The following is a 72089-nucleotide window of genomic DNA, read 5'->3' as shown; positions in this document are numbered from 1 at the left end:
TCTTTTGAAATATGTGGCAATGTCAGTTAATACTTTCTTAGTTTCTTTGTTAGCCAACCAGTAGTCCTTCCTAGCTTGGTCAGTCTTTTCAATCTCCCACTTCTTCCTGCACTCCTTCTTTCTTTTGATTACTTCCTGCACTTCTGCATTCCACCACCTGCTTTCCTTATGTACCTTATTTCCATACCTGGCTCAGCCACATATCTTTTCTGTAGTCCTAACACATGCTGATTTTAGGCGCTGCCACTCTTTTTCAACTCCACCTATTTCCTCCTCTTCTTGGGGTGCTAGAGCCCTGAGTAATTCCTTGAACTGCTGTACTTTCTCTCCAGTCAACTTCCAGGTCTTCAGCCTGGTCTCTGTTGACCTTAGAGCCTTCTCTGACCACTGCTTGCAGCTGATTGTGGCAACTACTGGTTTATGCTTTGGGCTGCCTGTTTCACTGCGGATAACTTTGCAATCATGGATTCTACCCCAGTGCCTTTTCCTTACTAGGAGGAAGTCTATCTGAGTTGCATGTTGACTACTCTTGTATGTGATCTTGTGACTGTCTCTCTTTCTGAACCATGTGTTGGCTACTATCAAGCCATTTGCCAGACAGAAGTCTAGAATGGCTTCTCCTTCTTTATTCCTATTGCTCCACCCATGTGGACCCAGGCAGTCCTCATATCCTGTTCTGTCTGTCCCGATATGTGCATTTAAGTCACCCATTATCAACACCAATTCATGTTGTCCTGCTTTATCTAGTAGGTCCTGCAACTGCTGTCTGAATGCACTCTTTTCCTCACTATCACAACCCTGCTGTAGGGCATAGGCTGAGATTATGAATACTGTCCTATCATTACACTGGAGTCTGATTGCCATGAGTCTGTCATTAATTCTGATGATATCCCTCACTGACTTCTGAAGCCTCTGTCTCACCACAATTCCTACACCATTTCTAGCCTGTCCACCACCTGAGTAGTAGAGTCTGGATCCCAAGCCAAGTGGGTTTGTTGCACTGCCCTTCCATCTCATCTCTTGGATACATAGGATGTCCAGCCTCCTCCATATCATCATGTTATCCACTTCTAAGCTGTGTCATGTCAGTGAACCTACATTAAGCGTAGCAATTCTCAGTTCATGTTTGGCAGGTTGGTTGGTTTTATGTCCAGCTTTCACTCAACAGAGCTATCCCAGGTAACCCAGGCTGGGCAACTAGACACCGGCCAGCCAGTAGCCTATTGACCCAGGGCTGCTGGGCTTTTTTATGGTGGGCACACACTGGCCAATAGGGGCACATATACCCCTCCCACCGTTAGCATGGGTCCCTGGCGTGTGTCAGAGAGTAGGCTGGGTCCTCAACCTACTTATCACCGGTAACTACCCATGCCCATTTTTTGGTGACAGTCAACATGACCGAATCACCTAGAGCCATATTTTACACCGTCGAGTGGCTAGCCCTGCCATGGCATGCAGTTTGTGATCCGTGTTCTCCTATCTTGAGGATACTGCGCACCACAATAGATGCCCAAAGCAGTTGGTCTTTTTACAACTCTTCCCCCCATTGGGCACCATGTAGAGTCTGTGCTGCTGCCCACAGCACTATTCATTGGTGAGTTTGAGATGGAAACACTCAGCATGTTTTTTAAACATGGGAGAAACCCCACGGAGACACAGAGAGAACATGCAAACTCCAAACAGGCATTAGTCGGAGGTCAGGATCGAACCTTGTACCTTGTGCATTGGAGGCGAAGACCTTAACCATTAAGCCATCTGAAACTAAGAAAGAAGTTGCAATAGCAAAGAATAGGGCATCAGAGGCACTCTATCAGCTTCTGGAAAGTGACTCAGTAAGGGGCACAAAGAAACTATACCAGGTTGCAAGGCAAAGACAGAAAGATAAAGAAGATAGTCAGACACCCTTCATAAGGGATTCCAGCAACAACCTGCTTACCAGCCCACAGGACATCAAAGGCAGATGGAAGGAGTATTTCCAGCAGCTTCTGAATGAAGAAAACCCCACAGAAGCGGTACTGCCCCAGAAACAGCCTACAATGAGAGTAGAAGAGGAGCCCAGCTTAGAAGAAGTAAGAGCAGTACTAAGGAAAATGAAGTCAGGGAAAGCAGCAGGCTCAGATGAGGTCACAGCAGATATGATAAAGATGCTGGGTGAGCTAGGGAAGAAATGGCTCCTGAGGGTAATAATTGCAGTGTGGAGAGAAAGGCGTATTCCAGATGACTGGAGAATAAACATACTCGTGCCAGTGTACAAGAACAAAGGGGACATCCACAACTGCGGACAGTACAGAGGCATCAAACTCCTACCACATTGCATGAAAGTTCTGGAGAGGGTGATTGATAAACGGATACGCAGAATAGTAGAATGTAAGATGGGAGATGAACAGTTCAAATTCAGATCAGGATGCAGCACAATTGACCCGATGTTTGCATTGAGACAGATACTTGAGAAGAAACTAGAGAAGAGGAGAGAGTCAAACCTGGCTTTCCTAGACTTGGAGAAAGCATATGACAAGGTCCCAAGAAAGCTGATCTGGGCAGTACTGCGGTGGTTTGAAGTCCCAGAAACATTGGTATAATTAGTACAGGCTATGTACAAGGACCCAGTGACTCAAGTACAAACAGTGTTTGGCCTCACTGAGGGGTTCCCAGTGGGAGTGGGTGTACACCAGGGTTCAGCTCTGAGCCCACTGCTGTTCATACTGGTAATGGACTACATCAGCAAACAGGTTGGAGGGGTCAGAGCAACAAAGCTGCTGTATGCAGACGATTTGACAGTACAGGCAGACTCTGATCTAGAACTTCAGCAAAGGATAGGAGAATGGAATGAAAATCTGAAGGCACATGGAATGAAACTAAGCACAGATAAGACAGTGGTAATGGCAGCAGGTAGGGGAAATCAGAAGAAGCTGAGAATAGAGATAGATGGGAAGATAGTGGAACAGGTAAGCAGCTTCAAGTATCTGAGAGGGGTGGTTGAGGAGAAGGGTAGTCTGAATGAAGAGGTCAAAGCTATAATCAGAGGGGCTGCAGCCAACTGGCATAGAGTATCAGGTGTAGTATATGACAGAAGAATGCCAAATAAGCTGAAAAGTAAGGTGTACAAGACAGTGGTGCAACCAGTACTACTGTATGGTACAGAAACCTGGGCAGTAAAGGCAGAACAGTTGAAGAAGCTAGAGGTGATGGAAATTAAGTGCCTGAGAAAGGTGGTAGGAGGCACACTGTGGGACAGGCGAAGAAATGAGGACATAAGAGCAGAAGCCAAAGTAGCTCCAATTGCAGAAATGATCAAAGAAAACAGATTACGATGGTATGGGCACATGTGTAGAAAAGCAGAAGACAATCTGGTGAGGGAGATTTGGGACAGACAGGAAGAAGGTAAGAGGAAGCGAGGGCATCCAGCAAAGAGGTGGATGGATTGTGTGAAAGAAGATCTGCGACAGTCAGGCATGAGTGTTGAAGAAGGCAGGAGAGTGGCACTGAATAGAGAGAGTTGGCGACAGTTAATACGATACCCCGACCCCATGTAAATGGGAAAAAGGGGATGATGATGATGATGAAGATGATGTCAGTTAGTACATCAATTCAATAAAATTCTAGTAATGAACATGAAATGGACTTAATTAAATTTAATCCAGAAATATTCTCTCTTAACCAGAATATAAGCACAGTTAATGATTTAACAGTGGATGTTTCATCATCATCACCACCATCATCATCATCATCATCCCTATCATCATCATCATCATCGTCATCATCAGCAGCATCATCATCATCATCGTCATCACCATCATCATCATCATCATCATCATCATCTCCATCATCATCACCATCATCAATATCACCATCACCATCATCACTATCATCATCATCCCCATCATCATCACCATCATCATCACCCCAATATCAGCATCATTATCCTCATCATTATTATCACCATCATCATCATCATTATCATCATCATCATCCCCATCATCATCATCACCATAACCATCATCACCATCATCACCATCATCATCATCATCACCATCATCATCATCCCCATCATCGTCATCCCCATCATGACCACCATCATCATCATCATAATCATCATCATCACCATCATTGTCAACATCATGATCATCATTCTCACTGTCATCATCACCATCATCATCATCATCACCATCATCATCACTATCATCACCCCCATCATCATCATCATCATCATCATCATCATCAACCCCCTTTTTCACATTTTTCAACATGGTTTCTGGTTTTCATGTCAACTGCTGCCATCTCTTTCAATTCAATGCCACATTCTAACCTTCTTGAATACTCATGCCTGACTGCCACAGATCTTCTCTCAGGCAGTCCATCTACCTCTGTACCGGATGTCCTTGTTTCCCCTTGTCATCTTACTGTCTTTATCAAATCTTCTTCACCAAATTGTCTTTTGGTTTTCTGCACATCTGCCCAAACCACCATAATCTGCTTTTTGACCTTCTCTGCAATTGGAGCTACTTTGACTTCTGCTCTGATGTCATCAGTTCTTTATCTGCCCCACAGTGTTCATCATACCACCTGTCTTGGACACTTTATCTCCATCACCTCTAACTTTCCCAACTGCTCTGCCTTTACTGAGTAGGTTTCGTTGCCATGCAGTAGTACTGGTCACATCACTGTTTTGTACACCTTACATTTAAGCTCTTTTGGCATTCTTTTGTCAGTTGGTTGTAGTCCCTCGATTTTTAGCTTTGCCCTCCCAATTCAGACTTCCCTTCTCTTCAACCATGTCTTCCAAATTCTTTGAAGCTGTTGATTTTATTTTCCCATCTATCTCAATTCTCAGCTTCTTCTGATTTCCCCCAGTTGCTGCCATTATAACTGTCTTATCTGTACTCATTTTCACCCCATGTGCTTTCAATGTTGTATACCATTCCCATTTTGTTTGCTGAAGTTCTTGCTCAGACTCTGCCTGTAAAGCACATCATCTGCATACAGCTGCTTTGTTGGTCTGTCCCCTCTGACCTCTATGCTAATGTAGATCTTCACTAGTATGAACAGCAGTGAGCTCAGAGATGAACCTTGTTGCACACCCACTCCCACTGAGAACATCATTGTAAGACTGAGCACTGTTTATACCTGAATGATTGGATCCTTGTACATAGCCTATAGTAATCTACCAATTGTATTTGTTGGGGAGGGTTTATAACCACTGCCAGTCTGGCCAAAATAATTTTCTTAGGTCCTTGTATGCTTTCTCCAACTCTATGAAAGCCTAGTTGGACCCATTCCTCATCTGTAGCTTCTTCTCAACTATCAGTCTCACTTCAAACATCAGGTCAGTTGTGCTGCATCCTGATCTATATCCAAGCTATTCATCTCCCATCTTACATTCTACTGCTCTGCTTTTTCATTTATCAATCACCATCTCCAGAACTTTCATGCAGTGTGACAGGAGTTTGATACCTCTGTAGTGCCCACATTTGTGGATGTCCTCTTTGTTCTTGTACATTGGCACAAGCATGCTCATTATCCAGTCAACTGGGATACATCTTTCTCTCCACACTGCTATGAGGACCGTCAGGAGCCATTTTTCCCCCATCTCTCTTGGTTATATCTGTTGCGACCTTATCTGAGCTTGTTGCTTTCTCTGACTTCATTTTCCTTAGTGCTGTTCTTACTTATTCTAGGGTGGGGTCCTCTTATTCTTTCATTGTAGGCTGTGTCTGGGGCAGTACGGGATATATCTTGTTTTCTTTGTTCTGAAGCTACTGGAAGTGCTCCTTCTGTCAGCTTTTGGTGTCCTGTGGACTTGTGAGCAGGTTGTTTCTTTGGGCCATCACCTAAGTCACTTTCCAGAAGATGGCATAGTGCATTTGATACTTCCTTCTTTGCTATTGCAACTCCTCTCTTAGCATCTTTGTTAGCCAAGCACCATTCCTCCCTAGCCTGGTCCAACTTTTCTTTGTCCCATATTTTCCTGCAGTCTTTCTTTCTTTTGATGACTTCCTGGACTTCTGCTTTCCACCACCAGGTTTTCTTATGTGCCTTATTTCCATATCTGTTCTGCAGTCCTCACACTTGGCATTTTGAGGTGTTGCCATTCTTCTTCAACTCCACCTATTTCCCCATCATCCTGAAGTGTTAGAGCCCTGAGTACTTCCATGAACTCTTGTACTTTCACAACAGTCTATTACCAGGTCTTTAGCCGAGTCTCTCTTGACCTTAGAGTCTTCTCTGTCCACTGCTTGCAGCTGATTGTGGCAAGCAGTGGGTTATGCTGTGGGCTGACTATTTCACTAAGAATGATATTGTAATCACTGATTCTACCCCAGTCCTCTTTCTTTACTAGGAAGAAGTCTACCTGAGTTGCATGTTGGCCACTCTTGTATGTAATTTTGTGACTGTCTGTCCTTCTGAAAAATGTTTCGGCCACCATCAAGCCATTTGCCAGACAGAAGTCTAGCATGGCCTCTTCTTCTTTATTTCTGTTGTCCCACCCATGTGGATGCAGACAGTCCTCATATCATGTTCTGTCTGTCCCGATATGTGCTTTCAAGTCAGCCATTATCAACACCAATTCATGTTGTCCTGCTTTATCTAGCAGGTTCTGCAACTGTTGTCTGAATGCTTTCTTTTTCTCACTATCACAACCCTGCTGTGGAGGGGGTCTACTTCTCTTGTTCCAAATTACACTTATTTGAACATGAGAAGATTAAGACCCAGTTTCATGAAACTCAGTTTACACAGCCACAGTGCAGCAGGGACAAGGAAATATACCTTTTTCCCCACTGTAGTGCGATCTCAGAGTTAAAATATATAAGTAGTAGGGGGTGTTGGAGGTGCAGGGGAGGCTTGCCTCCTTGCTAAAATGTCTTTGTTTGCCAGACTGGACCCTCACCACACACACACACACACACACACACACACACACACACACACACACACATACACACACATATATGTATGTGTATATATATATATATATATATATATATATATATAGATATAGATATAGATATATATATATATATATTTATATATATATAGATATATATATAGATATATATATATATATATTTATACTAAGTGCGAGAATGCAGTCCAAGATTGGTAAACTGCGTTTTATTAAAGTGCACTTTTGGTTAAGTGCACTTTCGATAAACTAGGTCTAGAACTTCTATTGTTCAAACAAGTGTAATTTTGAACCAGAAAAGTAGACTCCCACAGCAAGATTGTGATAGTGAAGAAAATAATTCTTCCTCACCACAATTCCCACACCAATTCTAGACTGTCCCCTCCCACCCCGAGTAGTATAGTCTGGATTCTAAGCCAAGTGGATTTGGTGCACTGCCCTTCCATCTTGTCTCCTGGATACAGAGAATGTCCAGCCTACTTTTTACCATCATGTCATCCACTTCCAAGTTCTGTCCTGCCAGTGAACTTATATTGAGTGTAACAGCCCTTAGTTCATGTTTTTTCAGGTTGATTGGCTTTCTGTCCTCCTTTCACTCAACGGAGCTATCCCTGGTAACCAAAGCTGGGCAACTGGACAATGCCCAGGTAATAGCTTATTGACTCAAGGCTGCTGGTCTTTACAGTGGGTGTACACTGGCCAATAAAGGCACATACATCACTCTCACCATTAGCATGGGTTCTTAGTGCAGGTTAGAGTAAGCCAGGTGCTCAACCCACATATCACCAGCAAATACCCATGCCCAGTTTTGATGATATTTGTCAACATGACTAAATCTTCTACGGACATTGTTGACACCATTAAGTGGCTAGACCTGACACAGTTGTCAGTCTGTGATCCATGTTATCCTGTCTTGAGGATACTGCATGCCACAGATGATGCCCAAATGGGTGGCCTATAGGCAGCATCTAGAGTCTAGATTGCTGCTCATAATTCTATTCCAGGATGCATTTAAGGTGGAAATCTAATATGCAAATTCAGACATTTTTGTCAAGCTCAGACATTATACTTTGCACATGTGGGGGCAAATCCCTTAACCATTATGCTAACTGGTCTCTGTCCTACCCACTATCTGTAAAGATAGTCTACAGACAAACATAACAGCGGCTACATCTCATACTTTTCAGCTTAATCAGCTTTATAAAGAGGCAGTTCCAGAGTATCTGAATAATATAATTTGCTCTTTACTAATAATGCTGATGTCCCATTATGAGGGAGGAAATATAACCCCTGATTCCAAAAGACTTTTAGAAAAGGTCTTTCAGAATCAGTGCAGACATACACTGACAGCAACTATTTTAGAATATGGCCCATAGCTTGTAATCAGTTATGTAACCAATATGAACAAATAGCACCTACTGTCAATTTTGCAACATAGTTTTATAACCACTTATAACACATTGACTTCAAGCTCTTCTGTTAGTGCCGCCAATGCATAATAACATGGAAAGGGGTCTCCCTGCTGATATAATACTAGTATATATGAGACAGACTTTTCATACTGTAAACCAACTTTTGCTATAGAAATGAAAAGCTTTATTTTGGAGAACACACATTAAAATGGTTAAAATACTCTTTAGAGGCATAACTCTCAATGGTACACAGTTCTGGAAAATGTTCAGATTTTTGTCTTACATATTTGGTCCATTAAGATATTTGTGTTTTTCAAGTAAATCACTGAGGATTGTTTTTTTTTAACACAGACTCAATCTAAAGAAATATTTGATGACAACTTCAGAAAGATTGTATTATTTTTTTCCCACTGGCCTTAAAATGATAAGCTCATTCTTAGTGCAAGAAAAAATATATGTATATTTATCGGTATTCAACAGCATCATAAAGCAGCTCTTAATAATTTTTCTGAAGACTTTACCTCCACGGCACAATAACAGCTACAGAAACATGAGTTTATTTAAACTAACCCAGTTCTCACCTTTAAGCACCAAACCCAAAAGATATGCTCATAACATCGTTAGGAACCATGTTCTGTGATACAAAATCCACAGTTTATTTATTTATGTATTTATTTATTTATTTAATTTTATTTATTTGTATTTGTTTTTCAGAGTGGAGTACTTAATCTCCACAGAACATTTATTTATTTTATTGTGTTTGTTTTCGGGGTACAGCACTGATGCCCATGGACCTGTCATTTATTAATTTATTTATATTTGTTTTCTGGGGTAGACCAGTGATCTCTATGAACCTTTTATTTATTTATTTATTTAGTTATTTATTTGTATTTGTTTTCTGGGGTACAGCACTGATCTCCTTGGACCTTGTATTTATTTATTTATTTATTTATTTATTTATTCATGTATTTCTTTTCCGGAGTACAGCACTGATCTCCATGGACCTTTTTTTTATTTATTTATTTACTGATCTCCATGGACCTTTTATTTATTTATTCATTTATTTGTATTTGTTTTATGTAATACAGCACTGATCTCCATGGACCTTTTATGTATTTATTTATTTGTATTTGTTTTCTGGGGTACAGCACTGATCCCCATGGACCTTTTATTTATTTATTTGTTTTGCAGGGTACAGCACTGATCTCCATGGACCTTTTATTGATTTACTTATTTATTTGTATTTGTTTTCTGGGATACAGCACTGATCTCCATGGACCTTTTATGTATTTATTTATTTGTATTTGTTTCTGGGGTACAGCACTGATCCCCATAGACCTTTTATTTATTTGTTTGTTTTCCGGGGTACAGCACTGATCTCCATGGACCTTTTATGTATTTATTTATTTGTATTTGTTTTCTGGGGTACAGCACTGATCTCCATGGAAATTTTATTAATCTCTTTTTCAGGGTACAGTACTGATCTCTATGGACCTTTTATTTATTTATTCATTTATTTGTATTTGTTTTCCAGGGTACAGCACTGGTCTCCATGGATCTTTTATTTGTTTATATATTTATTTGTTTACTTATTTATTTTGTTATGGACCTTTTATTTATTTGTTTATTTATTTAGTTATTTATTTTGTTTGTTTGTTTTATTTATCTGTATTTGTTTTCCAGATTACAGTACTGATCTCCATGGACCTTTTATTTATTTATTTATATATTTGTATTTGTTTTCTGGGGTACAGCATTGGTTTCCATGGAGCTTTTATTTATTTATATATTTATTTATTTACTTCTTTATTTTATTTATTTGTATTTGTTTCCAGGGTACAGCACTGATCTCCATGGACCTTTTATTTATTTACTTATTTATTTATTTATTTTGTTATTTATCTGTATTTGTTTTCCAGATTACAGCACTGATCTCCTTGGACCTTTTATTTATTTATTTATTTATTTGTTCATAGGTTCATAGGTTCATACTAGGCTATCTGCCCTAGGGCATTTATAAGCCTAGCCAGAGTGTGTTTGGCTTTCGCCACCCATTTTAAATTAATTTTGCTATGCCCTTTTTCGAGGTTAGTATACTGTGCCTCTGTCTAACAGTGACACAGAAATGATACCCGGGGTAAACCTACGATCTCCCATCCACTCATCAAGATTCCTCTTGAAGAGAGTCAATGAGGGACTCTGCCTAACCTGGACTGGGATTTTATTCCAGAGTGAAGGGAGCCTCTGGGTTATGAATCTGTCCCTCCAGCATGTCCTATTTATTTCAGTGCTGAGGTTCAAGTCTCTCGAGTGCGTAGCTCGATGGGATTTGGATTTTATGAGGTGCAGCATGTCCATTAATTCTGGGTTGGACATGGCTTTATACGTCAGGCACAGATCGCCTCTGAGCAGGCGGTATGCCACTGAGTAGAGCTGGAGTTTCTTTAACCGGGCATCATATTGCATCTGTTTGAGCCCTATGATCCTCTAGGTGAGGTACTTTTGGGGTCTTTCCAGTTGCTGCAGGTGTCTGGTAAGGTACATCCCCAAAGGGGCATTGTACTCAATTATGGGCCTGATGAGGGATGAGTAAAGTGGCACGATGACCTCCCCTGATCTAAATGTGAATCTCTTCATAATTAGGTGGGCTATATAAAATGTTTTTCTAACCACTTTGGCCATGTCGTTGTCAAATGAGAGATTGCTATCAACTTGGGTCCCCAGGTCCCTAATTACTTCTTCTGTACTTAATGGATTACCACCTATGTGGTAATTTGTGGGCACTTTGTTTTGCCAAAGGGGATGACTATACACTTTGTGGCATTTAGCTTGAGGCCATGGCTCTGGCACCAGTTGTCTGTTTCTATCAGGCCCTTTTGGAGGATGCTTGTGTCTGCTGGAGAGTCGATTATGGCACCCAGTTTGCAGTCATCTGCTAACTTAGTCAGCCACAGTCCTTCCGTGTTGGTCTGTACCTCCGAGAAATATATACCGAGCAAGAGAGGTCCCAGGTCAGAGCCTTGTGGGGCGCCACTTGTAACTGGTTTGGAGTCTGACATGGCTCCAGCAATTCTAACCATGTGGGTTCTGTCCTTGAGCCAGTTTGCAACCCATTTAGCTTATCTATAATGCCCGAGTGGGGTATTGTATCGAAGGCTTTTGCAAGGTCCAGGTAGGCTGTGTGGACCACCTTCCCCTCGTCAATGGCCTTGGTGACTGTTTCAAAGAAATCAACCAGGTTTAAGAGGCAGGATCTGCCCTTAACAAAGCCGAACTGGGTAGGATCCAGTGTCTGTAGGTCCCCAATATCTTTATTTATGAGGTCCATGATGATCCTTTCCATAGCTTTGCAGACCAAGCTAGTCAGGCTTATGGGGCGATAGTTTCCAGGATCCATTGAGGCACCACCTTTGTGGAGAGGGACCACTGTTGCTGTACGCCACTCTTTGGGTACATATCCTGTAGTAAGGCTGAGACTGAACAGTAGTTTTATGTTTGGGTTTAGCTCTTCTTGGAGTTTATGTAGGATGCAGCCCGGGACACCGTCTGGTCCCATTGATGCTGTGTTTTTTGCTTTGGAGAGGGCAGCTCTTACCTGAGCATCTGAGATGTCAGGGGGGCAGCACTCTGCTGGGATAAATATTTGCTCTTTTGGTGGAGAGGGAGGGAGAAGTTTGAGCTGAACCTGTCAGCTAGGATGTTGGCAATGTCTGTGGGTTTGGTGTATTTTTTGTCAATTTGGACTAATTCTGAGCATATCTGGGAATTCCCACCCAGGTTCTTAACATAACTAAAGAAAGCCTTGTGATTATCTTTAGTGTCCTGTGCAATTTTTCTCTCGAAGCTGGCCTTAGACGATTTTATGAGTGCCCGTAGTTTTTTGCTAATACTGATCAGAGATACCTTCCCTTTTTGGGATTTTGCTCTATCATGTAGTAGCTTCCTCCTTCTATTGTATAGTTTGTTTATGGCTGGGGTCCACCAGACAGGACGTCTGCCTTTGGAGGATTGGGTCTTGGTTTTATTTGGGATTGCATGATCCATGCATTCCTGAAGATGTTCATAGAATGCATTTATAAAGGATTCTGCAGTCTGGGCCGTATTTTCCACAGGCCCAGGGGCTTTGAAGGATTCCACCTCAGTTTTGAGGAGTGTGAAATTTGCTTTAGAGAAGTTTTTCACTGTGGTTTTCAGGGCAGGGGGTGGAGTTGGGATGTGAATATCCAGTGAGATTAGTTTATGGTCTGATCTTACCAGTGAGGGATACACTTCTGGTCTGGAGCATAGAGTCCCCATGTTGGTGATGATCAGGTCCCGTATGTTTTCCCCTCTTGTGGGAGTGGTAACAAGTTGTTCCATAGCATTTGAGTTTATAAATTCTTGGAACCTTTGGGCTAGGTGTTGGAGCTAGAGTAATGCTCCCAGTCTTTGGGTAGTTGAAGTCGCCCAATATAATGGTGTTTGGAGAGACCTTCATATTTTCCAGTGTTCTCAGGAAGTCCGAGTGGGATTCCTGGGTTTGGAAGGGTGGTCTGTAGCAGGCTATAAACTGGAAGGCAGTTTTACCCACTGTTAGTTGCACATGGATAGTCTCTGATGCATCGTGCTGTGCCACCAACCTGGAGGTGTGGGTATCTTTGACGAATATTGATACTCCCCCTCCTTTTGTGGTACGGTCCAAGTTTTGGGGCCGAAAAGCATGGTATGAGGTATAACCTGGTAGTGCTGGGGTGCTCTCGTGAGCCTTGAATCAGGTTTCTGTTACTGCACAGATATCAATGTTCTCCATGCTAAGGAGAGTTTCGAGTGTGTGCATCTTGAAGTTTAGACTTCTGGCATTGAGTAGCATTACTCTTAGTTTCTTATCCCTTGTGATACCTATGGAGGTGGATTTGTCTTTTCAGCCTTGCCTAAAAAAGGCACTATGGGGGTAGCAAGAGCCTTTGCCAATATCCGAAAGCCCAGGGGTGACAGGTGCAAGCCGTCCCTAGCGAAGCATCGTGGCTTGTCGAGCATGTCATCCCAGGCTGACAGGCATTGGATCCCTTTTGAATGACACCAATACTTAAGCCAATTGTTGAAATTGATCATCTTGTTTTCATATTGTGGCATCATTCTTGGTGAGGGTAAGATGCTACTCAAGGTTAGGGTCATACCAGCCTGGGCTACATGCTCGGAGAGCTCCTCTATGTCTCTTTTCATGTAGTCCAGGGAGGTACGTCTCAGGTCATTCACACCAGCATGGACAATGACTGAGTCATATTTGTACTTGCCTTGGAGTGACCTGAGTGCTTGTGTTATGTTGCGGATCCTAGCGCCTGACAGGCAGCTCACCGTGACCTTCTCCTTTTTCAGCATTGTGAGCGGGACGTCAGTGTGCCTGACGATAGACTCACCTATTGCAAGTGTATCAGGTGTGTTGTTTAGCCTTAAGGGCTGTGACTGTTCGGCACACTGGCTTTGTGAGCTATGTGTTGCACGTGTTTTGTTTTGGGGTAGCGGTTGCTTGGGTGTCTGCTTTGGAGGTCTCTGCTGCTTAAGCAGATTTTTATTTAGAGCCTCTGAGTATGTTTTTGTGTGTTTATGTGTTTGGTTTGCTGTCGTGGTAGGTATTTGTGAGACTGGAATTATAGTGATTGTGGTTTCCTTCTCCTCCTGACTGGTTTCGCCAGTACTGAGTTGAGAGAGCTTAGCCTCCAGTATGGCTATATGGTTGCATCTCTCACATGTGCTGGAATTTGTTGGGAGGAGGAGAGGGTTGTTTGTGTACATGAGGTAGTTGTGACATTGCCTCAAGATTCCCAGATTCACCAGCTGGACCGAAGAGGAGATTGTCAACTGATGTTTGGACATGCTAGAATAGTATTGGGAATTCCTTTATAATTGAAAAAAAAGGGCCAATGGGGAACGAGGTACAGTACCCTTGTATTTGTTTTCCAGGGTACAGTACTGATCTCCTTGGACCTTTTATTTATTTATTTATTTATTTATTTTGTTTTTTATTTATCTGTATTTGTTTTTCAGATTACAGCACTGATCTCCATGGACCTTTTATTTATTTATTTATTTGTTTGTTTTCTGGGCTACCGCATTGGTCTCCGTGGATCTTTTATTTATTTATTTGTTTGTTTGTTTTCTGGGGTACAGTACTGGTCTCCATGGATCTTTTATTTATTTATATATTTATTTATTTACTTCTTTATTTTATTTATTTATTTGCATTTGTTTCCAGGGTACAGCACTGATCTCCATGGAGGGTTTATTTATTTATTTATTTATTTATATTGTTTTTTATTTATCTGTATTTGTTTTCCAGATTACAGCACTGATCTCCATGGATCTTTCATTTATTTATTTATTTATTTGTTTTCCAGGGTACAGCACTGATCTCCATAGACCTTTTATTTATTTATTTGTTTGTTTATTTACTCATTTATTTATTTATTTTGTTTTTTATTTATCTGTATTTGTTTTCCATATTACAGCACTGATCTCCATGGACCTTTTATTATTTATTTCCATTTCTTTTCCAGGGTACAGTACTGTACTCATTGGTCCTTTTATTTATTTAATTATTTATTTATTTATTTTGTTATTTATTTGTATTTGTTTTCCAGGTACTGTACAGTCCTTTGACCTTTTATTTATTTATTTATTTATTTATTTTGTTTTTTATTTATCTGTATTTGTTTTCCGGATTACATCACTGATCTCCATGGACCTTTTATGTATTTATTTATTTATTTGTTTTATTTATTTTGTTTTTTATTTATCTGTTTTTTTCAGATTACAGCACTGATCTCCATGGACCTTTTATTATTTATTTATTTGTTTTCCAGGGTACACTGATCTCCATGGACCTTTTATTTATTTATTTATTATTTATTTATTTGTTTATTTTATTTATTTATTTGTATCTGTTTTCCAGGGTACAGTACTGATCTCCTTTGACCTTTTATTTATTTATTTATTTATTTTGTTTTTTATTTATCTGTATTTGTTTTCCAGATTACATCACTGATCTCCATGGACCTTTTATGTATTTATTTATTTGTTTTATTTATTTCCATGGACCTTTTATTTATTTATTTATTTTGTTTTTTATTTATCTGTATTTGTTTTCCAGATTACAGCACTGATCTCCATGGACCTTTTATGTATTTATTTATTTATTTGTATTTGTTTTCCAGGGTACAGCACTGATCTCCATGGACCTTTTATTTATTTATTTATTTATTTATTTATTTATTTATTTTGTTATTTATTTATATTTGTTTTACAGCACTGATCTCCATGGACCTTTTATTTATTTATTTATTTGTTTGTTTTCAGGGTACAGTACTGGTCTCATTATCTTTTATTTATTTATTTATTTATTTATTTATTTTTTTATTTATTTGCGTTTGTTTTCCAGGGTACAGCACTGATCACTTTGGACCTTTTATTTATTTATTTATGTATCTATTTATTTATTTAGTTATTTATTTGTATTTGTTTTCCAGGGTAGAGTACTGACCTCCTTGGACCTTTGATTTATTTATTTATTTATTTATTTATTTATTTTGTTTTTTTATTTATCTGTATTTGTTTTCCAGATTACAGCACTGATCTTCATGGACCTTTTATGTATTTATTTATTTATTTGTATTTGTTTTCCAGGGTACAGTAATGATCTCCATGGACCTTTTATTTATTTATTTATTTATTTATTTATTTATTTATTTATATTTGTTTTCCAGGGTACAGCACTGATCTCCATGGACCTTTTATTTATTTATTTATTTATTTGTATTTGTTTTCCAGGGTACAGCACTGATCTCCATGGACCTTTTATTTATTTATTTGTTTGTTTGTTTTGTGGGGTACAGAACTGGTCTCCATGGATCTTTTATTTATTTATATATTTATTTATTTATTTACTTCTTTATTTTATTTATTTATTTGTATTTGTTTTCTGGGGTACAGCACTGATCTCCATGGGGGTTTTATTTATTTATTTTGTTTTTTATTTATCTGTATTTGTTTTCCAGATTACAGCACTGATCTCCATGGACCTTTTATTTATTTATTTATTTATTTGTATTTGTTTTCCAGGGTACAGCACTGATCTCCATGGACCTTTTATTTATTTATTTATTTATTTAGTTATTTATTTAGTTATTTATTTATTTATTTTGTTTTTTATTTATCTGTATTTGTTTTCCAGATTACAGCACTGATCTCCATGGACCTTTTATTTATTTATTTATTTATTTGTTTTCCAGGGTACAGCACTGATCTCCATTGACCTTTTGTTTATTTATTTATTTTGTTTTTTATTTATTTATTTATTTTTTTTTATTTATTTGTATTTGTTTTCCACGGTACAGTACTGATCTCCTTGGACCTTCTATTTATTTATTTATTTATCTGTATTTGTTTTCCAGATTACAGCATTGATCTCCATGGACGTTTTATGTATTTATTTATTTATTTGTATCTGTTTTCCAGGGTACAGTACTGATCTCCTTGGACCTTTTATTTATTTATTTATTTATTTATTTATTTATTTGTATTTGTTTTCCAGGGTACAGCACTGATCTCCGTGGACCATTTATTTATTTATTTATTTATTTATTTATTTATTTTCCAGGGTACAGTACTGATCTCCTTGGACCTTTGATTTATTATTTATTTATTTATTTATTATTTATTTATTTGTATTTGTTTTCCAGGGTACAGTACTGCTCTCCTTGGACCTTTTATTTATTTATTTATTTGTTTTCCAGGGTACAGCACTGATCTCCATGGACCTTTTATTTATTTATTTGTATTTGTTTTCCAGGGTACAGTACTGATCTCCTTGGACCTTTTATTTATTTATTTATTTATTTATTTATTTATTTATCTGTATTTGTTTTCCAGATTACAGCACTGATCTCCATGGACCTTTTATTTATTTATTTATTTGTATCTGTTTTCCAGGGTACAGTACTGATCTCCATGGACCTTTTATTTATTTATTATTTATTTATTTGTTTATTTATTTTGTTATTTATTTGTATTTGTTTTCCAAGGTACAGCACTGATCTCCATGGACCTTTTATTTATTTATTTGTTTGTTTTCTGGGGTACAGCACTGATCTCCTTGGACCTTTTATGTATTTATTTGTTTTCCAGGGTACAGTACTGATCTTCATGGACCTTTGATTTATTATTTATTTATTTATTATTTATTTATTTGTTTATTTTGTTATTTATTTGTATTTGTTTTCCAAGGTACAGCACTGATCTCCATGGACCTTTTATTTATTTATTTATTTATTTGTTTTCTTTTATGTATTTATTTGTTTTCCAGGGTACAGCACTGATCTCCATTGACCTTTTATTTATTTATTTGTTTATTTTGTTATTTATTTGTATTTGTTTTCCAGGGTACAGCACTGATCTCCGTGGACCATTTATTTATTTATTTATTTGTCTGTATTTGTTTTCCAGGGTACAGCACTGATCTCCATGGACCTTTTATTATTTATTTATTTATTTTGTTATTTATTTGTATCTGTTTTCCAGGGTACAGTACTGATCTCCTTTGACCTTTTATTTATTTATTTATTTATTTTGTTTTTTATTTATCTGTATTTGTTTTCCAGATTACAGCACTGATCTCCATGGATCTTTCATTTATTTATTTATTTATTTGTTTTCCAGGGTACAGCACTGATCTCCATAGACCTTTTATTTATTTATTTGTTTGTTTATTTATTTATTTTGTTTTTTATTTATCTGTATTTGTTTTCCATATTACAGCACTGATCTCCATGGACCTTTTATTATTTATTTCCATTTCTTTTCCAGGGTACAGTACTGTACTCATTGGTCCTTTTATTTATTTAATTATTTATTTATTTATTTTGTTATTTATTTGTATTTGTTTTCCAGGGTACAGTACTGATGTCCTTTGACCTTTTATTTATTTATTTATTTATTTTGTTTTTTTATTTATCTGTATTTGTTTTCCGGATTACATCACTGATCTCCATGAAGCTTTTATGTATTTATTTATTTATTTGTATTTGTTTTCCAGGGTACAGTACTGATTTCCATGGACCTTTTATTTATTTATTTATTTATTTATTTTGTTTTTTATTTATCTGTATTTGTTTTTCAGATTACAGCACTGATCTCCATGGACCTTTTATGTAGTTATTTATTTATTTATTTGTGTTTGTTTTCCAGGGTACAGTAATGATCTCCTTGGACCTTTTATTTATTTATTTATTTATTTATTTATTTTCCAGGGTACAGCACTGATCTCCATGGACCTTGTATTATTTATTTATTTTCCAGGGTACAGCACTGATCTCCATGGACCTTTTATTTATTTATTTGTTTGTTTGTTTTGTGGGGTACAGAACTGGTCTCCATGGATCTTTTATTTATTTATATATTTATTTATTTATTTACTTCTTTATTTTATTTATTTATTTGTATTTGTTTTCAGGGTACAACACTGATCTCCATGGGGGTTTTATTTATTTATTTATTTATTTATTTATTTATTTATTTATTTATTTTGTTTTTTATTTATCTGCATTTGTTTTCCCGATTACAGCACTGATCTCCATGGACCTTTCATTTATTTATTTATTTATTTATTTGTTTGTTTTCCAGGGTACAGTACTGATCTCCATGGACCTTGTATTATTTATTTATTTTCCAGGGTACACCACTGATCTCCTTGGACCTTTTATTTATTTATTTATTTGTTTGTTTATTTATTTATTTATTTATTTATTTATTTATTTTGTTTTTTATTTATCTATATTTGTTTTCCAGATTACAGCACTGATCTCCATGAGCCTTTTATTTATTTATTTGCATTTGTTTTCCAGGGTACAGCCCTGTACTCCTTGGACCTTTTATTTATTTACTTATTTATTTATTTTGTTATTTATTTGTATTTGTTTTCTAGGGTACAGTACTGATCTCTTTGGACCTTTTATTTATTTATTTATTTATTTATTTATTTTCTTTTTTATTTATCTGTATTTGTTTTCCAGATTACAGCACTGATCTCCAAGGACCTTTTATGTATTTATTTATTTATTTGTATTTGTTTTCCAGTGTACAGTACTGATCTCATTGGACCTTTTATTTATATATTTATGTATTTTGTTTTTTATTTGTCTGTATTTGTTTTCCAAATTACAGTACTGATCTCCATGGACCTTTTATTTATTTATTTGTTTGTTTGTTTTCTGGGGTACAGCACTGGTCTCCATGGATCTTTTATTTATTTATATATTTATTTATTTACTTCTTTATTTTATTTATTTATTTGTATTTGTTTCCAGGGTACAGCACTGATCTCCTTGTGGGTTTTATTTATTTACTTATTTACTTATTTTGTTTTGTATTTATCTGTATTTATTTTCCAGATTCTAGCACTGATCTCCATGGACCTTTTATGTATTTATTTATTTATTTGTATTTGTTTTCCAGGGTACAGTACTGATCTCCTTGGACCTTTTATTTATTTATTTATTTATTTATTTATTTATTTATTTTGTTTTTTATTTATCTGTATTTGTTTTCCAGATTACAGCACTGATCTCCATGGATCTTTTATTTATGTATTTATTTATTTATTTGTATTTGTTTTCCAGGGTACAGCACTGATCTCCATAGACCTTTTATTTATTTATTTATTTGTTTGTTTGTTTGTTTTCCAGGGTACAGCACTGGTCTCCATGGACCTTTTATTTATTTATGTATTTATTTATTTTCCGGTTTACAGCACTGGTCTCCATGGACCTTTTATTTATTTATTTATTGATTTTGTTATTTATTTATTTGTATTTTTTTTCCAGGGTACAGCACTGATCTCCATGGAACTTTTCACACTCAGCCCATTGGCACTGTCTGGTTAAGTGGCTTGCTCTTCGTCATACTGTTTGAGAGTGGAGGCTGAGGGAATCAAACCTTGTACCATAGTTTTTCAACTTTCAAAGCAAACAACACCAAAGAATGTGCTTTAGTTAAACAAAAGTGGAACAATGTCCTGCAATTGTCATTTTTCTCTCTGCTTTCATTGCTGGAAAACCTCTAATGGTTATTAGCACACTATGCCAGTTCATCTCTCTGTTGTAACTACTAAACACCATTGTCTTTTCCTAGAAAAGTCTCACTAGTCAACCATAATGCCAAACACTCTATGGTATAGTGCAATATAATATAACACAGCAGAGCACCGTTCAGCCCCCTCCAGTACTGTACAGCACAGTATAGGACAGTATAGCACCCTACAGCACAGCAAAATAAAGTGCAGTACAGTACATTTCAGTATAGTACAGTACAGCACCATTAACCACAACACAGAACAGAATAGCACAGCACAAAACAGCACAGTTCAGTACAGTACAGTATAGTGCAGCATAGTAAAGCACAGTATAGGACAGTACAACACCCTACACTACAGATCAGTGCAACACGCTATGCAATAACAGCAGTTTCCTATTCAAAAACGAGCATGCAGATTGCAAATCCCAGCCAGCATCCCTCTTTCTAGTGGAATATGTAACATAAGGTAATTTTTTAACCTGTTCCATGGAGCAGACTATTATTTTTTTTTTTCTTGTAAATCAGTTTAGCTTGCTTTCTCCTTGCTGCTAAGTGGAAGTTTTTTCTACAGTATGTTCTGTATAATTTATGTGAGTTACTAATCTGGCATTGGAGTGTTGAGATTCAAACATCCTTACTATATCCCATGCCAATGGATTGTTGTAGCACTGAGCAAGGCTGTATTCTGTAACAGTTCTAATGGGTTTTGCTTCATATTCAAACTCTTTGTTTTTTATTTCTGATGGCAAATTTACATGTTTAATTGTATTCCATTTATTGTTTCTCTTGTTCTTTACCGTGAGTACTTGTGCATTGAACAGCAGTCCTACTACTGTGGTAACTGTCTGGGTATCTTTCTTCCACATTGCTCTTCTTTCTGCCTGCAAATCCTGGTATTTTATGACTTTGCGTCTCTCTGTACTTAAGACATTGCTGTCACTGGGTGTGATGATTTCGGTGATTAAACCTACTTTTGTCTTCTTTTCATGGACTACTATATCTGGTTTTCTGGCATCTATTTTTTAACTGCTGGTAATCGGTAATCACATGTGATATAAACTTCAACATTTTTACAGTGCTTTGTGGCACATATTTACAATGTTTCTCAACTACATCAATATTGTAATGTTTGTACAATCTCCAGTGCAACATTCTTGCCACATTATTATGCCTTTCAGTATACAGCCCTTCTGCCATGAGAGTATCACACCTAGTAACCAGATGTGCAACTACTTCCAGTTCTGTTTTACAGAACCTGCATTTGTCTATTTCTCCCGGATTCACTTCAGAATCTCGAACTCCTGGAAACCCGAAATTCATATGGTCGAGACCATATGATAAAGTTTTCAAAAACTCAAAATTCTGAAGGGAAATAAAAAATAAAAGTCAAACACATCGTTTCTCCAGGGGGGCTATCCCCTGCACCTCACACCCCCCTACTTAAATATACCAACTCCGAGATCACGCTACAGTGGGGAAAAGGGAAATCTTCCATTCCATGCTGTATGCAGAAGCACAGAGTAGGAGATTTCCCATTTCCTCGCTACAGTGCTATCATGGAGATGTTATATTTAAGTAGGGAGGGTGCAGGGCGGCTTGCCCCCCTGCAAAAATGTTATATTTAATTAAATTTAAGTGTTTCTCTTTCACGCTTTAGACTTTTGAGTTTCTGAAAACTCGATCATATCGAGTTTTCAGGAATTCGACATTCTAAAGTGTTCCCATTTCTCCCACATGTTCAATGGACTTTGTAAACCAATGTGTATGTAGTCAACTATCCTGTGCTACCAATATTGCCCTTTCATTCTTTAGTGTCACTTCACCTTTATTTAACCATTCTTGTATCAAATCCTGATCAACTCTCCATGTTTGTCACCTTCTCATCTGATCCTTCACCTTATTTCCTTTCTTTTGTTTTTTTTTTGGCACAGTGAGTTGCTGCCTGATTTTTATCTACTTCTGGTTGGTTTCCATTCCATGTGACACTGATATGCTTCTGCTAATCTATGCAGGGAAGTCATCTTAGACTTCTTCTTCTCATTTATTTATTTTATCTGACATTTGGCAATCAGGAAAGTCTGAACGGTCAGAATTTGCCCATTTTCAACAGAGGCCTGGGGAGAAAAGCTCCACAAATAGACAAAGACAGTAACAACATACCAAGTTACAAGTAAAAATAAACTGATATTTCAGAGAAAAGTATATACATTGGTATAGTATAATTACATAAAAGATAAAAAGTTACTACTTAAGTAACAATCAACAAGATATATATATATATATATATATATATATATATATATACATACACACACACACACACACACACACATATATATATATATATATATATATATATATATATATATATATATATATATATATCTAGGATTTTCATCAAAAGATCAAAAGTCCAAATCCATTATCACCGAACATACTTTACCGAAAGTGCTTTTTACCAAAAAAGCGCTTACGGTAAAGTATGTTTTAAAAAAAAAAATGACATTAAAACTACTTCTATGCTATGCCCCCCCCACATCCCCCCCCACTTTAATATTCTCATGCTGAGGTCGCTTTACAGTGGGGAAAAGGGAATTTTCCCTTATCCGCATGACCGGCACAACAAGCATACTTATCCGAAAGTGCTGCTTCGGTGAACAGCACTTTCGGTTAAGTATGCTCGGTGATTTCTGCTTTGATGGAAAGTGCATTCGGGGATCTGTATGGATCCTATATATATATATATATATATATATATATATTTATATAAATATATATATTCTTTTTTTCATCTTCTTCTTCTTCCCCATGAAAAACAGTTGAAAAATTTAGGCTGTAGTTTACAAAGTGTAAGGTTGAAAGAAAGGTTTTTGGAGAGGTTGAGGTATAGGTGGAGGTGTAATTTGTCATGTTTAAAACTTTCATTATGTTTCAATCTGGTGAGGTCAGCAGGTATGTAAGCAGTCCCTCAACAGCAGATCTGTGCATATAATCCTTTTCGAGGAGGACCATCTCTCCTTCAGAATAAGGAATATATAATCTTGGTATAGACTGATTTTTATATATCATTTCATAAGCATTGAGCATTTTTCTTGTTTTCCTGTCCAGCTGATCCAATACCTTTTGATGGCCAATCAATCACCCCAAAACTGTAACTCAGAACAGGAAAAAGAAATTGGTTTATAACTTATTCCTAGGTTTCAAGGCAGTTTTCAGTATAAGTTTTAGTCTTCAGAAGTATTCTTTACTGAGTTTTATTTGCATTTGTTGAAGATTTATTTCTGATCCTTCATCAGCTCCCAAATATATATATATATATATATATATATATATATATATATATATATATATATATATATACACACTCACTCCTTCCTGATCAAGTTCGTATATATCACATTCCTGTCCCAAAGTGATGTTTTCTTGGTGCTGCAGCTTTTCTGCTTTAAACATTGCTTTTGTACATTTATCAAGACTAAATGGCATTCTTTTTTTCACGTTTCAAACACCTTTATCGAATTATCACTTGTGACATACGCAAATTTACATTAATATAAAAGTAATCACACTATAATTAACATAAACATTTTACTTCACATATATTGCTATATATATCTCGTAACCTACGAAACATTATATACATTTTTCAATCCCTGCCTTTTTTAAACAAAAAAAAACTTTAAATTACATTCTTATATCATCTGAAAAAGTTTTTACCACTTGACGTTTTGCTTCTGTCTCCTCATTAGATGAACTGTCCAGTTTTAAGTTGTCCAAAAAAAGTAAATGAGAGGTCTATAAATGTGATTGGTTTCTGGGAGCCAGACTGTAACCATGACCTAATCTGTAAAAAAACACCTTAATGGCTTAAGGGCAATACAAAAGGGCAGCAGTGACAGAGTCACCCTGGAATATCCCCTTTGAATTTTTATCCCAGGGATAATAATTTGTCCTTTACCATGGCTTAGCTGCAAAGTGGTCTGCCACTGGTTCACGGTGACAGTAATGTAACTGATCCCCTTTTTACTATTTGCTGTTATGGCTTTAGCAACAAATGTTTCTTTGATCCATATGATTTTCTTCTGTTCTTCTTTTGTTCTATTATGAGCATTTCTCCCCGGGCCTCCGCTGAAAACAGGCTCTGTGGAACCTAGTCGGACATTCCCGGTCAACAAATGTTAAATAAATAAAAATAAATAAAAAATATTGCTACACTTGATTTTTTTTTCTAGAGAATTACTGGCCTCAAACATATGTCCTATGCAGCCCGACTGAAAAAACCTCCAGCTGTACTCAGTGGCATATCGCTTACTCAGAGGTGATCTCTGCCTGACTTACAAAGCCATGTCCAACTCAGAATTTATGGACATGCTGCACCTAAAGAAATCTAAGTCACTGCGAGCCACATTCTCTAGTGAGCTAAACCTCACCACAGCAATAAATAGAACATGCTGGAGGGATAGATTCCTGTCACCAGGACTCCCCATGCTTTGGAACAAAATTCCAAATTACATCAGGCAGAGCCCCTCACTAACACTCTTGAAGAGAAACCTTGACGAGTGGATGGGTAACAGAAAATACACCCCTGGGATCACTTCATTGGCTCTGCTTGACAGAGGATCAGTTAATTAACCAATTGGGTGGCGAAAGCTGACACACTCTGGCTATGCTTATAAATGCCTTTGGGCAGATAGCCTAGTACCTACCTATGAACCTATGAACCTAGATGACTATAAACTCTGTCTATATCAATTCCAGTATATAGCTTATATATCACTGGAAGGTAAGTTATTGGGCAATATTTTTAGGATGGCTTACGGGTTCACTGTTTAAGGAGGAGTATCAGTTTTTCTGTTGTTAACCAGGCTGTTGTCTTTTCAGGACACACATATAAGTAATTCATCCTCAGGGCTAAATGTTTGTGCAAAGATGTTAATACTTTTAGCCAGAAGTTAGATACCTCATCTGGTCCTGGAAGTTTTCCAATTTTTTTTTCTGGCCATTACCTCATCCCATTTGCTATATCACCTGTTAAATAATGTTACATGTGGAACTATCTAATGGTTTATGAAGCCTGCTTCCAGGGCTCCTCCATTCTTCATGTGTTTGGTCCTCAGTCACAGAAATTGGTTAATATCTCTTTGATATCATCATCGCCTTCCTCTCAGACTACTTCCAAATTCGAAATCTATGCCACTTGAGCTCTGCATCCTGCTGGTCTTTACAAATATAATATTCCTTTTCCATTCTGAAAGGATTTATTTAACAGACCTATCGATGACTATTTCTGAAAGGATTTATTTAACAGACCTATCGATGACTATTTCAGTCTGCTTTGCTCCTGCTTTTGAGATCATAAATCATATCTGCTCCTGCTTGTTAAAGCCTGCTAACACCTCCTGTGATTTAAGATGTTATAGGTGGGGGCACTATATAATAATTTATTGTCTGGGATGACTACTTTTAGGTCACTTTCATTGACACACATTCTGTTTCTGAAGTAGCTACAATACAACATTTTCTAATATAATAGACTTGCATCTTTTGCCATTCCTGAGAATTTGTACTGTTATATTTATCCCTACTTTATGCTTCTGAATACTGAGAAAGGATCAAGCAACACCCTTGCTTTCCTGCATGAAGTCTGTAGCTGGACTTCCTTTGATTCTGGTGCAAAAGTAACTGGCATGATTAGCTGTACCACTGCTCTGTCTTTAGTATGTATTAATTTGTTTTATATAGTTACCAGTTAGGTGAATTTCACATCTGAAGCTCATTTTCTGCCATTAACTACTTATAGAATGAAAACATAGACAGAACATGAATTGTATTGAGAAACTATAAAGAAACTATAATAGGTCAAAATATATACACTTAATAGGCAAGTTGAATGTACCTGATACATAATATCTAATACCAGTCAGTATTAGCCAGAAATTGACACAACCATTTCTACATGAATCTTAGAACTGCTAAGAACAGATATACTCCAGGTAACACTGCCCTGATGGGGATAACGTCAAGGGTATAATAAGTGATTCATGTAAGTATAGAGCAATTATGAGAATTTAAGATACTGTGCTTATGCTACAAATAACATTCGGGCTGCTTTGTAAAGGGGGTCAGAACAGGGGGATGTGAGGGACAGGGAGGAGAGCTTCGGGTCGAGAGAGAACAAGATAAAGAAAGCTTTGTCGGTAGTGTTTTTGCTTAACGTTAGTTTGATGGTCAGAGACTGGGTACTATATTTTGATAACAATCATTGCTGCAAAATCAAACATTTGACATCACATTTCATCACATCTAGGAGCAGGTGTTACTATGGACCACCCTGACATATTGCTTTCATTCTCTGTTTCACAATTCTGTGTGCTCTTTAACTAAGGGAGGGAAAGCCCATTGTTACATACTTCTGTACTACTGTTCGAGGCTTGGCAGAAGGAGAGAGGGGTGCACCTGTTTTCTTGTTTTAACACAGATTGAATAAGCTGAGTACATGTGCAAGGATGATCAGAATTACTCATGCTTTTCCTTAATAATAACTCAAAGCTGCATCCATTTTACAAAAGGTGTTGTCCCTTTGTACTTCGCTGAGATCAAAGACAGTATTTTATGGTTATTGAAACTAACACATTTCTGCAGTCCCTTGTTTCTTTATTGATCAGCAGAATAGAGAGAGTGTTACTCATATTTTTATCATTTGTGGTACTAGTTTAATCTCTTTAGGCTAGCTTTGAGTTTTCATAACCCATAATTTCTTATTCACACTACTCTCTCCAGATTTATTTTATTTTTTAAACTTGGTCAGAGTATCATGCACAGGAGTGTGGAAATGAAAGTAATTTGTACAAAAACAGGAAAAATGTTAAGATACTCGGGGTCAGAAATGCTTGAACATTTGTGGAAGATGGCAATCATGTCATTCCAGTGAGACTTGCACTTGAATGGTTCTACTATAACATAACACCAATACTTTATATTTCTGCCTTTCCTTTTGTATGCCTTGCATACAACGACACCCCTGCACAGCAGTTCTGTGCCATTTCATTCTCTTAGTGACTGCTCACATGGTCTCACTCCTTTGAAAAAAAACTAACAGTCTGCCATGCTCCCTCTCCATTCTACTGTCACTAGGGTCAAGGATGTCCAGTGCATTATAAACTAACAGTCTGCCATGCTCCCTCTCCATTCTACTGTCACTAGGGTCAAGGATGTCCAGTGCATTATAAACTAACAGTCTGCCATGCTCCCTCTCCATTCTACTGTCACTAGGATCAAGGATGTCCAGTGCATTATAAACTAACAGTCTGCCATGCTACCTCTCCATTCTACTGTCACTAGGGTCAAGGATGTCCAGTGCATTATTAAACGCTGGTACCCTGGGGCACTAATCTGTTACCCAGACTTTGGTAAATAGTTTGGCCAGTCACATGAGTCAGCAAGATAATCACAGGTGCCACTGTCCAGGACTAATTGTATGGCTACATTGTACATTATGAATACAGCAAGTTGAAACATTAATATGAATTTTTTTTTTTTTTTTTTGCAGAATGAAACCTACACATTGTTTCAGAATGAATGCAACAAGTTTATTGCACCATTAATACAATAAACTGCTGGAGATGAATGTAGCCATTGTTAAAATGTGAACTCAAGAAATGATTACAGTGCAATTACAGAATGTTACATTTAATATACAACACATTTCACCTTTACCATAAAATCAAATGATGGCACAATAATCTCCCCTGACCCATCTACAAAACTATTAGGTGTCATCATAAACAATAATCTAAAATTTGACCTACATGTTAACCAAACTATCAAAATCATCAATAAAAAACTAGGGCCACTTTACAGAATAAAAGCCTTCCTAACCCCTCCAGCTAAAATTGCCATAGCTCGCTCTCACCTTCTTTCAACCTTTCTGTATGCATCCGCTCTACTCTCGAATTTCCTAGGTTCATAGGTTCATAGGTTAGTACTAGGCTATCAGCCCTAGGGCCTAAACAAGCCTAGCCATAACAATTCCCTGGCTATTTCTTCCCACATTATTTACTTTCCTGGACCCCTGTCTAGCAGGGCGACTGACTTGATTTAAACAAGACTGTCCTTAACAAACTCTCAATTTGCTACAACCACATTGCCAGGTTTGCCACTGGACTGCCTTTTAGGACACATCATTGCATCAATCTAAATCAGCTTGGGTGGCTTGAACTACCCAGCCTAATCCAGTATAACCAACTGATTATGGCCTATAAAATCCTCTATAATCCGGACAATACTCCTGCACTTAAAAATATTATCACCCCCTATAACAATCCCAGACCGCTTCGATCCTCTAGCAAACTACTAATTCAGACTAGCAAAATTAATAACACAGCTGGTGATTCTCTCTTTGCAAACTCTGTAAGTAGATTCTGGAACTCTCTTCCAGCTGATATTACCTTACTTTCCACCTTAGGTCAATTAAAAACTAGACTCAAACAACCTTTGTCACTTAACTGGCTATGTCAATGTATCAAGCCTGGCTAACTCTCTCTAGAATGTGTAAAAATCTGTTAACCAGTTTACTGTGTAATTTAATTTAATCCTGACTTGTGCTCAAGATTAACTGTAACCTGTGGAACTTGTTTAACTTGCTTACTTATGTAATCTCTGTAAATAGTCTGTTTGTAATATGTAATGCTAGTATTACGTAATGCTGTATCTGCTTACCCTTGGAGCTTTTCTCCCCGGGCCTCCGCTGAAAATGGACATGCATCCAGTCGGACTATCCCGGTCAACAAATGTAAAATAAAAAATAAAAACATTACCATGGTTTAAAGTAAATATCCTGTTACAGTAAGAATATGAAACATTGTTACAGTAATAATATAGCAAAGAATCACAGTAGGAACGCAGTGTATTTTTGCAGTGTGAAAACAGTTTGTTTTTATGATACACATACAACACATTGATAATTATAAATACAATGCACTGTTACAATAGCTGCACAACACAATGTTTACACTATAAATATAACACAATGTTACAGAATGAAAACAGTTCATTCTTACTGTACAAACACAGGACCTTGATAAAGTATAAATACAATGCATTGTTACAGTAGCAACTTAACTCAAGGTTTACAGTATAAGTACAACAAATTGTTACAGAATGAGTAAAACACATTGTCATAGTACAAAGAAAACACATTGTTACAATACAAATGTAGCACATTATTGCAGTCAGAGGACAAGCCACTTTGCAGTTTGTATTTTACAAACTATCTGAATAAAATATAAGGTTGTAGTACTGATACAACATACAGGAACAGCACTATGCTAACTAGAATTATTGAAAGGCAGTTTGGGTATATATTAATTACTACTTCTACTAGCTACTCAAATTATAAACTCCTACATTTAAAGAGACACAGGCACATGCAGCCAGGTGATGGGTTCAATTCAGGTCACAGGAAGATTGAATTTCTTCAGAAATCATTGTTAGGAAAGACATCATTGGTGTTTACTCAGCAAAGGAGAAGGGTAGACACGAGGAAATCCTTTACGTGTGGTGTTTGAGATGGCCCTCTTCAAAAGGAACCTTGACGATTGGGTGGGAGAAAGGAAATTCACCCTGGGGATCATGTCAGTCACCCTGCTAGACAGGGGTCCAGGGAAGTAAATAGTGTGGGAAGAAATAGCCAGGGGAATTGTTATGGCTAGGCTTGTATAGGCCCTAGGGCTGATAGCTTAGTACCAAGCTATGAACCTATATAAATTCATAGTACAGATATTGGGAAGGTAGTGGTTAAAGAGACAAGGAAGCCTGTTTTAATGACTGGGAACAGTTGTTAGGGAGTGTGGAAGTCATCCAAATAAAATGGATGCAGATAAGAAATTCAAGTGCTTCAGGAGAGAGTTTTACACTGAAGTGTAACTTTCTCGACAGCTTTGTAGTACTGCAGATTGCATCAGTTGAAATAAATGAGGCCATGTGAAAAGTAACACTTCCAGTGCTATGTTCTCTTTGTTTTAATGTTTTATTTCAGATTAATATCTCACAGAATTATACCGATGACAGTACTGCTGTGAAGATGTCATGTGGGGGACCATTCCCACAAGGGAGGGTGTGTTTGTGTATTTCCAGTGATTCATTTCTATATCTGAGTAGTGGTTAATGTTTAGGCATGAGCCAGGTGTTTATTACTGGCTTAGTCAGTCTAGCAATTAGAGGTAAGCACATGTTTTATAAGTCAAAGTGCATAGACACTATCGAGTTGTGGCTGTTTTGTGGTTCTGACATTGTATAGAATAGAGCCCAGTTTAAGTAGTTAAGGCTAATTTTTAGTTTAGTAATGTTAACTTGTGGATTACAATGGAAGTTAATACTTAATACCTGTGCAGTAAGTAAAAATGATATTGGGCCCTTGTTACTGTGAATAATGGAAGACTAAATGGAAGTCACATTATTTGGTTTTATTTAATGCAATGCTGAGTGTTACAGTACTACATCTATGTATTTGGCCCAGTGTGGAATGATTTCCTAACTTTAAATTTGGCTGAGTAGGCTCATTTACCATTTACAACACACAAAGGTCTGCTATAAATCCATTCATTTCAGCTATAATTGATCTAAGGAGGTTAATATTAAAGTATTCCAACATTCCAACATTAATAGAGTTGAGGACGGCAGATTAGAATCAACTGTTTGTTTCTGAGGTTCTAGATTTTGATTTTGTTGGAGATGGATGGAAGGGAGTAAAATGAAATAAAAATGTGAAAAGGTTATTGCAGAAATTGTTCAGCTAATTACTGATAAAAGTGGAGCAACAAAAGGAGGAGGGGTTTTCTTTAATACTAGCCGCACATTTTACCTTCATCCCCTTTGCTTTTTACACTTCAGACAACCTATATAACTGACCCTCTCTGCCTTCTACACTCTTCTACCCTTTTTTCTGCATTGAATTCCAACACCCCATCATATTCTTTGCCCATATACATCCCTATCACAATCATCATCATCATCATCACTGTCATCATCACCATCATCATCATCACCATCATCATCACAATCATCATCATCATCATCACTATCATCATCACCATCATCATCATCCATCACCATCATCCCCATCACCACCACCATCATCATCATCATCATCATCATCATCATCACCATCATCATTATCATCATCATCATCATCACCATCATCACCACCATCATCACCATCATCATCACAATCATCATCATCATCATCACCATCATCATCACAATCATCATCATCATCACTATCATCATTACCATCATCATCATGCATCACCATCACCATCATCACCATCACCACCACCATCATCATCATCATCATCATCACCACCACCATTATCATCACCATCATCACCATCATCATCATCACCATCATCATCATCATCATCATCACCATCATCATCATCGTCGCCATCATCATCATCACCATCACCATCATCATCATCATCACCATCATCACCATCATCATCATCCACATCATCAAACCCCTTTTTCACATTTTTCAACATGGGTTCTGGGTTTCATGTCAACTGCTACCATCTCTTTCAGTTCAGTGCCACATTCTAACCTTCTTGAATACTCATGCCTGACTGCCACAGACCTTCTCTCAGGCAGTCCATCTACCTTTGTACCAGATGTCCTTGTTTCCCCTTCTCATCTTATTGTCTTTCTCAAATCTTCTTCACCAGATTGTCTTTTAGTTTTCTGCACATCTGCCCAAACCACTATAATCTGCTCTTTTTGACCTTCTCTGCAATTGTAACTAGTTTGACTTTTGCTCTGATGTAATCAATTCTTTATCTGCCCCACAGTTTTCATCATACCACCTGTCTTGGGCACTTTATCTCCATCACCTCTAGCTTCCACAACTGCTCTGCCTTTACTGTTCAGGTTTCTGTACCATACTGTAGTACTGGTCACATCACTGTTTTGTACACCTTACTTTTAAGCTCTTTTGGCATTCTTTTGTCAGTTGGTTGTAGTCGCTCTGTTTTTAGCTTTGACCTCCCAATTCAGACTTCTCTTTTCTTCAACCACGTCTTCCAAATTCTTTGAAGCTGTTGACTTTGTTTTCCCTTCTATCTCAATTCTCAGCTTCTTCTGATTTCCCCTATTTGCTGCCTTTATAACTGTCTTATCTGTACTCATTTTCATCCCGTGTGCCTTCAGTTTTGTACTCTGTTCCCCTATCATTTGCTGAAGTTCTAGCTCAGACCTTGCCTGTAATAGCACATCATCTGCATATAGCTGCTTTTTTGATCTGTCCCCTCTGACGTGTTTGCAGTCCATCACCAGCATGGACAGCAGTGTGCTTAGAGCTGAAACTTGTTGCACACCCACTCCCACTGAGAACAACTTTGTAAGACTGAGCATTGTTCATACCTGAGTGATTGGATCCTTGTACATAGCCTATAGTAATCTACCAATTTTTTGATGGGGAGGACTTATAACCACTGCCAGACTGCCCAAAAGAACTTTCTTAGGTCCTTGTATGCTTTCTCCATGTCTAGGAAAGCCTAGTTGGACCCGTTCCTCATCTGTAGCTTCTTATCAACTATCTGTCTCACTGCAAACATCAGGTCAGTTGTGCTGCATCCTGATCTTTATCCAAGCTATTCATCTTCCATTTTACATTCTACTGCTATGCTTTTTCATTTATCAATCACCCTCTCCAGAACTTTCATGCTATGTGACAGGAGTTTGATACCTCTGTACTGCCCACATTTGTGGATGCCCTCTTTGTTCTTGTACATTGGCACAAGCATGCCTATTATCCAGTCATCTGGGATACAACTTTCTCTCCACACTGCTATGAGGACCATTAGGAGCCATTTACCCCTATCTCTCTTGGTTATATATGTTGCAACCTTATCTGAGCTTGTTGCTTTCTCTGACTTCATTTTCCTCAGTGCTGTTCTTTCATTTTAGGCTGTGTCTGGGGCAGTATGGAATATATGATGTTTTCTATGTTCTGAAGCTACTGGAAGTACTCCTTCCATCTGCCTTTGGTGTCCTGTGGACTGGTGACAAGGTTGTTGCTGGCATCCCTTATGAAGAGTGTCTGATTACTATCCTGTTTATCTTTCTATCATTGCCTTGCAGCCTGATAGTTTCTTTGTGCCATTACCTGAGTCACTTTCCAGAAGATGGCATAGTGCATTTGATGCTTTGTTCTTTGCTATTGTAACTCCTCTCTTAGCATCTTTGTTAGCCAACCAATATTCTTCCCTAGCCCAGTCCAACTTTTCTTTGTCCCATATTTTCCTGCACTCTTTCTTTCTTTTGATGACTTTATGGACTTCTGTATTCCACCACCAGCTTTCCTTATGTGCCTTATTTGCATACCTGGCTTGGCCACATGTCTTTTCTGCAGTCCTCACACTTGCCATTTTGAGGTGTTGCCATTGTTCTTCAACTCCACCTATTTCCTCATTATCCTGAAGTGTTAGAGCCCTGAGTACTTCCATGAACTCTTGTACTTTCAAAACAGTCTATTGCCAGGTCTTTAGCCTAGTCTCTGTTGACCTTAGAGTCTTCTCTGTCCACTGCTTGCATCTGATTTTGGTAACCAGTGGGTTATGCTGTGGGCTGACTATTTCACTAAGAATGATATTGTAATCATTGATTCTACCTCAGTCCTCTTTCCTTACTAGTAAGAAGTCTACCTGAGTTGCATGTTGGTCACTCTTGTATGTAATTTTGTGACTGTCTGTCCTTCTAAAAAATGTTTTGGCCACCATCAAGCCATTTGCTGGACAGAAGTCTAGCATGGCCTCTTCTTCTTTATTTCTATTGTCCCACCTATGTGGATGCAGGTAGTCCTCATATCCTGTTCTGTCTGTCCCGATATGTACTTTCAAGTCACCCATTATCAACACCAATTCATGTTGTCCTGCTTTATCTAGCAGATTCTGCAACTGTTGTCAGAAAGCATTATTTTCCTCACTATCACAATCCTGCTGTGGAGGGGGTCTACTTCTGTTATTCCAAAATTACACTTGTTCGAACAAGGTGGTAATCCATTAAGTACGGAAGAAGTAATTAGGGACCTGGGGACCCAAGTTGATAGCAATCTCTCATTTGACAACCGCGTGGCCAAAGTGGTTAGAAAAATATTTTATATAGCCCACATAATCATGAAGGGATTCACATCTAGATCAGGGGAGGTCATCGTGCCTCTTTACTCATCCCTCTTCAGGCCCATAATTGAGTACAATGCCCCTTTTGGGATGTACCTTACCAGACACCTGCAGCAACTGGAAAGACCCCATAAGTACCTCACCAAGAGGATCAAAGGCCTCAAACAGATGCCATATGCTGCCCAGTTAAAGAAACTCCAGCTCTACTCAGTGGCAAACCACCTTCTCAGAGGCGAACTGTGCCTGACGTATAAAGCCATGTCCAATCCGGAATTAATGGACATGCTGCACCTCAGAAAATCCAAATCCCATCGAGCTACATGCTCGAGAGACTTGAACCTCAGCACTGAAATGCTGGAGGGACAGATTCATAACCCAGAGGCTCCCTTCACTCTGGAATAAAATCCCAGTCCAGGTTAGGCAGAGTCCCTCATTGACTCTCTTCAAGAGGAATATTGATGAGTGGATGGGGGATCATAGGTTTACCCCGGGTATCACTTCTGTGTCACTGTTAGACAGAGGCACGGTATTCTAACCTCGAAAAAGGGCATAGCAAAATTAATTTAAAATGGGTGGCAAAAGCCAAACACACTCTGGCTAGGTTTATAAATGCCCTAGGGCAGATAGCCTAGTATGAACCTATGAACCTATGAACCTAAGAGAAGATTGAGACCCAGTTTAGCAAAAGTGCACTTTCACAAAACTTAGTTTACCGAGCCACAGTACAGTGGGGACAAGGAAATATACCTTTTTCTCACTGTAGTGCGATCTCACAGTTAGCATATATAAGTAGCAGGGATGTGGGGGATTCAGGGGGTCTTGCCTCCTTACTAAAATGTGTCTTTGTTTACCAGACTGGATACTCACTACTTATATATGCTAAGTGCGAGAATGCAGTCCGAGTTTAGCGAACATGCATTTTTGGTTCGCTAAACTAGGTCTCAATCTTCTCTTGTTCAAACAAGTGTAATTTTGAACAGGTGTAGACCCCCCACAGCAGGATTCTGATAGTGAGGAAAAAAATTCTTCCTCACCACAATTCCCACACCAATTCTAGACTGTCCCCTCCCACCCCGAGTAGTGGAGTCTGGATCTTAAGCCAGGTCGCTTTGCTGCACTGTCCTTCCATCTTGTCTCCTGGATACAGAGAATGTCCAGCCTCCTTTTTACCATCATGTCATCCACTTCTAAGTTCTATCCTTTCAGTGAACTTATACTGAGTGCAGCAATCCTTAGTTCATGTTTTTCAGGTTGATTGGAATTATGTCCTGCTTTCACTCAACAGAGCTATCCCTGGTAACCAAAGCTGGGCAATTGGACATTGTCCAAGTAATAGCTCACTGACTCAAGGCTGCTGCATTTTATGGTGGGTGCACACTGGCCACTAAATGCATATACATCGCCTCTTACCATTATCATGTGTCCCTAGTGTACATTGGAGTAAGCCAGGTGCTCAACCCACTTATCACCAGCAAATACCCATGCCCAGTTTTGATATTTGTCAACATGACTAAATCTTCTACGGACAATGTTGACACCATTAAGTGGCTAGTCCTGACACAGTTGTCAGTCTGTGATCCATGTTATCCTGTCTTGAGGATACTGCACGCCACAGTTGATGCCCAAATGGGTGGCCTATAGGCAGCATCTAGAGTCTATGATGCTACTCATAGTTCTATTCTAGGGTGCATTTAAGGTGGAAATCTAATATGCAAATTTAGACATTTTTGTCAAGCTCAGACATTATACTTTGTACATGTGGGGCAAATACCTTAACCATTATGCTAACTGGTCCCTACACTACTCACTATCTGTAAAGAAAGTCTACAGACAAACATAACAACGGCTACATATCATACTTTTCAGTTTAAGCCCCCCTGCACCCCCCCACTACTTAAATATTCCAACTCCGAGATCGCACTACATTGAGGTAAATGGGAAATATTCCCTATGGCGATTTCCATTTACGTGAGTGACATTTCTTGCTTTCGACCATTTGGTGTTGCCCAAATGGTGTTTGTGCTTTTCACGTTTCGTTCAAATAATATAGACCCCCTCCACAGCACAATAACAGCTACATAAACTTGAGTTTATTTAAACTGACTCAGTTCTCACATTTAAGCATCAAAACCAAAAGATGTGCTCATAACATTGCCAGGAACCATGTTCTGTGATACAAAATCCACAGTTTATTTATTTTATTTTATTTATTTATTTTATTTTATTTATTTATTTGTATTTGTTTTCCTGAGTGGAGCACTAATCTCCACAGAACATTTATTAATTTTATGTGTGTTTGTTTTCGGGGTACGGCACTGCTCTCCTCAGACCTGTCATGTATTTATTTATTATTTATTCATTTATTCATTTATATTTGTTTTCCAGGTTAGACCACTGATCTCCATGGACCTTTTATTTATTAATTTATTTATTTGTATTTGTTTTCCAGAGTACAGGACAGATCTCCATGGACCTTTTATTTATTTATTTATATAGTTATTTATTTGTATTTGTTTTCTGGAGTACAGCACTGATCTCCATGGACCTTTTATTTATTTATTTATTTGTTTGTTTGTTTTCCAGATTACAGTACTGGTCTCCATGGATCTTTTATTTATTTATACATTTATTTATTTACTTCTTTATTTTATTTATTTATTTGTCTTTGCTTCCGGGGTACAGCACTGATCTCCAGGGACCTTTTATTTACTTATTTATTTATTTGTATTTGTTTTCCAGGGTACAGCACTGATCTCCATGTACCTTTTATTTATTTATTTATTTGTTTGTTTTCTGGGGTACAGCACTGGTCTCCATGGATCTTTTATTTATTTATATATTTATTTATTTACTTCTTTATTTTACTTATTTATTTGTATGTGTTTCCAGGGTACAGCACTGATCTCCATGGGGGTTTTATTTATTCATTTATTTATTTTGTTTTTTATTTATCTGTATTTGTTTTCCAGATTACATCACTGATCTCCATGGACCTTCTATGTATTTATTTATTTATTTGTATTTGTTTTCCAGGGTGGAGAACTGATCTCCTTGGACCTTTTATTTTTTTTTTTTATTTATTTATCTGTATTTGTTTTCCAGATTACAGCACTGATCTTCATGGACCTTTAATTTATTTATTTATTTATTACTTTATTTATTTATTTTGTTTTTTATTTATCTGTATTTGTTTTCCAGATTACAGCACTGATCTCCATGGACCTTTTATTTATTTATTTATTTGTATTTGTTTTCCAGGGTGCAGCACTGATCCCCTTGGACCTTTTATTTATTTACTTATTTATTTATTTTGTTATTTATATTTATTTGTTTTCCAGGGTACAGTACTGATCTCCTTGGACCTTTTATTTATTTATTTGTATTTGTTTTCCAGATTACAGCACTGATCTCCATGGACCTTTTATGTATTTATGTATTTATTTGTATTTGTTTGTATTTGTTTTCCAGGGTACAGCACTGATCTCCTTGGACCTTTTATTTATTTACTTACTTATTTATTTATTTATTTGCATTTGTTTTCCAGGGTACAGCACCGATCTCCTTGGACCTTTTATTGATTTATTTATTTATTTATTTATTTATTTTCCAGGGTACAGCACTGATCTGCATGGACCTTTTATTTATTTATTTATTTTAGTTTTTATTTATCTGTATTTGTTTTCCAGATTAGAGCACTGATCTCCATGGACCTTTTATGTATTTATGTATTTATTTGTATTTGTTTTCCAGGGTACAGCACCGATCTCCTTGGACCTTTTATTGATTTATTTATTTATTTATTTATTTATTTATTTATTTTCCAGGGTACAGCACTGATCTGCATGGACCTTTTATTTATTTATTTATTTTAGTTTTTATTTATCTGTATTTGTTTTCCAGATTAGAGCACTGATCTCCATGGACCTTTTATGTATTTATGTATTTATTTGTATTTGTTTTCCAGGGTACAGCACTGATCTCCTTGGACCTTTTATTTATTTATTTATTTATTTATTGTATTATTTATTTGTATTTGTTTTCCATGGTACAGTATTAATCTCCTTGGACCTTTTATTTATTTACTTACTTATTTGTTTATTTATTTGCATTTGTTTTCCATGGTACAGCACTGATCTCCTTGGACCTTTTATTTATTTATTTATTTATTTACCAGGGTACAGCACTGATCTACATGGATCTTGTAATATTTATTTATTTTCCAGGGTACATCACTGATCTCCATAGACCTTTTATTTATTTATTTGTATTTGTTTTCCAGGATACAGCACTGCTCTCCATGGACCTTTTATTTATTTATTTATGTTGTTTTTTTATTTATCTGTATTTGTTTTCCAGATTACAGCAGTGATCTCCATGGACCTTTTATGTATTTATTTATTTGTATTTGTTTTCCAGGGTACAGTACTGATCTCCTTGGACCTTTTACTTTTTATTTATTTATTTATTTATTTATTTATTTATTTATGTATTTTGTTTTTTATTTATCTGTATTTGTTTTCCAGATTACAGCATTGATCTCCATGGACCTTTTATTTATTTATTTATTTATTTATTTATTTGTATTTGTTTTCTGGGATACAGCACTGATCTCCATGGACCTCTTACTTGTTTATTTATTTGTATCTTTTTTCCAGGGTAGACCGCTGATCTCCATGGACCTTTTATTTATTTATTTATTTATTTTGTTTTTTATGTATCTGTATTTGTTTTTCAGATTACAGCACTGATCTCCGTGGACCTTTTACGTATTTATTTGTATTTGTTTTCCAGGGTACAGCACTGATCTCCATGGACCTTTTATTTATTTATTTATTTGTTTGTTTTCTGGGGTACAGCACTGGTCTCCATGGATCTTTTATTTATTTATATATTTATTTATTTACTTCTTATTTTATTTATTTAGTTGTATTTCTTTTCAGGGTACAACACTGATCTCCATTGGGGGGTTTATTTATTTATTTATTATTTTTTTTTATTTATCTGCATTTGTTTTCCAGATTACAGCACTGATCTCCATGGACCTTTTATATATTTATTTATTTATTTGTATTTGTTTTCCAGGGTACAGGACAGATCTTCATGGACCTTTTATTTATTTATTTAGTTAGTTATTTATTTACATTTGTTTTCTGGGGTACAGCACTGATCTCCATGGACCTTTTATTTATTTATTTATTCGTTTATTTGTATTTGTTTTCTAGGGTACAGCACTGATCTCCATGGAACTTTTATGTATTTTTTTATTTGTATTTGTTTTTTGGGGTACAGCGCTGATCTGGATGGATTTTATTTATTTATTTGTTTATTTATTTATTTGTATTTGTTTTCTGAGGTACAGCACTAGTCTCAATGGACCTTTTATTTATGTATTTGTTTATTTATTTATGTATTTATTTATTAATTTAGTTATTTATTTAGTTTTTTATTTATCTGTATTTGTTTTCCAGATTACAGCACTGATCTCCATGGACCTTTTATTTATTTATTTATTTATTTATTATTTATTTATTTGTATTTGTTTTGGGCAGCCACGGTGGTGCAGCGGTTAGCGTTGCTGCCGTACAGCAAGAGGTTCTCCGGTTCAGTCCTCAGCTGGGGTGCCTTCTGTGCGGAGTCTGCATGTCCTCCCTGTGGTTGTGTGGGTTTCCTCCAGGTGCTCCGGTTTCCTCCCACATCCCAAAGACATGCTGCAGGTGGATTGGACATACTAAATTGGCCCTAGGCGTGAGTGCGTGCATGTGTGTGCCTTCTGTGGAAGGTCGGGCGCTGGGCTGGCAACTCGACACCATAAAACTCCACTGCCAATCACAAGTGAACGGTGTTCCACTGTGGCAACCGCTAACTGGAAAAAGAAGAAGATTTATTTGTATTTGTTTTCCAGATTACAGCACTGATCTCCATGGACCTTTTATTTATTTATTCATTTATTTTGTTATTTATTTATTTGCATTTGTTTTCCAGGGTAGAGCACTGATCTCCATCGACCTTTTATGTATTTATTTATTTAGTTATTTGTTTGTTTATTTGTATTTGTTTTCCAGATTACAGCACTGATCTCCATAGACCTTTTATTTATTTATTTGTTTGTTTTCCAGGGTACAGCACTGATCTCCTTGGACCTTTTCACACTCAGCCCTTTGGCACTGTCTGGTTAAGTGGCTTGCACTTCGTCATACTGTTTGACAGTGGAGGCTGAGGGAATCAAACCTTGTACCATTATTTTTCGACTTTCAAAGCAAACAAAACCAAAGGATTTTCTTTAGTTAAACAAAAGCTGAACAAAATCCTACAATTGTCATTTTTCTGTCTGCTTTCATTGCTGGAAAACCCTTAATGGTTATTAGCACAATATGCCAGTTCATCTCTCTGCTGTAACTACTAAACTCCATTGTGTTTTCCTAGAAAAGTCTCACTGGTCAACCATAATGCCAAACACTCTATGGTATAGTGCAATATAATATAACACAGCAGAGCACCATTCAGCCCCCTCCAGTACTGTACAGCACAGTATAGGACAGTATAGCACCTTACAGCACAGCAAAATAAAGTGCAGTACAGTACATGTTAGTATAGTACAGTACAGCACCATTAACCACAACACAGAACAGAATAGCACAACACAAAACAGCACAGTACAGTACAGTGCAGCATAGTAAAGCACAATATAGGACAGTATAGCACCCTACAGCACAGTACAATAAAGTGCAGTACAGTACATTTCAGTTTTGTACAGTACAGCACCATTAACCACAACACAGAACAGTATAGCACAGCACAGTACAGTACAGTACAGTGCAGCATAGTAAAGCACAGTATAGGATAGTATAGAACCCTATAGCACAGCACAATAAAGTGCAGTACAGTACAGTAGATTTCATTATAGTACAGTACAGCACTGTTAACCACAACACAGAACAGAATAGGACAGTACAAAAAGCACAGTACAGTACAGTATAATGCAGCATAGTAAAGCACAGTATAGGACAGTACAGCACCCTACAGCACAGTACAATAAAGTGCAGTACAGTACATTTCCGTATAGTACAGTACAGCACTGTTAACCACAACACATAACAGTATAGCACAGCACAAAACAGCACAGCACAGTACAGTACAGTACAGTGCAGCATAGTAAAGCACAGTATAGGACAGTACATCACCCTACACTACAGATCAGTACAACACACTATACAATAACAGCAGTTTCCTATTCAAAAATGAGCAAGTGGATTGCACAGCCCAACCAGCATGCCTCTTTCTAGTGGAATTTGTACCATAATGTCATTCTTTAACCTGTTCCATGGAGCAGCTGCTAAGTGGATTTTTTTCTACAGTCTGTTCTTTATAATTTATGTGAGTTAATGATCTGGCATCGGAATGTTGAGATTCAAACATCCTTACCATATCCCATGCCAATGGATTGTTGTAGGACTGAACATGGCTGTATTCTGTAACAGTTCTACTGGGTTTTGCTTCATATTCAAACTCCTTGTTTTTTAATTCTGATGGTAAATGTATGTGTTTAATTGTATTCCATTTAGTCCTTTATTGTTTCTCTTGTTCTTTTCTGTGAGAACTTGTGCATTGAACAGTAGTCCATGCCTGTAATATATTTAATTATCTGCTTTGTTGTGTTAGTTGCATATTCATATTCTTTATGTGATTTTTGTTTACCAGTTTAGGACTTATGATCGCTCATAAAACTAAAGCTAGAAGTCAAACTTTCTCATTATCACCTGTTCCAGTAAATTATTGTAACAGGAAGGTTGTTAAGGTTTCAACAAGAACATTCTTTCTAAGGCCTAAACACGATACTTAAACAATAAGTATCACACCCTTGTTTCTCAGTGATGAATTTCTAATGAGCCACTGAAATGGATTTTGTGTGTGTTCTTTATTTTTTCATAAGCCTATCTTCTGCTGATATGTAATTCCCTTGTTTAAATATCTTCAGATCTTTTGGATTTCTAATATCATGATGGCAATGGTCCCCATTCCAATTAGTTTACAATTAAAGCTCATAAAATTATTGTTTCACTCTTTGATGTTAGCCAGAAGTGCTCTTCACAGCACCAGCAATGTGCCCAGAACTGAATCCTTCTGTAATTCATACAGAGTTTCATGTATTAGTAACATATCTAAATATGACTGTAAACTCTTCTTTATAAAACTCATTGCTCCTACTACTATGGGAACTGTCTGGGTATCTTTCTTCCACGCTGCCCTTGTTTCTGCCTGCAAATACTGGTATTTTATGACTTTATGTCTCTCTGTACTTAAGACATTGCAGTGACTGGGTGTGGTGATTTCAATGATTAAAACTACTTTTGTCTTCTGTTCATGGACCACTATATCCGTTTTTCTGGCATCTATTTTTTTAACTGCTGATAATCGGTATTCACATGTGATATGAACTTCAACATTTTTCCAGTGCTTTGTGGCTCATATTTATAATGTTTCTCAACTACTTCAATATTGTAATGTTTGTACAATCTCCAGTGCAACATTCTTGCCACATTATTATGCCTTTCAGTATACAGCCCTTCTGCCATGAGAGTATCACACCCAGTAACAAGACGTGCAAGTGTTTCCAGTTCTGTTTTACAGAACCTGCATTTGTCTGTTTCTCCCAGATTCACTTCAGATCAGGAGGGCTTATATTTAATTGTTTCTCCCACATGTTCAATGGACTTTGTAAACCAATGTGTATGTAATCCACTATCCTGTGCCACCAATATTGCCCTTTCATACTTTAGTGTCACTTCACCTTTATTTAACCATTCTTGTATCAAATCCTGATCAACTCTCCATGTTTGTCACCTTCTCATCTGATCCTTCACCATATTTCCTTTCTTTTGTTTCTTTTTTGGCACAGTGAGTTGCTGCCTGATTTTTATCTACTTCTGGTTGGTTTCCATTCTCACATGACACTGATATGCTTCTGGTAATCTATGCAGGGAAGTCATCTTAGACTTCTTCTTCTCATTTATTTATTTTATCTAACATTTGGTAATCAGGAAAGTCTGAATGGTCAGAATTTGCCCATTTTCAACAGAGGCCTGGGGAGAAAAGCTCCACAAATAGACAAAGACAGTAACAACATACCAAGTTACAAATAAAAATAAACTGATATTTCAGAGAAAAGTATATACATTGGTGTACTATAATTACATAAAAGATAAAAAGTTAGTAATTAAGTAACAATCAACAAGATATATATATATCTACATATGTGTGTGTGTGTATATATCTATATATATATATTCCTGTTTTTTTTTTCATCTTCTTCTTCTTCTTCCCCGTGAAAGAGAGTGAGTTGAAGAATTTAAGTTGTAGTTGACAGGAGAAAGTGTAAGGTTGAAAAAAAGTTTTTTGCAGAGTTTGAGGTATAGGTGGAGGTGTAATTTGTCATGTTTAAAACTTTTATTATGTTAGGATCTGGTGAGGTCAGCAGATATGTAAGCAGATCTGCGCATATAATCATTTTCGAGGAGGCCCATCTCTCCTTCAGAATGAGGAATATATAATCTTGGTATAGACTGATTTTTATATATAATTGGTAAGCAATGAGCATTTTTCTTGTTTGCCTGTCCAACTGATCCAATACCTTTTGGTGGCCAATCAATCCCCCAAAACTGTAACTCAGAACGGGAAAAGCAAATTGGTTTATAAATTCTTCCTAGATGTCAAGGCAGTTTTCAGTATAAGTTTTATTCTTCTAAAGTATTCTTTACTAACTTCTATTTGCATTTGTTCAACATTTATTTCTGATCCTTCATCAGTTTCCAAATATTTATACACGCCTTCCTGCAGAAGTTCCTATATATCACATTCCTTTCCCAAACCAACGTTTTCTTGGTGCTATAGTTTTCCTGCTTTAAGCATTGCTTTTGCACATTTATCAAGACTAAATTGCATTCTTTTTTTTTCACGTTTTAAACACCGTTATTGATTTATCACTTATGACATAGGTAAATTTACATTAATATAAAAGTAATCACACTATAAATAACATAAACATTTTACTTCACATATATTGCTATATATCATGTAACCTATGAGACATTATACAAATTATTCAATCCTTGCCTTTTTAAACAAAAACAACTTTTAAATGACATTTTTATATAATTTGAGAAAGTTTTAACCTCTTGATGTTATGCTTTTGTTTCTTCATCAGATGAGCTGTCCAGTTTTAAGTTGTCCAAAAAAGTAAATGAGAGGTCTGTAAATGTGATTGGTTTATGGGAGCCAAATTGTAACCATGACCTAGTCTGTTAAATAAACACCTTAGTGGCTTAAGGGCAAGACAAAAAAGCAGTAGTCACAAAGACTCACCCTGGAATATCCCCTTTGAATTTTTATCCCAGGGATAATAATTTTTCCTTTAGCATGGCTTAGCTGCAGTGGTCTGCCACTGGTTCACGGTGACAGTAATGTAACTGATCCCCTTTTTACTGTTTGCTGTTATGGCTTTAGCAACAAATGTTTCTTTAATCCAAATGATTTTCTTCTGTTACCCTTTTGTTCTATTGCTATACTTTATTTTTTTAAATGACTATAAACTCTGCCTACATCAGTTCCAGTATATAGTTTATACATCACTGGAAGGTAAGTCATTGGTCATTATTTTTTAGGATACAACAAAGAGATAATTCACTGTGGAACTAAGGGTCTGTGGAAGTAACAAGAACACCAAAAAAACAAATTAAATAAAATCCACAAGACCACAACATCAGAGTAGAATAAAATGTGTAGTTTAATATAAGGTTAGTGCTTTCATGTTCACCTGAGCACTTCTTCAGACCAATACAAACAAAGCTAAAAGCACACTCCACTTAAGCACTAAAAAATCATCACATGACCAATATTACATCACTTAAGCAAATTATTTCAATAAATTAATTATTTAAATAAGGTTCATGCCTTTAAAATGGGCTTTAAAGGAACATGCCCATTCAACCCAGGATGTACATCTGCCTGTAGTCTTACTATCCATCTTGTCTCTCTCTGTTTTACTGTATTAGTAACATCCCCAGTCTGATGCTTTGTTCTACCGTATCCAATAACCTAAAAGTAAAAGCATGGGTATTGCCTTCCTTGTGAATATGCTTAGCTAAAGCATTCCTCAAATCTTGACTCCTGATAGCCTGTAAGTGTTCCCTTATTCTCTCCCTTAACATCCTAACCATTTTTCCTACATAGAAATATGAGCATAGCTGACAGCTAGCCAAGTAAATCACATCAGTGCTAGTGCAAGTAACTCCAACATTCAGCTTATACTGTTGATTTGTTACAGGATGCACAAAAACACTATTAGTATCTATAAAATGACAAAAGTTACAATTTCTACAGGGTGTAGCTCCTCTTACAGTCTGTGGATTTTTTCCTTTTCTTTTTTCATAATAAAGAAGTCGCTTTAATGAATGTTAATTCCTAAACACAAAGTGTGGATATAGTCCTACAGCATTACCTATCTTGGCATCTGATAGCAAAACCAGCTAATTCTTTTTTATTATGTCACAGAAAATACTGCTGTCATTAGTATAGTGCATCAAAAAGCCAACGCAGTCCCTCTGACTAACATTGTTCAGTTGTCCCTGATTTAACTCTGTCTACTGGAAAAATATGGTCGGACTGCGCTATCTCTTAAGCATTCGACTTCTCTTGCCATGCCACTTACTTCACCTTCCCTATAACCTCTGTCTCTGAACTCTTGTGTCAATATAGTCAAATTCAATTCAAAAAGTGGTTGTAGGCTGTTCAGTCTCAAAGTCCACATCCCTTGACATTTTAACACATTCTTAAATTCTCTTGCTGGATGCATACTATCCCTTCTTAGTGTGGTGTTTGCTCAGCAAGGTTTTCTATATAGTTTAGTAGCTATACCCCCATTCTTAAACTTAAAAACCTCCACATCCAAAAAATCCATTCTTGTATACAAATACCTATACGTAAACCTAAGAAAGCTTGCCATAGTATGTAAATAGTCTACAAATTCAGAAATCAGCTCCTCCAGTCCTTAGCATAATAAAAAAAGGTCATCCACAAATCTTTTAAACAAAACAATATATCAGGAGAACCTATTATTATCCAAAACAAATGCCTGTTTCCAATTGGACATAACTAAGTTTGCGTTACTGTTTTGCGCAGGGTGTGCCCATGGCTACACCCTGCTTTTGCCAATAGTATACACCATCAAAGAGAAATACATTATATTCCAGAATAACACTAACAATGGGACAAATCAAGGCCATCTTAGCATCACTAAAATCACTACATTCTTGATGACATTCAAAGAGCATCTTAAGACCTTCTGTGTTGGGTATGCAAGTGAAAAGAGATTGTACATCCAGGGTTAGAAAAAACAGCTTATCTGCATTATTAATTGTTTCTAAAAATAAAAACAAATCCTCTAAAAACTGTTTAGTATCACATAAAATAGTACATGAAACACTGACAATTGGTCAATATTTTTAGGATGGCTTAGGAGAAGAGGAGGGCGAAGGCGTGCCCGAAGGCAGGAAGATAGGAGGAAGGTTAGGAGTGTAGCAGTGAGGGTAGGAACTTTGAATGTTGGCAGTATGACTGGTATAGGAAGAGAGCTAGCTGATATGATGGAGAGAAGGAAGGTTGATATATTGTGTGTGCAAGAGACCAGATGGAAGGGAAGTAAGGCCAGGTGTTTAGGAAACGGGTTCAAATTGTTTTATCATGGTGTGGATGGCAGGAGAAATGGGGTAGGGGTTATACTAAAGGAACAATATGCCAAGAGTGTTTTAGACGGCGTGAAGGTGTCTGACCGAAGTGATGTTTATGAAGCTCGAAATTGATGGTGTAATGATGAATGTTGTTAGTGCTCCTCAAGTTGGTTAAAAAGGAGGAAGAGAAGATGGAATTTTTGGAGAGAGTTGGATGAAAGTGTGGTGTGTGACCCAAGGGTGTGAGAGAGTAGTGTGGAGGCGTGGAGGACTTTAATGGGCATGTTGGTGAAGGTGAGAGAGGAAGAGGAAGTGGGGGGTAGGTATGGTGTTAGGAGAGGAGAATGCAGGTCAGATGATTGATTGTGGATTAAAAAAAGGATGGATGGCTGTGGTGTGAATCGATTTTAAGAAAGAGGGTGAGCATAGGGTGACGTACAAGAGTGGAGGAAGATGCTCACAAGTTGATTATATACTATGTAGGAGGGCCAGTCTTAAGGAGATTGGAGACTGTAAAGTGGTGGCAGGGAAAGTGTAGTTAAGCAGCATAGATTGGTGGTATGTAGAATGACGTTGGTGATCAAGAAGAGGAGAGGGAATGTGATCGCTGTGCCAAGGATTAAATGGTAGGGTGATTGTGAAATGGAGTTTAGGGAAGAGTTAAGACAGGCACTGGGAGGCAGTGGAGAGTTACTGAATAGCTGGGTAACTACAGCAGAACTAGTAAGGGTGACTGATAGAAAGGTGCTTGGTGTGACATCTGGACAGAGGAAGGAGGACAAGGAGACCTGGTGGTGGAATGAGGAAGTACAGGAGAGTATACAGAGGAAGAGGCTGGCGAAGAAGTGGGATTTTCAAAGAGATGAAGAAAGTAGACATGAGTATAAGGAGATGAGGCGCATGGCAAAGGTGGCAAAAGCTAAGGATAGGGCATATGGATGTACGAGAGATTGGACACTAAAGAGGGAGAAAAGGACCTGTACCAATTAGCTAGACAGAGGGAGAGCTGGGAAAGATGTGCAGCATGTAAGGGTGATAAAGGATAGTGAGGAAAGGTACTCACAAGAGAGAGAGTGTGTTGAGTAGATGGAAAGAGTATTTTGAGAGGCTGATGAATGAGGCAGCTATGAAGAGGATGAGAATGGAAAGGCTGTTGGCCCAGATGACATACCAATGGAAGCATGGAGGTGCTTAGGAGAAATGGCAGTGGAATTTCTAACTAGATTGTTTAATGAAATTTTGGAAAGTCAGAGGATGCTGGAGGAGTGGGAAAAGTGTTTTGGTGCCTGTCTTTAAGAATAAGGGGGATGTGCAGAGCTGCCGTAACTACAGAGGGATAAAACTGGTTAGTCACAGCTTGAAGTTATGGGAAAGTGGAAGCAAGGTTAAGAAGGAGGTGATGATTAGTGATCAGCAGTATGGTTTCATGCCAGGAAGAGCACTACAGATGCAATGTTTGCTCTGAGAGTGTTGATGGAAGGTCAGAAGGAGTTGCACTGTGTCTTTGTAGACTTGGAGAAAGCATATGACAGGGTGCCTAGAGAAGAGTTGTGGTATTGTATGAGGAAGTCGGGAGTGGTACAGGATATGTATGAGGGTAGTGTGACAGTGGTGAGGACTGCAGTGGGAGTGACAGATCCGTTTAAGGTGGAGGTGGGATTACATCAAGGATCAGCTCTGAGTCCTTTCTTATTTGCAGTGGTGATGGACAGGTTGACAGATGAGATCAGACAGGAGGCCCCGTGGACTATGATGTTTGCAGATGACATTGTGATCTGTAGTGAGAGTAGGAATCAGGTTGAGGAGACTCTGGAGAGGTGGAGATATGCTCTAGAGAGCAGAGGAATGAGGGTCAGCAGGGCTAAGACAGAATATATGAGAGGGAGGGTAGAGGAATGGTGAGGATGCAGGGAGTAGAGTTGGTAAAGGTGGGGATCAACAGTTCAGAGTAATGGTGATTGTGGAAGAGAGGTGAAGAAGAGTAGGCAGGGTGGAATGGGTGGAGAAGAGTGTCAGGAGTGATTTGTGACAGACGGTATCCGTAAGAGTGAAAGGGAAGGTCTACAAGAGTGTAGTGAGACCAGCTATGTTATATGGGTTGGAGACAGTGGCATTGACAAAAGGCAGGAGTCAGAGCTGGATGTGGCAGAGTTAAAGATGTTAAGATTTGCAATCGGTGTGACTAGGATGGATAGGATTAGGAATCGGTATATTAGAGGGTCAGCTCATGTTGGACAGTTTGAGACAAAGCAAGAGGTTTGGACATGTGCTGAGGAGGGATGATGGGTATATTGGGAAAGATGCTAAGGATGGAGCTGCCAGGTAAGAGGAATAGAGGAAGGCCTAAGATAAGGTTTATGGACGTGGTGAGAGAGGACATGCAGGCGGTTGGTGTGACAGAGCAAGATGCAGAGGATAGGAAGAAATGGAAAGAGATGATCCGAATGATGATATGAGTTCACTGTTTAAGGAGGAGTATCACTTTTGCTGTTGTTAACCAGGCTGGTGTCTTTTCAGGACACACATATAACTAATTCATCCTCAGGGCTAAATCTTTGTACAAAGATGTTAATACTTTTAGCCAGAAGTTATATACCGCATCTGGTCCTGGAGGTTTTCCAGTTTTTTTTTTTCTGGCCATTACTTCATCTCATTTGCTATATCACCTGTTAAATAATGTTACATGTGGAACTATCTAAAGCTTTATGAAGCCTGCTTCCAGGGCTTCTCCATTCTTCATGTGTTTGGTCCTTAGTCACAGAAATTAGTTAATATCCTTCTGATATCATCATCGCCTTCCTCTCAGACTCCTTCCAAATTCCAAATCTTTACCACCTGAGCTCTGCATCCTGCTGGTCTTTACAAACTTAATATTTTTTTCCTTTCTGAAAGGATTTATTTAACAGACCTATCAATGACTATTTTAGTCTGCTTTGCGCCTGCTTTTGAGATAGTAAATTATATCTGCTGCTGCTTGTTAATGCCTGCTAACACCTCCTGTGATTTAACATGTTATACGTGGGGCCACTATATAATAATTTATTGCCTGGCATGACTACTTTTAGGTCGCTTTCATTGACACACATTCTGTTTCTGAAGTAGCTACAATACATTTTCTAATATAATAGACTTCCGTCTTTTGCCATTCCTGAGAATTTGCACTGTTAGATTTATCCCTACTTTATGCTTCTGAATACTGAGAAAGGATCAAGAAACACCCTTGATTTCCTGCATGAAGTCTGTAGCTGGCCTTCCATTGATTCTGATGCAACAGTAACCGGCGTCATTAGCTGTACCACTGCTCTGTCTTTAGTATGTATTAATTTGTTTTATAAGTTACCAGTTAGGTGAACTTTACATCTGAAGCTCCTTTTTCTGCCATTAACTACTTATAGAATAAAAACATAGACAAAACATGAAATGTATAGAGAAACTATGATAGCTCAAAATATATACACTTAATAGGCAAGTTGAATATACCTGATACATAATATCCAATAGCAGTCAGTATTAAGCAGAAACTGATACAACCATTTCTACATGAATCTTAGAACTGCTAAGAACAGATATACTCCAGGTAACGCTCCCCTGATGGGGATAACGTCAAGGGTATAATAAGTGATTCATGTAAGTATAGAGCAGTTATGAAAATTTAAGTTACAGATAAATATATTTGCTTTTGTGCTTATAAATGCTGCAAATAACATTCAAGGTGCTTAGCAAAGGGGGTCAGAACAGGGGGATGTGAGGGACAGGGAGGAGGGCTTTGGGTCGAGAGAGAACAAGATACAGAAAGCTTTGTCGCTAGTTTTTTTGCTTAACTTTAGTTTGATGGTCAGAGACTTGGTACTATATTTTGATAACAATCATTGCTGCAAAATCAAACATTTGACATCACATTTCATCACATCTAGGAGCAGGTGTTACTATGGACCACCCTGACATATTGCTTTCATTCTCTGTTTCATAATTCTATGTGCTCTTTAACTAAGGGAGGGAAAGCCCATTGTTACATACTTCTGTACTACTGTTCGAGGCTTGGCAGAAGGAGAGAGGGGTGCACCTGTTTTCTTGTTTTAACACAGATTGAATAACTGAGTACATGTGCAAGGATGACCAGAATTACTCATGCTTTTCCTTATAATAACTCAAAGCTGCATCCATTTTACAAAAGGTGTTGTCCCTTTGTACTTCGCTGAGATCAAAGACTGTATTTTATGGTTATTGAAACTAACACATTTCTGCAGTCTCTTGTTTCTTTATTGATCAGCAGAACAGAGAGTGTTACCCATATTTTTATAATTTGTGGTACTAGTTTAATCTCTTTAGGCCAGCTTTGAGTTTTCATAACCCATAATTTCTTATTCACACCTCTCTCTCCAGATTTACTTTATTTTATAAACTTGGTCAGAGTATCATGCACAGGAGTGTGAAAATGAAAGTAATTCGTACAAAAACAGAAAAAATGTTAAGATACTCGGGGTCAGAAATGCTTGAACATTTGTGGAAGATGGCAATCATGTCATTCCAGTGAGACTTGCACTTGAATGGTTCTACTATAACATAACACCAATACTTTATATTTCTGCCTTTCCTTTTGTATGCCTTGCATAAAACGACACCCCTGCACAGCAGTTCTGTGCTATTTCATTCTCTTAGTGACTGTTCACATGGTCTCATTCCTTTGAAAAAACTAACATTTTGCCATGCTCACTCCCTCTCCATTTTACTGTCACTGGGGTCAAGGATGTCCAGTGCATTATTAAATGTTGGTATCTTGGGGCACTAATCTGTTACCCAGACGTTGGTAAATAGTTCGGACAGTCACATGAGTCAGCAAGATAATCACAGGTGCCACTGTCGAGGACTAATTATTTGGCTACATTGTACACTATGAATACAGCAAGTTGAAACATTAATAAGACTTTTTTTTTTTTGCAGAATGAAAGCTACACATTGTTTCAGAATGAATGCAACAGTTTATTGCACTATGAATACAGTAATCTGCCAGGATGAATGTAGCCATTGTTAAAATGTGAACTCAAGAAATTATTACAGTACAATTACAGCATGTTACAATTAACATACAGTGCATTACCATGGTTTAAAGTAAATATCCTGTTGCACTATGAATATGAAACATTGCTACAGTAATAATATAGCAAAGAATCACAGTAGGAATGCAGTGTTTTTTTTTCAGTATGAAAACAGTTTGTTTTTATAATACACGTACAACACCTTGATAATTATAAATGCAATGCACTGTTACAATAGTTGCACAACACAATGTTTACACTACAAATATAACACAATTTTACAGAATGAAAACAGTTCATTCTTACTGTACAAACATAGCACCTTGATAAAGTATAAATACAATGCATTGTTACAGTAGTAACTTAACTCAAAGTTTACAGTATAAGTACAACAAATTGTTACAGTATGAGTAAAACACATTGTCATAGTATGGCTCTGTCCCTGTATCACATAAAATCTTTCCTGCTCTCCTCCTAACTGGCCACCCCTCATCTCCTCACTCCTTACCTCAGCTATTCTGTATGACTCAAATACTCCCTATCAGGAACTACTATCCTACAAACTATTTCTCATGCTATGACATATCTCCCAAATAGAATTATTTTCCAGATTCCATTCCTTCCTTTTTATGCTTTGTTCTACCAATAGGGAATTCAAAGTTTTGCTGTCTATATACCAAGCTTGCTCAAAATCAAATCAAACTAAGGTACGCAAAATCTCCTTGATTGTTTATATGCCACTGTATAGAAATGTTCTGTCATTCGTGGATTATGTGTTGTCATATAAAGACATGGAGCTCTGATTGTATATATGCCTCTATACAGAATTTTTTTGTCATATGTTGTATTTGTACTGTTATGTTATGGAGCTTTTCTCCCTGGGCCTCCGCTGTAAATTGATCTTGTTCTAGTCGGACTTTCCCAGTAAACAAATGCAAAATAAAAATAAAAATAAATAAATAGTAAATAGAAAACACATTGTTACAATACAAATGTAGTACATTATTGCAGTCAGAGGACAAGCCACTTTGCAGTTTGTATTTTACAAACTATCTGAATACAATATAAGGTTGTAGTACTGATACAACACACAGGAACAGCACTATGCTAACTAGAATTATTGAAAGGCAGTTTGGGTATATATTAATTACTACTTCTGCTAGCTACTCAAATTATAAACTCCTACATTTAAAGAGACACAGGCACATGCAGCCAGGTGATGGGTTCAATTCAGGTCATTGGAAGATAGAATTTCTTCAGAAACCATTGTTATGAAAGACATCATTGGTGTTTACTCAGCAAAGGAGAAGGGTAGACACGAGGAAATCCTTTACGTATGGTGTTTGAGATGGCTTGGGAACCTGACTGGTGGGTGGGAGGAAATTCACCCTGGAAAGATCATGTCAGGTCACCCTGCTAGACAGGGTCCAAGTAAATAGTGTGGGTGGAAAATATATAAAGGGGGTATTGTTATGGCTAGTATTGTATAGGCCCTAGGGCTGATAGCTTAGTACCAAGCTATGAACCTATATGAATTCATAGTACAAGTATTGGGAAGATAGTGGTTAAAGAGACAAAGAAGCCTGTTTTAATGACTGGGAACAGCTGTAAGGGAGTGTGGAAGTCATCCAAATAAAATGGATGCAGATAAGAAATGTAAGTGCTTCAGGAGAGAGTTTTACACTGAAGTGTAACTTTCTCGACAGCTTTGTAGTACTGCAGATCGTATGGGTTGAAATAAATGAGTCTATGTAAAGAGTAACACTTCCAGTGCTAATTTCTTTTCATTTTAATCTTTTATTTCAGATTAATATCTTACAGAATTAAACTGATGGCAGTCCTGCTGTGAAGATGTCATGTGGGGGCTCAGTCCCACAAAGGAGGGGGTGTTTGTGTATTTCCAGTTGGTTCATTTCTATATCTGAGTAGTGGTTAAAGTTCAAGTGAGAGATAGGTGTTTATTATTGGCCTAGCCAGTCTAACAATTAGAGGTAAGTACATGTTTTATAAGTCAAGGAGCATAGACAGTATCGGGTTGTCAGGTTGTGGCTGTTCTGTGGTTTTGACATTGTATAGAATAGAGCCCAGTTTAAGTAGTTAAGGCTTAGTTTAGTAATGTTCATTTGTGGATTATAGTGGAAGTTAATACTTAATACCTGTGCATTAAGTAAAAATGATATTGGACCCTTATTACTGTGAATAATAAAAGACTAAATTGAAGTCACATTATTTGGTTTTATTTACAGCATTGCTGAGTGTTACAGTACTTTAGTTGTGCATTTGGCCCAGTGTGAAATGATTTTCTAACTTTAAATTTGGCTGAGTAGGCTCATTTACCATCTACAACACACAAAGGTCTGCTATAAATCCATTCATTTCAACTATAATTGACCTAAGGAGGTTAATATTGAAGTATTCCAACATTAATAGAGTTGAGGACGGTAGATTAGAATCAACTGTTTGTTTCTGAGGTTCTAGATTTTGATTTTGTTGGAGATGGATGGAAGGGAGTAAAATGAAATAAAAATGTGAAAAGGTTAATGCAGAAATTGTTCAGCTAATTACTGATAAAAGTGGAGCAACAAAAGGAGGAGGACTTTTCTTTAATACTCGCTGCACAACATTTTCCCTTCATCCCCTTTCGTTTTTACACTCCAGACAACCTATATAACTGACCCTCTCTGCCTTCTACACTCCTCTACCCCTTTTCTGCATTGAATTCCAACACCCCATCATATTTTTTGCCCATGTACATACTAAGCATTTTTATTGTGTTGTAACTTCTCAGTCCATATTTGTATATACTAGCTGCCACTATGTTGTGCTGATTATAAGTGCGTCATTGTTACTGCCCTTTGACCTGTGTTCTCTTTACTACTGCTTTGTACTTCTGTTTGGCTTCACACCACTCTGCCATTGTATTTCCTTCACTGCTGCTGTAACTTGTGGACTCTGGTTGAAGTGGGTCCACAACAGATCAGCCTACTATCCTGGTCTGAATATAAATAGATTATGCAAATAAATGGTCCTTCCAGCACCTGTGTTCAATGCTGCTTAACATTCTATGAGATAAAACCTACCCTGGACATTAAGTGGTGCATAAATCTGGAAAGCTGCTAGAATAACAGGATTTTTGTTACACTCCATGTATTCTCTCCTCTCCCTGTAGTCATCCTACTCCACTCCTATCTCCAATAACTATACTACATATAGGCATCTCCCCTACTCCTCCCTATCCTAATTCATGCTTGCTCTTCCCCATCTTTAAACTTTCAATCCGTATCTCTAACTCACAGACATTTTCTCATCATGCTCCACATATTTCTTTTCACCTCCCTTTTCTTCCTCCTCTCTTTGTCAACCTCTTACCACGCTGCACTTTCTTATCAAAAACACCACCCACTCTCTCTAACACTCACATTAACAGCACCTCCATTCACTTGCATTTTATCTCTCCATCTCTCTATAATTTGTCACCATCATACCTCTTCAAGACCTACACGTTTCTTAATATCTGTCTCTCCTCTAAAAAAATCTACTATTACAGACTTCTTCACATGTCTTATCACTTTCATAGATACAATTCTCCAGGGCAAGGGCATCCATCCTAACCCAGGTCCACATGCCACTACCCCCCACAACCACTTACAAACACCTCACCCACTTTTCAACCCCAACCCCTCTCCTTCTTCTAAAACATTTAGTATCTACTCCATAAATATTCAAAGCCTTGCAAATAAGATCACAGACCTACACTCCCAGATAGCTAACACCTCCCCCAACATCCTACCCTTGTCAGAAACCTGGTTAAAATTACACATCACAAACACCAAAATCTTACCCCCCCCCCCTCCTCGGTTACAACATCCTCTCACTCTGACAGAATTAAGAGAGGGGTGGAGGGGTTACCTTCCTCTACTCTAACTAACTTAATCTCTCCCCACTTTCCATTTCTATACCCAGCCTTGACCCTGCTGAACTTGTTATTTTAAACTGTCATCTAAAATAACAGAAAAAGTTGTATATGCCCCCATGGAGCAATATTCCCAACATTGAGGACGTACTGTCATGGATCTCTCAAATGGAACCTATGAAGCCATCATCTTTGGTGACATCAACAATGACTGGACTAAACTTACAACTATAAGATCTAAACTTAATATCAACCTTCATGGCTTCCAACAACTCATCCCCTCCCCTACTCACATCAACAAAAACTCCACTACTGGCCCTACCCTACACTGGATCCTCACCTCAGATCCCACCTTTATCACAACCCAGGGACACTTCCAAACTCTTTAAGTGATTATTTTCCAACCTATATCAAAAGATACTCACTGCAACCACCCAAAGACCACCTATATAGAGATTGTCATAAACTCATCAACTTCAATGCATATACTTTTAATTTTAAACTGTACAGCATAAACTGGTGCTTCCTTCATCGACTCCCTCTCAATGAAGCTGTTAAGTCATTCAGTCAGATCTTCCTAGACATACTAAATTCAATAGCACCTATCAGAAAAATCTGAATAAAATCTAACTTTGTGCCTTGGCTCACCAAATATACCCACGCCATTATGCACAAAAGATATAGTGTATGGAAAGCCTGGGTCAAAAAAAATCCCCACTAATTCAAAAGTACAAAGAGCTCAGAAATGTTTCACAAATCTAGTTAACAATGATAAGAAGTAGTTCTTCTGCTCCACCCAATCAAACCCACAGAATAAAAAAAAAAAAAAAATTATGGACAACCATTAATAAACTTCTGTATCCTGGCAACCCTACCACACCCAACCCCTTTCCTCCATGACACAGAAACTGAAACTGCCACTCTCCTAAACAACTACTTCATAGGTACTATGCAAACGCTAGCTCATGATAACACTTCCTCTTCCCCTCCTTCATCTTCCAAAAAAACATCTTCCAATAGCTTCTCATTTAAACCAGTTCCCAGCACTTATATCAAATCTCTCTTGTTCAAACTCAAACTTTTCTCCCCTCAGCTGATAAACTACCTTCTTACTTTCTTAAAATTGCTGCAGAGTCTATTACCTATCCTGTCTCTATACTCATAAATAGATCTATTAATGAAGCCTGTGTCCCTGATATATGGAAATCCTACTATACAATCGCATTGTATAAGGGCGGGAAGGCCACTGACCCTTCTAACTTCAGGCCCATTGCCATTTTGTCCCCTATCTTCAAAATTATATATACATATATCTACATCTATTTATATCTACATATATATATATATATATATATATATATATATATGTTCATAGGTTCATAAGTTGGTACTGGGCTATCTGTCTGAAGGCATATATTAGCCCAGTTGTGTGGCATTCACCGCCCCTTTAGTAGTTCCCTAGACCCTTGTACTAGCAGCTAGTACCCTTGGCCTCTATCTAGTAGTGCTGTTGGATATATACACATATATATATATATATCTACATATATCTATATATCTATATATATATATATATATATATATATATATATATATACACACACACACACACACACACACACACACACACACACACACACACACACACACACACACATTTTTTTTTTAATATTTCAGGCCCTTTCAAGGATTTATTGTCATTTGCCAAATTAGCCAAGGGCACAGCTTTTGACATTTTGCATACATGCTCTGGATGTATTCTTCCAAAACATAATAAACAGCTGGTGACTACTTTTGTTGATGCTCTTTAGATGTTTGTCAGTTGGACTACGTTACGACTTTCTCATTTGGATGTGGACTCCTGCCTTAAATGTTAATGTCACTTTTATTTGTTAGAAAGTCTCTGAAGCCTGCTGTTGCTTCTGAGCTATACTGACTGACCAGGAAGACGAACATTGGGGTCCTCGTTGTTACTTGGGCATTGAAGCTCAGTAGATTCTTCCCAGATCTTTGTCATTTGTAGTCTCCATCTTGATGGATTATATGATCATACCCCATTTTCATACCTGCTATAACCCTTCCTTTATGAGCATTCTGTTTTGAACTTTTCTGTTTATTTAAATCAGCTCCATTTACCCATTATTTTTTTCAGTTGATCATAGTTTGTTTATCTTTTGACTTAGTACAACTTTAGAGGAGTAAGTTGAGTATTGTGTTATGAAAGAGAACTGTCGCTGTCACTCCACCCATTGTAATTACTCAGGATAGATGCCAAGACTTATTAACTCTGTGGGAAATGCTGCATTTATATATGCACAGGAGCAGATTCTGAAACTGGCCCTTTATGGTGTTTCCTTAGTGGGAGGACAAGTCTGTTGTTTTGCTTTGCAAGTGCTACCTTCAGGTGAAAGCTTACACCCATTGTAATCCATCACTTTTGGGTAAGCTATATAGACAGGCTGTAGATAATCACTTCCAGTCTGGGGGATTTATTGCTCATTCATCCCAGGTTTGAATACTATACACAAAAGGTGAGGTCTGGACATAATACGTCTTATCTCTGATGCATTACATGACACTGAGCTTGCATTTATAACAGAGACCTGGCTGGAGGACAACACAGTTTCATAGGTTCTACTACATTTCAGTAGTAAGCTTACAGCCTAATGGCCTCCTAGAGCCTTTACTTTATTTTATTTATTTATTTGTTTATTTAGTTATTTATTTATTTGACATTTTCAGAGGAGGCCAGGGGAGAAAAGCTCCACATACAGTACAATATAAATACATTAGAGTCCAACAACAATGCATGTGACATGAGGAATACTATACAAAAATAAGCTGATAGAATGCAAGCTAGATTACAAGATATACTACACATCTGGATACAGTAAACTCTCAGTTAACCAGAATGCTCAAGCATTCAGGAAAAAAAAAATCGAAGAACTACAGTACAAATTTCATGTGTTGCACCCCCCCGCCACAGAAACATACCTAATGTTTTTCCAGTTTTAGAGTTTTAAAAACTAATATAGGAATAAACTCCCTCTCTCCCCAACCTAAGAGCAAGTCAAACTAAACAAATAGTACAGGGTACAGTATTAGTCAGGCCTATTTGTAATAACAACTCTCAAGCAACCAGAAACTACAGCCGTCTGGCATCCACCAATCCCCATGGCTGCCGGCTAACTGACACTCCACTGTAATTCTATAGAGTTATATCATTATAGACAATTTTACTCATTTTAACAGTATATACATAGCCTATGAGTAGGTAAAGTGTATGACATTGGTCGTTATAGTACATGAAAAATAAAATGTCGGTTTCAGTTATGAAAATAATAGCAGACGAGTTAGTGATGCAGAACGATAGTGAGAGAATTAAGAACAGAGGCATTACAAACTGAGCACTAGCTTAAGGGTATGGTACAGAATCAGAGACGTAGTTAGGAGAGACGTTAGGATCTTGTAGAGTGTGAAGGAGTGAGATGTGACAGAAGAAGGAGAGAATGAAGCGGGCGTGGAAGAGGAAGAACTGAGCATTACGCTGCATTTATACAGGAGCAGAGCCAACGCTGCATTTATACAGGAGCAGAGCCAACGCTGCATTTATACAGGAGCAGAGCCAACGCTGCATTTATACAAGAGCAGAGCCAACGCTGCATTTATACAGGAGCAGAGCCAACGCTGCATTTATACAGGAGCAGAGCCAACGCTGCATTTATACAGGAGCAGAGCCAACACTGCATTTATACAGGAGCAGAGCCAACGCTGCATTTATACAGGAGCAGAGCCAACGCTGCATTTATACAGGAGCAGAGCCAACGCTGCATTTATACAGGAGCAGAGCCAATGCTGCATTTATACAGGAGCAGAGCCAACGCTGCATTTATACAGGAGCAGAGCCAACGCTGCATTTATACAGGAGCAGAGCCAACGCTGCATTTATACAGGAGCAGAGCCAACGCTGCATTTATACAAGAGCAGAGCCAACGCTGCATTTATACAAGAGCAGAGCCAACGCTGCATTTATACAGGAGCAGAGCCAATGCTGCATTTATACAGGAGCAGAGCCAACACTGCATTTATACAGGAGCAGAGCCAACGCTGCATTTATACAGGAGCAGAGCCAACGCTGCATTTATACAGGAGCAGAGCCAATACTGCATTTATACAGGAGCAGAGCCAATACTGCATTTATACAGGAGCAGAGCCAACGCTGCATTTATACAGGAGCAGAGCCAACGCTGCATTTATACAGGAGCAGAGCCAACGCTGCATTTATACAAGAGCAGAGCCAACGCTGCATTTATACAGGAGCAGAGCCAACGCTGCATTTATACAAGAGCAGAGCCAACGCTGCATTTATACAGGAGCAGAGCCAACGCTGCATTTATACAGGAGCAGAGCCAACGCTGCATTTATACAGGAGCAGAGCCAACGCTGCATTTATACAGGAGCAGAGCCAACGCTGCATTTATACAGGAGCAGAGCCAATGCTGCATTTATACAGGAGCAGAGCCAACGCTGCATTTATACAGGAGCAGAGCCAACGCAGCATTTATACAGGAGCAGAGCCAACGCTGCATTTGTACAGGAGCAGAGCCAACGCTGCATTTATACAGGAGCAGAGCAAACGCTGCATTTATACAGGAGCAGAGCCAATGCTGCATTTATACAGGAGCAGAGCCAACGCTGCATTTATACAGGAGCAGAGCCAACGCTGCATTTATACAGGAGCAGAGCCAGGCATTTTTTGAGATGATTTTTTAAAGGGGCTTTAAAGCATCTTAGGGCAGGTTGGTACAAGTCTTGATGGCTTTTATCCCATATCAAAATTTATCTGAACCAATGTGTTCATCAAGGCCCATCTTAAAACTGTGGAGGGACTGGCATTTTTAAAGCATAGTGGAAGTTTTCTCCAAACATGAGTCGACTGTTAAATGATAAATCTGTCACATTTGCCACGCTGTTATTGGATTTTTTTAAAGGTGTTTAAATTTGGATGTCTTTTGGCTTTTTTGATTTTGATTGGCATGCACCAATAATGTGAAGGTAGGTAAGTGTCTGTAAAAAATAAGCCATCTTTAGTATGGGTCTGTGGATAATAATAAAGGTAAATCTCTGCAATGGCACTAAAATGTAATGTGTATTGGCGTGATGACATAAGAAGAGGGCTATGCCCTCCTGTTGATGACCCAGGTTCAAATAGCAAACATGTAGACTATCACAGTGAGTTATTAATTTCAGGGAGAAGGATTTTTGAACTCCAGCAGAGTAGTAGTCCTGACACTATCTGAGTGAGACTGGGGTTTTGTTAATGAGAACAGGGCACCTTGCTTGCATTCAGGTACTCGATCACTCCTGGAGGGGGAAGGACAGCTTGTATCAGTTCCTATCCCCACAACACTTATTTATTCATACATTTGTTTACAAGGTTAAAACTGGTCCAAAGACCCTTTTCATGTATACTGTGCGCCAGGAAGCACAAAAAATTGAAAAAATGTGATAATAACCATGATCATAAACTTGAAAAAATTAGACAATAGCAATAATCATGGATGTTTCAAATATTCACTAAGCAGAATATAAGATTTAAAAGTATAAATAAATAAAAATAACACAAGGAAACCAATCAGGATGGTGGATTAGTGCCTATTGCCCTTGGTTCTCTCTATATGGGAATAAAGACTCCTCATAGAGAAGCACTGGGGAGGGTACACATTTCTACTACCCAGCAAACTCGGCACAGATATATAGTATGCAGTCTGAATCACATGTTTCTGTAATTAAAGTATGATTGGTAATAAATTTATACTTAACAATAATACATATCAGATTAGTAGATGTAACTGAATTTTTAAAATGACTGTATGAGGTAACTTTATTCAGGCTGAGAGGTTTTAATGCCATCATTGTCAAGAGACTGTTATTAAACATGTTTATTTTGAAATTGAAAATCGGAGCTTGCTATGAAATACTAAATCTGCTTAACAGTGATAAGTTTTGTCAATCAGATGTTCTCTTGTAGATATAAAAGGATGATGACATTTTTAATAGACTAACTTGAGTCATACATTATCTAAGTGACTAACCACTCACTGAATGTGTGTATTTCGGTTTTTAATTCTTATGTAATGCAGATGTTCAGAGATAACAACTGAATGCAATTTTTTCACAAACATGCCACAGATTTGAATGTGGTTCTCAGCTAGGGATTGCCCAGAGCTATTCTTATCCTAAATGTATGTCCAACAGACATTAAAAAGCAGAAACAAGAAATGAGTGGTTAATGAGGCAAATAAACAGCTGGCTCACAGGAAAAAAAACTGAACCATGTTTTTATGAAAACGGATGTTATAATAATTTAATAATTACTTAATAATTATGTTTAGCATATTAAGTAATAATATGGTATTCAGAGACTAGCAACTTTTTTGTTTACAAATCAGCCACCAGAAACATTAAGCTAAAACCTATTACTGTTTTTTTTAAATCTGTCATCTGGCTGCCAACATGAAATTCAGATTAACAATAAAGCACTGATGTAAAGAAAAGGGCAGCAGTCTTGGATAGGATGTGTTAAATGCAGTGCAGGGGGGGGGGGGGTAAAAGCAGGGAAGAGGATGAGTGAAGCATATTTATTTATTTATTTACAGTTTGTTTTCCAGGATAGTCCTTTGGGCTACAAGGAGCCCATTTTCAATGCCATCCTGGGGAGAAAAGCTCCAGAGAAATAGAAATACATAGTACAGAAAGAGCACAAACCCATAATATACATTTCAATTAAATGTTAAATACATATTTTGGATAGTACAAACCCATATTGCACAATTCAAATAAATGTTACACAATACAGAAATAGAAAAAGATTTTCATTAGGAAAATTATATCAGGTTAATTCAATAAGTAATAGTTTTTTTTTTTTTTTTTAGGGAATTACAATGAGGTAATTTTTTAGTCAATGGTCGAATATGTCCCAAGGGATGTAAAACTTTAGGAGGTAGTGACAGGCAACAAAGTTTGGAAAGTTAAGAAGAAAGTGTGGTAGAGCACCCCCTGCCCTGAAAACCATAGTGAAAAACTTCTCTAAAGCAAATTTCACACTCCTCAAAACTGAGGTGGAATCCTTCAAAGCCCCTGGGCCTGTGGAAAATATGGCCCAGACCGCAGAATCTTTTATAAACACATTCTTTGAACACCTTCAGGAATGCATGGATCATGCAATCCCAAATAAAATCAAGACCCAATCCTCCAAAGGCAGACGTCCTGTCTGGTGGACCCCAGCCATAAACAAACTATACAATAGAAGGAGGAAGCTACTACATGATAGAGCAAAATCCCAAAAAGAGAAGGCATCTCTGATCAGTATTAGCAAAAAACTACGGGCACTCATAAAATCGTCTAAGGCCAGCTTCGAGAGAAAAATTGCACAGGACACTAAGGATAATCACAAGGCTTTCTTTAATTATGTTAGGAACCTGAGTGGGAATTCCCAGACATGCTCAGAATTAGTCCAAAATGACAAAAAATACACCGAACCCACAGACATTGCCAACATCCTAGCTGACAGGTTCAGCGCAAACTCCCCCCCCTCCTCAACAAAAGGGCAAATATTTATCCCAGCAGAGTACTGTCCCCCTGACATCTCAGATGCTCAGGTAAGAGCTGCCCTCTCCAAAGCAAAAAACACTGCATCAATGGGACCGGACGGTGTCCCGGGCTGCATCCTACATGAACTCCAAGAAGAGCTAAACCCAAACATAAAACTACTGTTCAATCTTAGCCTTACTACAGGATATGTACCCAAAGAGTGGCGTACAGCAACAGTGGTCCCTCTCCACAAAGGTGGTGCCTCAACAGATCCTGGAAACTATCGCCCCATAAGCCTGACTAGCTTAGTCTGCAAAGCTATGGGAAGGATCATCATGGACCTCATAAATAAAGATATTAGGGACCTACAGACACTGGATCCTACCCAGTTCGGCTTTGTTAAGGGCAGATCCTGCCTCTTAAACCTGGTTGATTTCTTTGAAACAGTCACCAAGGCCATTGACGAGGGGAAGGTGGTCCACACAGCCTACCTGGACCTCGCAAAAGCCTTCGATACAATACCCCACTCGGGCATTATAGATAAGCTCACCAGCTTAAATATAAAGCCCTATGTCACTAGATGGGTTGCAAACTGGCTCAAGGACAGAACCCACATGGTTAGAATTGCTGGAGCCATGTCAGACTCCAAACCAGTTACAAGTGGCGTCCCACAAGGCTCAGTACTGGGACCTCTCTTGTTCAGTATATATTTCTCGGAGGTACAGGCCAACACGGAAGGACTGTGGCTGACTAAGTTCACAGTTGACTGCAAACTGGGCGCCATAATTGACTCTCCAGCCGACACAAGCATCCTCCAAAAGGGTCTCATAGAAACAGACAACTGGTGCCAGAGCCATGGCCTCAAGCTAAACGCCAAAAAGTGTATAGTCATCCCTTTTGGCAAAAACAATGTGCCCACAAATTACCACATAGGTGATAATCCATTAAGTACAGAAGAAGTAATTAGGGACCTGGGGACCCAAGTTGATAGCAATCTCTCATTTGACAACCACGTGGCCAAAGTGGTTAGAAAAACATTTTATATAGCCCACCTAATCATGAAGGGATTCACATCTAGATCAGGGGAGGTCATCGTGCCTCTTTACTCATCCCTCATCAGGCCCATAATTGAGTACAATGCCCCTTTTGGGATGTACCTTACCAGACACATGCAGCAACTGGAAAGACCCCAAAAGTACCTCACCAAGAGGATCATTGGGCTCAAACAGATGCCATATGCTGCCCGGTTAAAGAAACTCCAGCTCTACTCAGTGGCATACCGCCTGCTCAGAGGCAATCTGTGCCTGACGTATAAAGCCATGTCCAAGCCGGAATTAATGGACATGCTGCACCTCAGAAAATCCAAATCCCATCGAGCTACGTGCTCGAGAGACTTGAACCTCAGCACTGAAATAAATAGGACATGCTGGAGGGACAGATTCATAACCCAGAGGCTCCCTTCACTCTGGAATAAAATCCCAGTCCAGGTGAGGCAGAGTCCCTCATTGACTCTCTTCAAGAGGAATCTTGATGAGTGGATGGGAGATCATAGGTTTACCCCAGGTATCACTTCTGTGTCACTGTTAGACAGAGGCACAGTATACTAACCTCGAAAAAGGGCATAGCAAAATTAATTTAAAATGGGTGGCGAAAGCCGAACACACTCTGGCTAGGCTTATAAATGCCCTAGGGCAGATAGCCTAGTATGAACCTATGAACCTAATTAGGTTGGATGAGAGCAAGAGCATTTCCATTGTGAAGTAAGGTGCGAGTGCAGTGAGGTTTTAAACAAGGAGAGACTGCTGGTGGTGCAGATGGGAGAAGGGAGAGAGATCCAGAAGTGTGCAAGAGAGGACATCAATTGGGCAAAAAGGACAAAAGGAGCAGAAAGTGTGTAGAATAGGGACAGAATAATACTGTTAGAAGCAAAACGGGATGAAAGGGGAATGGAAACAACCCCAATGTAAAGAGTGAATTCTCAGAAATATGTTTAACAAAGGTGCCACCATTTACAAACTCAGTTGGAGAAAGAGTGTCAGTAAACTAAAACCTCCTCAACTCTGCCATTTGCCACTGAATACCCTGTGGAGCCCTGGAACTGCTATCCACAAAGACCACGTGAGCGGATATCCCACTGAGTATCTATCTTATTACTGTGTCCTTAGAAAGACATGGAACTGCATCTAAACTTCTTACTTGATGCAGGTAGAAAGTAAAACACCTGAACCACTCTTTCAATACATATTTTATTTTTATTTATTTAAAAATAAATAATTAAATAAAACAACTGAACCACTCTTTCACTAAATAGTTTCCTTCTTACTTTTTGTACCCCCCCCCCCCCCCACAGCTATTAACTTATATTCTGTATTCTTAGGCACTCATTGTAATTGAGTCACCCCCGCAGCTATTCATTTATATTCTGCATTCCTGAATGCTCATTGTATGTGAATGATTTTCAGTATGTCTCGGCCACTGCTTTCCAGGGAGAGTAAGCTTATGTCCTACTTTGGCATCCACTTAGTTTCTAAACTGCCTTTCCACTTCAGTGTCTGAAAATGTATCCTGCCATCCTGTACCTTATTTGACTGTCCTTGTAGTACACTGTTACAGTTTACACATTTCTCATAGGTGCAGCTTTTGGTAATTGACAATGTAAAAAGTCACAAAGTAGGCAAATGTAGGTGGCAGAAGTCAAACTCTATACTCCTCAGTACAGGGAGCAGCTTTAGTTAGAACATATAATGAAATAGAAGGACTATCTCCTACCTGTTCAAGAGTTCTTCTTCATGTTCATATCTATACATATATTTCACCTAAAGTAACAATGGATTAAAACCAACAAACTACTTGGCCTCTGGAATACACTTTCAGAATATTGTAGCCTTCAGCCATGAAAAGAAATCATGGCTGATGCCTATATCCAGTCTGAATGCATTCTCCCTGTCATATGTTCCATTTTCTTAATGCTAGTGTTTTGCAAATTGTATTGAAATTTTTTAAATTAATGAAATCATACTGAATAGTATTTATATATTGATACTCTTAACTAAAAGACGAAAGCACTCTCATAATTGGTTACACAGAACCAGCTAACTTCCCTCCTTAGAGAAGAAGATTGTTTCTCCTTAATGCTGTTTCTCAAGATACAGACTCCAGCACCAGGGATTCAGCTCACTAACGGCTGGTGCAGTGGTGCAGCAGTAGTATTGTCCCTTCACAGCAAGAGGTTCTCTGGTTCGATTCTCAGCTGGGGTGCCTTCTGTGCGGAGTCTGCATGTCCTCTCTATGTTTGTGTGGGTTTCCTCCCGGTGCTCCGGTTTCCTGTTATGTTTCAAAGATGTGCATTTCTTCACAGGCCTCTGCTGAAAATTGGCTTCATTCCAAGACAGACTTTCCCGATAAATAAATGATCAGAGATCAGAACTATCACCTTCACTCTCTGTGCAACATTGCTTTTAATTTAATAGAAAAAGATCTAGTTACTATATGAGAATTAAGTCTTCTCTTCCCTGAATCTACCACGTGGGACAAACTACTTGTGATTATTGAGAAAAAAATGCTGATATCACCCTTTCCAAAAACTGAAACTCTTTCACATGAAAGATTAGGTTAAATGTATTTACATTGTTTTATTTAACATTTGTTTAACAGGATGGTCTGTTTGGGATGTCAAGCATACCCCTATTCAGCAGAGGCCTGGAAAGAAAAGTGCCACATTGATAAGAAAGACTCTTGTACATAGAATAAGAATAATGTAAGCAGTGGGCACATGAACACCTATACATAAATATAACAATATTGCACATATACAAAAGGTAAAGACATTAATTGTAGCTTATTATAAGACAAAATATAATAACGGTTAACACAAGAAAGAAGAGACAGTAGTAGTGAAGGAAAGGATGGAAAATTAGATACTTGGTAAGTGAAACAAATTGTGAAAAGGGCACAAAAGAGACTAGAGAACAGAATATATGTAGTTCGAGTTTTGGGTACCACACAATCAGTTTATCAGTCTGGTGTAGGGCATGAGCACAGTCATGTTTTTAAGTGATCTTTGGGAAGAAGTCTGAAATGTGGGAGGGAGGATATTTGTTTTATTTGGAGGGGGGTGGAGTCCCCTATTTTTATGATATAGTTGATGTTTAAGGAGTAACAACCTTCCTAAAGCGAACTACTCCTTCACCCATTTGAATCTGTCCTAATTCTGTAACCCTAGATCACTGTCAGACCCTTTTGTGTTACCTGTAATATAACATGACATGCATTTCCTGATTCATAAACACTTAACCGTGGCTTACTATTCCAATTTTCATCAATATATCTTGTAGTAAACTACTACAAATAATTATTGCATTCTGTTGTTACTGTTTACCTGGTTTAGTTATTTGAATGTTTTATTCACTGTGTCAAGAAATTTGGAATTTGAGTACAAAGCATTTAGGCTATAAATTATTGAGCTTTATCCTGTAGTCACAACTATGAATCCTGCATCCTCCATGTGTCTACTGTGTGACTCCGAGCAAGGCATTGTGCTCTTGGGATACACTAGATAAGAGTCCTGCAGTTTTCATAGGTATGCAGGGCCATGGGTTCACAAAAGTTCAAATGTGTTGTGAAAAAGTTCAAGGCCTGTTAGCCATTGAGAATGTTAATGTCCTGGATCCCATGGTGAAACTTGCAGACGCCCATTTAGTCACTTCATTCTTTCAATGAAGGTATGTACTGATGGACCTAAGGTATTTAAAAGGGGAGGGCTATACTAAAAGTGATGAAATCTATGAAACACAAACTGTCACAGCTCTCAGTATCCACAGTATGTATTATATTAACTTTTATTTGTATGTATTATATTAACTTTTATTTGTATGTATTATATTAACTTTTATTTAGTCTAAGTGATCTCTTGTATTCATGTCACCAAGAGGAATGCTAAACAAAGGATTTTAAATAGAGTCTTTAAATGCTGTGCATGTCAGGCATAGGTCTCCTCTAAGAAGGAGATAAGTTAGAGGAAAAAGAGAGAGAGATAGTTGTTGTCTTTCCCTATAAAGACAAGCCTCAAAGCCTTTGATTCTGTTTGAAGAGTTTCTGTACTCTTTCCAGTTGCACCAAATGATTTGTAAATACATTACAGAACACGATACTGTAAAGTGTAGCTAGTCTGATAACATTTATATAATGTGTGGACATTGTTTTTCTGACATGAATTTCAACCCCACAGAGAATCAAGTAGCAACTCATATGGTTTGAGAATAGTACTAGCAATATGGACATCAAATGAAAAGTCATCTTCTACAAGGACATCAAATGAAAAGTCATCTTCTACAAGGACTCCAATGAAAAGCCATCTTCTACAAGGACATCAAATGAAAAGTCATCTTCTACAAGGACATCAAATGAAAAGTCATCTTCTACAAGGACTCCAATGAAAAGCCATCTTCTACAAGGACATCAAATGAAAAGTCATCTTCTACAAGGACATCAAATGAAAAGTCATCTTCTACAAAGACTCCAATGAAAAGCCATCTTCTACAAGGACATCAAATGAAAAGTCATCTTCTACAAGGACATCAAATGAAAAGTCATCTTCTACAAGGACTCCAATGAAAAGCCATCTTCTACAAGGACATCAAATGAAAAGTCATCTTCTACAAGGACATCAAATGAAAAGTCATCTTCTACAAAGACTCCAGTGAAAAGCCATCTTCTACAAGGACTCCAATGAAAAGCCATATTCTACAAGGACATCAAATGAAAAGTCATCTTCTACAAAGACTCCAGTGAAAAGTCATCTTCTACAAGGACTCCAATGAAAAGCCATCCTCTACAAGGATATCAAATGAAAAGCCATCTTCTATGAGGACTCCAATGAAAAGCCATTTCTACAAGGACTCCAAGGTCCTTTACTATTTTATTAACTGTTACCCTTGAATAAGGTATAAAACTGGGAGGTTGCCAAATGCTAGAATACTAGATTTTCTGATAGTTAAGGCAAAGTTATTTCTACAGCAGCATTTGCATATAATATTAGAGGAAGAGTGGATAGATGCTTCAGGAGGAAAAGTGGACAGATGTTTCTAGAAGACAAGTGGATGTATATTTGGGGAGAGGAGTGAATTGATGTTTGGGGAGGAAGAGTTTATAGGGTCTCCCTTCCTGGCCTGAAATTTTCTCCAAAGCAGTAACTATTGTGTCATTTCTATCTGTTGGTCATCTTATGGTGACTCCATTTTGTTTTATAGCTCATTATATTCTTGTTCCTTCACCTTCCAGACATGTCTCTATTAGACTTTACTTTTGTCATCTGTCATGATGGTTAGTTTTATTTTCAATAAAACTTCACTTCTTTTGATTCTTTTGAGTTCTTTGTGGATAAAGTTGGCCTTAGTCTTGTGGAATTGAGTAGACAATGTTTGAAGGGCTGGCTTCCATTTCTTTTTGCTTAATAACCACTTATTTTTTAATACCAGCATTTACATTAAATATTACATCATTTTATTATATTAATGCCTCACAAGCATGAACATATTAATGTTGTTATTTAAAGTTATGTGGAAAGTGACAGAGACAACTTGCCAATATGTTTGGGGGGTATGGTCTCAGTTTTTTGACTGAAGATGATTGCTCATGCAACATATTTCCTATTTGAAATATCCCTAGAAAGTATCACTTTTATTAAGTTTGATTTAGTGACTGTCTGCAATTTCATGGCATTGTGGTCAGAAAGAAAAGAGAAGTCAGACAATATTTAGCTGAGCACAGCTGGCAGAGATTTTTGCCCGATATGAATATCAAGAGTATATTCTCTTAATCTTTTAGAAGATTGAATAAAACTGTCATATCTGTACTTGTTACAAACAATAAAGTTATCTATCAGCACGTTAAAATAGGTAGAGCTGTGTATTGCTTAACGTTTGAGAAGTAGCATTGCTCTTGAAGTGACTGCCACAAACATTTTTCTCACTATTAATGTTTGGTTTTAGTAGCAGGTTACTTGACCTAGTGATATCCATATGGGCTGTTTCCTAAGAGAGGCTTTGAGAGAACCTAGTCCAAGAGTGTCTTGAACATCATTAACTTGGTTATGGGATCATGTAATGCATAAATGCATTCTAGCTGCAGAATATGCACCTTTTCTTCAAACTCTTATTGTCAGTGGCCTGGATTGAGGTCTTGCTGGTATGAATTCCACTCTGTCAGTTAACAACTAAATAAAGAAATATCTTAGGTAGAACAATTTTCAATTACTTTTTGTATAAGTGCAAAGCTTTAGCATCTGTTGTGTCTCCTTTTCACCCCATTCCACTTCTGGGAGACAGTGTCATGAATGAAGGGATTTACTGGTGCTAATTCTGAGTACAATGCCAATGACTGATCTCAGAACTACAGCATGAAATTTAAGTGATGATACAACTTATCACTCGAGTGACTCATTGAAGTTGTTCCACCACTCATTCACCCTTGCAGAAATATCAACAGGCTCTTGCAAGGCCATGAATGATAATACATTCCAGTGCAAGAATAAATCCACCACCTGATATTTGTTTTACACAGGAGCACTATAGCATGGAGCCTGTATTCGTCTGAATATTCTAAGATGCTATTTATTATTTATGCTTCCATGTTGCTGCACACAGTCAGTGGAAGCACCTGCATTTTCTAATGATGTAACCAAAGAGTGTAGGAAGGAAATCTGACACCATGAGCAATATAACCATTTGCCCCCATACACATTGACTATATATATCATTGCAAGCACCTAATTATAGCTTGTAAGCTATCAACATATATTTTTAAGATCCAGTGCCCCCTACAAGGTGGCATATGGGGTAAGTGCCCAAGTTGACCACCCTTCCTAGAGCACCATGTGCCAAAAGAATTATACTATCTCCATTTTTTCTTTCTTTTTAAGACTCAGCGCCTCTACACGTTGCTACCCATGTTAAGCAGCCCATTCACCCAACCTTTCCCACACTGTGTGCATTCTGTCAGGAGGAGAACTATGCCGTCTCCCAGAAATATTCTGAAGGTTTCAGTTGGGGAGGGAGTCCAGCTCTTCTGCCCCTTGTTTGACGTTATATTCCAGTTGGCTTGAACCATGTTTCTGTTGCTTGAGCACAGCAGATTAAGATTATGGGCTGCTGCCAAATGTTCAGTAGTCTTTGGTGTGATTCCTCTAGTATATGTTTATCAGACATGTAACTTTGACTAAGTCAATTAACTGGACCATGCT

Source organism: Protopterus annectens, chromosome 3.part1, assembly GCF_019279795.1.
Source record: "Protopterus annectens isolate FY-2018-M chromosome 3.part1, PAN1.0, whole genome shotgun sequence".
In the NCBI taxonomy this organism is placed as follows: Eukaryota; Metazoa; Chordata; order Ceratodontiformes; family Protopteridae; genus Protopterus; species Protopterus annectens.
This window is presented reverse-complemented; position numbering follows the sequence as displayed.